This window comes from Asterias rubens, chromosome 12 (assembly GCF_902459465.1).
Source record: "Asterias rubens chromosome 12, eAstRub1.3, whole genome shotgun sequence".
In the NCBI taxonomy this organism is placed as follows: domain Eukaryota; kingdom Metazoa; phylum Echinodermata; class Asteroidea; order Forcipulatida; family Asteriidae; genus Asterias; species Asterias rubens.
The window spans coordinates 8,961,567-9,016,082 of record NC_047073.1 but is presented as its reverse complement, the minus strand read 5'-3'; the positions used below and the strand labels follow the sequence as shown (position 1 = coordinate 9,016,082).

General features: G+C 38.5%; 2 protein-coding genes across 2 annotated transcripts; both read left to right on the top strand.

The window, feature by feature from the left end:
- Window positions 1-16,071: 16,071 nt before the first annotated feature.
- LOC117298059 (very low-density lipoprotein receptor-like) lies at window positions 16,072-35,566 on the top strand. Its single transcript, XM_033781288.1, has 13 exons — window positions 16,072-16,256; window positions 16,772-16,882; window positions 22,350-22,472; window positions 25,598-25,717; window positions 25,838-26,203; window positions 26,326-26,445; window positions 26,779-26,910; window positions 27,060-27,474; window positions 27,587-27,808; window positions 28,012-28,412; window positions 28,600-29,023; window positions 29,190-29,316; window positions 29,770-35,566. The coding sequence occupies exons 1-13, from the start codon at window positions 16,184-16,186 to the stop codon at window positions 29,794-29,796; spliced, it is 2,661 nt and encodes an 886-aa protein (XP_033637179.1). The 5' UTR covers window positions 16,072-16,183; the 3' UTR covers window positions 29,797-35,566.
- Window positions 35,567-39,109: 3,543 nt separating this feature from the next.
- On the top strand, window positions 39,110-42,164 carry LOC117297736. The gene is made up of 2 exons (XM_033780884.1): window positions 39,110-40,072; window positions 41,730-42,164. The coding sequence occupies exon 2, from the start codon at window positions 41,781-41,783 to the stop codon at window positions 42,162-42,164; it is 384 nt and encodes a 127-aa protein (XP_033636775.1). The 5' UTR covers window positions 39,110-40,072; window positions 41,730-41,780.
- The last annotated feature ends 12,352 nt before the right edge of the window (window positions 42,165-54,516 follow it).

Sequence of the window (54,516 nt, the reverse complement as noted above, 5' to 3'; positions counted from 1 at the left end):
ATAAAATCCTTGGTACAACCACTGTTGATCAATGCCACAAAATGTGGAATAACTTCTGCTATAAATAAGCTCCAACATATTCACAAATTATTTTAAGGTGGTTCATGGTTTACCACCCCAAGCTAACAATAGAACATTCTAATGATATGCATTGAGCCGTTGTAGTAAAACGGTTCTTAAAATAGACAGCGAGTAAGCCCATTGACGTGCGTGTATGTTAATGAGCACTTTGACGGCGTTAACTTCGCATCCGAACAGCTCTTCCGTTTGTGCGTGAATGGGTTCGCTGCATAAACCGATAGCACGAGAACTAACGGAGAGTACTGTATTAAAACCTCTGCCTCACCGAAGAAGAATAATTCATGACATGGATGACCTTGCTAGTTCCTGTCCATCACGCCGATAGGTGTTTTTTTTCTCTTCAAATTTTCTCTGTTTCTGTTTCCTTTCTGTCTGATTGCTCTTCGTTTCTCTTTTAAATGAGTCACTATCTGTCACTATATTCTCTCCCTTTTAGAGGTTTTTAATGTTTGATTGTATCTTAGTTTTACACCAACTTAAAACTGATAAATACCATTGCGTAGATGATAAAATATTGCAGACGTGATGGTCTAGTGGTAAGACCTCTGCATGCTCTAGCAATAGTACAAGAAGTCGTGGGTTCGAACCCCCACCGCATTATGCCTGTGGATTGTTGTTAAGAAAGAACTGGGTATAAGGTGTCTACAATGAAACATCCCTGAGACAAAACTAACAACTAGAACAAATGCCATCATTTCAGATTTTGTGTATTTGTTTGTTTGTTTGTTTGTTTATTTATTTATTTATTTTTTATTAATAGTCGAACTTTAAAGGTCGTGGGAGTCGATGTTGTGTACCAGCAAACTTCAGCTTGTTAAATTGTTAAACTTCCGCGGTGACATCTCGAGATTAAAAAGCAAGGGACTAATATAAAATGTTTCCGGTTGTGGTTTTCGTCAATGTGAGATGCTTTGGATTTTTTGGAAATCTTGTAAAGTGATTGGTACCAGCAGCTTTGAATAAAAATAAGATATATCATGCACAACGTACGGGCAGTTAAGGGATTATGTTTACTGCTTATGGCTTGTTCTTAAAGTAAACAAACAAATAACCCAGTGTTATTCGCTGGATATTAATTTTAGGTATAATTTGTAAGCGGTAAAACATCAAATATTTAGCAGGGATACAATTTTGACTTGTATCTAAATTCTTTCTTTCAAGTCACTGTGAAGAAAATCAGCGGTTGTTTTTACCACATTAAAAAATAAATAACCGTTGGTCTCTTTTACATTTACTCTGTTCCTATACTCTGTATATTGAATACCTCACACTGCAAAAACTGACACAATGCGTGTCTTTATCAACAAAGAATAATTATTTACACCATTGGTGTTAAACTAACATAAATTTATTCAAAAACATGTTTTCACTTTTAAAACTGTAACGTGTCATTATATCTCCAATGACTCCTGGTTTCATACCCTTTTCCATCAATAACTCTTACCCCTGTCAATGCCGCGAGTTTTGCAGATCAGATGCAAGGTTCTAGTCATTATCCATGACGTGAAACAGCCTCTGAGCTAATTTATGTTTCCGTAGTAAGTATGTTTTTAGAATAATACTAAATGAATAAGACGATTCTGGATAATTTAAATTATACGAACTCTCTGTGTATTTAGCGATTTTATCTTTAAAGGCAGTGGACACTCTTGGTAATTGTCAAAGACTAGCCTTCACAGTTGGTGTATCTCAACATATGCATAAAATAACTAACCTGTGAAAATTTGAGCTCAATCAGTCATCGAAGTTGCGAAAATAATAATGAAAGAAGAAAAAACCTTGTCACACAAAGTTGTGTGCGTTTGATGGTTGATTTCAAGACCTCAAGTTCTAAATCTGAGGTCTCGAAATCAAATTCGTGGAAAATTACTTCTTTCTCGAAAACTATGGCACTTAAGAGGGAGCCTTTTCTCACAATGTTTTATACCATCAACCTCTCCCCATTACTCGTCACCAAGAAAGGTTTTATGCTAATAATTATTTTGGGTAATTACCAATAGTGTCTACTGCCTTTAAACAAATTGTATAAGAGGGCTCATATTATTACTACCGCTACACACTCCATGGTAACATGTATTGCTTAACGAAACTTGACTCAAAACCAAGGTTGATCAAACGCTTAGAAAGATATTAAACCAATTGTTTATTTTGGAACTCTTGAAAATGTACTCGACCCTGGTTTCGCCAATGCGTGGATGAATGACTTGGCATCTTTCCCGTTCGTTTCTATTAAAGTGATTATGTGGTTCTACTAATGGCCTTGCAGTGTCATTGCTTCGTCACGATGCAGGCAAAAACACACACAGGAAAATAATGTCCTTATGTCAATGAAAGAGTACACTAATTTTATTCACTGTAGTTCCAATTTGAAGAGGATGCACAGTCGTCAATCTCTGGGCAAATTATTTTTATTTAAATGTAGTCTGAGAAAATAACGAAATTTACATTGTTTTCAGAGAGATTGTGCCCCACCGCGCTCGTCAAATTATTGGCCAACAACTGCGTTTTCGATTCAAATCTACCCAATTCACATTGGTATCGCCTCATAATCAAACTTTTTTGCACGCATTCCGTGAATCAAATTCACCGTGTGTGCATTTTAAAGCAGTGATACATAGGAAACGCGCGCCCGCAATAGATGCGCGACATTATTACGCGCGATTTGAATCCTAAAAATGGCACACAATGGGCTTTAGCTACCGGTGACGTCACTGTAATGGTGTGTGGTTATTGTTTAGATCAAAACAAATTAACTTGTCCTTATTCACAAGTGTTTGTTTAATGAGTGGATTTCCACAGGAGACTAACTCTTGCTCGCAATTTAATCTAAAATTCAGTCCCATCACCATCGGTATATCTCGTGGGTTGTGCTGACGTCATCTCCGGCCGGGTGGTAAGCGTGTCACGATTTGAAACTCCGAAGACTTACCGAACCATTCCGATTCCGATACACGATGACGTCACGCAGTCTCGTGAACCCACCTGACGTCATTCGTGGGCACGTGCCATTGCGTGACGTCAAACAGTTAAGTCCAGCGGGATGCGGGCCATGCGGGTGGGCAATATCTCAGAATATTTTTTTTTATCACCTCGCTCTGTTTTTTTCTTGTCTGAACATGTTACTTAACTATGTAAGTAGGGCCAATCAAATTAACAGTTCGTAAACGCATCAAATTCCGAATGCGAATTATCAATGAGTCTGCACGTTTATAGCCCAGTGGCGGCGGTTTGTGCAGTAAAGACAAGACAAGACATGAGTTTAATCAATTGAATTTGCCAACCAAATTTCCCATTTTAAAAAAGAACTTCAGTACAATGCACTGTTATACAAGTCTACAAAGCAACTTTAGCAATTTTTGCCGGTAAATAATGTGAACATAATTAAGGAAAGAGTTTTGACCTTGGAAAGAGCCCCTTTTTGACCGGACTTTTGGAACAGTGTTCTCTGCTCATCGCGGTCTCTGCCATTCTCCTGAAACTTCTGTAAAGCTCTGAGCAAACAGTCATTCACAAAGAGATGAAATGGTTGTTGCACAAAAGTTGTAGTAGTAATAGTTACGTCTAGTTTTCTTCGTTATACAAACTATTGCTCCAAACATCACCCATAATAAAATGACTCAAAATGTACAACAAAAAATAGACCCACTGTCATGCATAACGCTCTGTTGCTGGATACGTCACGCGCGTTTTTCGCACCAAGACACGATGAGCACATTAAGTCGGACGTTCAGGGTGTAGTTGGGATTTTGTTCGAAACACAGCAGAACTTAAAGGGATGGTACACAAACACTGACTTGGTAACGAGCATTGGGGAGCTGTTGATAGTATAAAACTTTTTGGGAAACGACTCTCTCTGAAGTAACGTAGTTTTTGAGAAAGAGGTTTATATTAAAATAATAAAAGACTTCTAGCTAGAAGTCTTTTTATTCCTATCTGAAAACACACAAATTCGTCCGACAAGGGTGTTTTTTCTTTCATCGTTTTCTTGCAACTTTGATGATCAATTGAGCCCAAATTTTCACAGGCTTGTTATATTATGCTTATGATGGGATACACCAAGTTCGAACGCTGGTCTTTGACAATCACCAAACGTGGACAGTGCCTTTAAGAACCCTGGTTTGGGTTTTGTGTTTCCTCAGAGCAGGCAAAAGCGAAATCAAATTCTAGCACCCCGCCCCCACAGATACCCTCATTCCAGACGGTGGTATCGCGATGGACGATCCAAAACATTTCGAAGCCATATTATTATAATTCCAAGTTTAATTGAGTTTATTTGCTCACATTATCACAGGTCTTTACACACTGTAATGTACTGTGGACATGCAATTTCAAGGCGGGCCTCTTTCGTCTGAACTAATTTCTTAGCGAACGCCCGAGGCGCAAGATCCTATCAACACAGTAGGTACGCCGTGCATGCGCGATGTGTGACATGTGAATGTCTGAATATTATGTTGTTATAATGACGTCAATAAATAATTGCTCGGTGCGGCGGAGAATTGCCAGTAGAAATGTTATTGGGTCATTGCGAATCATTTTCTCAAATGACTTTTAGCATGAATACCGAAATGATTTGATTTTATTACTAATCAAGATAAACGTTGTGAAGCAAAGATAATAACGGGCATTTTTTAAATTTTACACTTTACTTTTTTTTGTAAGCACGTAAACATTATGGTTCGGCAGTTTTGAAGCTCATACATGCTTTCAATTAATACAGCATTTTTTTAAACAGGGATTATTGCAAAGTAAAAATCATACATGTAAATATCTATTTGGGGAGTGTTGGCTCTATAAAAACTGTTGTTGTGCAGTCTCACGTTTCGAACATGTCTTCAGGAAATGTTGAAACTGCATGCTTCCCACAACTTCTTGAATAGATTCAGAAGGACTGTCCATTTAAAACTATGTTCAATTTGCTGTGACATTAATTTTATATACATTACATTTTACACTGTTTCCAGTGACGTTTCGCCACCGTAGCTTCCAGACTCCCCACACTTCCCACAACTCCCCATCATCCAAACCCAACCCCCATAAAGAGGAGAAACCTGAAGTACAGACCTTGCCCAAAATAAATAAGGATACTTATTAAAGGCACTGGATACTATTCATAATTACTCAAAATAATTGTTAGCATAAAAACTTAAAGGCAGTGGACACTATTGGTAATTACTCAAATAAGCATTAAACCTAACTTGGTGACGAGTAATGAGGAGAGATTGATTGCATAAAACATTGTGAGAAACGGCTCCCTCTAAAGTGACATAAAGTATTCGATAAAGAATTATTCCATGGAATTTGATTTCGAGACCTCAGATTTAGAATTTGAGGTCTCGAAATCAACCATCTAAAAGCAAACAACTTCATGTGACAAGTGTGTTCTTTTTTTTTCAGTATTACCTCGCAACTTATAGATGACCAACATTGTGAGAAATCTCCCTCTAAAGAAGTAATTTCTCACTAAAATTCTGATTGAATTCGAGCCCTCAGCTGAGGTCTCGAATTCAAGGCATCTGAACGCACACAACTTGTGCGACAAGTTACTTTTCTTCCATTATTCACTCGCAACTTCGACGACCAGTTGAGTTCAAATTTTCACAGGTTTGTTATTTTATGCATATTTTGAGATACACCAAGTGAGAAGACTGGTTTTTGACAATTATCAAAGGTGTCAACCAGTGCCTTTACGAACATCCGTGTCACTACAAATTCCCAACAGGAACAAGATCTCGGACAAGAAACGGGACTTTCCCTCATGTGATATATTCCCTATGAAAGTGTGTGGTTTTTGGACGCATTCCACATGCAATCATTCACAAACTCGACACATTGCAGTAATAATTCACTCAAAGACTGGACCTGTGCCAGTAGATAAACGGCAAGATGGCATAATAATAAACAAAAAGACTCCTCAGGCGTTCGGCCAAAGTAGGGGAAGTCCCATTGATAAAGAAAATGCGAAACTGTATTCGGAATACACCATTTCCTTGTTTTCTTTTAATAGTGGGGGAATTGGATTTCCAAAACAAAAACGATCTTGTTGAATTTTTGAAAGCTTTGTTATTATTTTTTTCATCAAGCTTTATCATGATTAATATTTTTGAGGCTGACATTACGGACAATGTGACAAACACGAGCATAAAACTTGGTTTGTATGTTCACTCATCTGAGCTGATTGCCTGTATAAAAAAAAGTCTCAAAGAAACCTTAACATTAAGTGTAATGACACTACCACTGACTTAACTCCTCGAATTCTAAATCTCAATACACAAATTGATTATAGAATAGAATCAGAAATTAGCAAAGAATCGTCAAAATTGCATGGTGTTTCTAAAGGGACACATTGCCAATTAGATTAGGCGAGTGGCTAGAATATTATAAAAAAAAGCGTTGAAAGCGTTCGTTTTAAAACGAATTTGGGTGGAAAGATATTCCAATGACGCACCAATAATATGCCTTTCTACCCATTTTTGTGATTTTCCTCGTACTTCGTGAACTGACACGGTCCGCCAATTTGTAGAACCAATGTTTGACTCAAAATGGGAATTATGCTGGGTGGGTATCTTAGCAAAAGAAGTTGAGCTGCCCTAAAATATTCAGGCTCGATTGACATCAACGTTAGTCTTCCTCCACCTTTTCTCGAAGTACTCACACTAGTTTGCAATGGAATCGATCCCGTAAAAGAATAATCTGACAATCTTCTTAAAAATGTCTTAATATAATACCAAACCAGTTCTACAAACCATAGTGCAACGGGTCAAGACAAACACAGCGCTATTCGAGCCTCAACCCGTTTCAAAGTTATGGTGCGCACCCCTCCGGAAGTTTTGGTTCAACTTCACACTAAAGGATACAGCTATGAATCTTCATTTTCCAGAATGATCACTCGTGACTACCCGTGATGGGAACTGAAAGAAAGTTATGATAGTGATAACACTGATTGCTGACACATCATTTTGATAGAACTAATAACGAGCAACATTATATAACCGAATTACAAAAGCAAACTAGTTGTGAAATGAAAGGTTCGGTTAAAGTTTCATTATTTCCAAATCTGGGGTTTGCAGTTTTGAAAGCCAGCTTCAAATTGCTGAAGAATATCATCTGATAACCCGGACGTTTTCGCGCCTGTTTTACTTCATCATTGCTGTTTTAGGGGAAAGTTTGTAAGTAAGATGCATTGTGCATCGAAAGTAATATATGAAAAACACCACAATGAGTAAGGATGGACCATGGACACACCGAGATATCGGAGGAACAGCATGGTATCTTCATATAAGTTCCTGTTTTGCATAAAGTTTGTAACGTTACACAATAAATACATCCGAGCTCTTTCCAGTGTCATTTTAAACACTTACACTGCAAAACGTTGGATGTCAAATCGACACCATGAGTTGTCACGATAGGTTACCAAACAGAGAAAATCAAAAGTAACACTCAAGGGTATTAAAATAACCGTCACCAATGTAACTGTAGCGCTGAAATTGTGTTGGTGCACAAATCAGTGTAATGTTATTTTTATCACCCTATTTTTGTAGTTATAAATTTTGATCAACTGGAAACGGACAACGAGTCTCGGGGTATGGCAGATGTGGCAATCCGCCTTCAGAACACATTGGTTTGGGCGGCTCTATATCCCCATGACGGATTCAGAGAGTGATGAAAATGATAATGTTGACATTTTGATCCTTTTTGGTATCCATACCATCAGCGTGGTGACAACACCAATTGTGTCAATTTTAACCCTCCGGCACCACAGTTAAAAGTATTAAATGTATTAAAGTCAAAAACCATTTCAAAGGGCTCCCTCCTTTCGCGAAAACATACAATAAAGGGCGGGAAACTTTTTCTATAGTTTGAAACATACTTTTTGTAAGTTCACACGGGTATAGCAATAACAGTCACATCACTATATTATGGCAATGATTCATTCACATGCCGGCAAACCACATGAGTAAATATTTACATTTTGAATGTTTACAAACAAACTTTATAAAATAACCTTGGTGCCGGTTCATCAAATTGGAGGGTGGTTCGTGCGACCTGAAAAAAATATCACCTTAAAAACCGGCTGGAGTGCAGCTCAGAGAGAAACAAAAGACAACGCCGGCACGCTCAATTGCACCTGTGGAATTTGCCTGTTGACTGACTCCTTTCTGTGAATTGACTTGCTCTACGGTTCACATCATAACAGTAATGCCTGACGTTCGAGTTTGATTTACTTTCTTTTTTCATTTTGCCACTGATAACATTTGAACAAGGTAAGACATACTTTCGTTTGTTTAAAGTTTACTTTGAACTTTAAAAACACGAAAGTTTGTCTTACCTTGTTCCGATTTCGAAGTTAAATTCGTTTCTATTTCATGGTTAATGTAGATCCTTCGATCATTTTGCCCCCCCCCCCCCAAAAAAAAAAAGTAATAAATAAAAATAAATTATTTTCAATAACATTGTCAGATCTACCTCCGCGGGAGAACTTGTAATTAGAAATTGTGGAAACTTATTAGCATAAATTGCGGATTCTGCTTCATCTCGACGTACAGCAATCGACATAAACAAAATTGCTTTCAAAATGCAATTTTCAAACATGTGATCAAAATAAAACAGGGCAGAATCCTGTTGGCCAAAAAACGAGATTTGTTTCTAGTTTATGAGCTTTATATTATTGTTGTGTGCCCCATTGTTGTTTTTTTTGTGTGGTTTTTTACATTTAACAACAAAGGAGGTTGCCTTGCATAAATTACATTATGCAAAAAGTGACGCCACTATACTTCATGTCCGTCATAGGAATGCGGAAAAATTCTGCCCGATCATATAGGACATTTCCTCCTATTAAGGTGGGACCCTTATTTGTATTGTAGGTAGATCCGCAAACTAAATCATGTATATAGGCCTACTCTTACAAGGAAACAATTCCTCATGGCGATTCACTACATACGCTGCATATACAAAAGTAAATCCCGGTTTGGATATATAAACTGTATAGATCCGGGTGAAAATGTCATGGCTTGTAAAGTTGACATCAGACCACTATGTAGTTTTCCAGGCACAATATACATATTCAGTGGAAAGTTGAGACCAAGCCCATGTTAACTTTTATGATAAAACTAAATTAGAGTTAGAGCAGAGAGCTCCGGGTGAAACTTATCATCATAAGCTCTCCTTGAAGACAACTATATAGGTTAAAACGCCGAAATATTTAACCACTAGCTCTCTTCAGAGAGCATCTCTATGCAGATAGTGACCTAAGCCCAATTGCATTAAGCTGTTTGTAGGTAAAGCAGACAATTCTGCTTTGCAAGTTTCTTTGCTAAGCAAGAAATGAGCTGGGTACCAGTAACAACAATGGTTATTTACGGTATTTTGGCTGGTAAACCTTTTTAAAAATTTTAATATAAAAAAAAACAAGGGTTTTCTGTGCTTAGCAAGTGTTTGTGCAGAAGCTTTATGAAATTGGGCCCTGGTGTCTTCATAAAACTGAAAGCCTGGATCGACGAATTTCTCCTGAAGACGATCAGAGCAGAGTAGGCCCACTAATCGACGCATTGAGCTGCTACCGCCGGTTCTTTCAGAACCACCACAACTCAAACAGATTATTCTCATGTTTTCGGCCTATGGTGTTTTACCGTCACAAACCTCAATTTTATTGTATAAATTTTGTACTAAAATGTTAACATTTTTGTATTGTATCTCGACCGTGTTCGCCCTTCAAAAAACATGATGCTTTGTAGTTTATCTGGTTTTGACTTTCTCGGAAGCGTGGCAACAGGAATGTAGATTGTGATCAAAACGAGTCAAGTTACCGGTTCAGTCCCACCGCAATATCCGGTCAGTGATAACACGACCTTTTGGCAGCAGATGGTTGGGCGGTATTGGTAAACTTTACAGGTACGATGTGCGAGAGTAATTGGAGCCGTTACACTCATGGGTCTCTGATCTTACACCTCCGTGTTGAACATTCTAAAACATTATTTAAAGCCATTGGACCCTTTCGGTACAGAACAAAAAAAAGTTCACAGATTTACAAATAATTTACAGGGTTTACAGAAGGTAATGGTGAAAGACTTCTCTTGAAATATTAGTCCGTGAAATGCTTTACTTTTTGAGAAAACGGTAAAACAATATAATTTCTCGTTAGCGAGAATTACGGATTTGTTATAAACACATGTCATGACACGGCGAAACGCGCGAAAACAGGAGTGGGTTTTCACGTTATTTTCTCCCGACTCCGATGTCCGATTGAGCCTAAATTTCCACAGGATTGTTATTTTATATATAAGTTGTGATACACGAAGTGTGTGACTTGGACAATACTGTTTACCGAAAGTGTATAATGGCTTTTTGAAATGACTGGTGTTGGGACTAATCTGTTTCAAGATGTTAACTTTTAACTCAAAGAAGAAAAAACGTGCACCATCGACCAACAGTCACGCGACCATGGTCGCAAAAGGTGCATGGTAACTTTTTGGCTTGAACTCTTATTTCCACAACGGTTCCCGGATTGCTCCAATCCCAGGTTAACATAACAAATTTTTTAAGTGGAAATCATCCAGCACATAATTTATATCATTTGGAATAGTTTAGCATATACTATTTCCTTTTTCCTAAGTTCATTGTGACATGACCATCGAGAGTGCAACAATGTCCAAGCGATTTACAAAAAAGGCATGACCTTTTTGTAGCAATACCGTAAAAACTCATAAATTATCATGGCTGCTAAGCTTATTATTCCTAACAGCTCATCGCAGTCGTTAGAAAAGAATCGATGGCCATGGTATATAATGAAGGTGTATTCAACCTTAATTACTGCAAAAAATTATCACAAAACTATATATAAATCAAATCATAAAGCCAATGGCCTACTTTTTTCTTTCAAAGACTCTGGTTTTTGTATAGTTAAATGTTAGCCTTGGGTCTGTGGCTTTATTTTGAACGTCAGATCCAGGGAGGGAAGAGCACAGAAAGTTCTTCCCGTTTAACCATGGTTCAACCACCCCCTGTCGACCAACAAGAAGCCTCCATCAACCACTCGCTTCGATGACAAGTCCAAGAATATAGAAAAGTTCCACCTCAAACATGACCCAACGTTTTGCGTCCATCGGAAACAATCTCCCTCCAAGACTATAACCCCCTTTCAAACTTTAGGAAATTGTCATCAACATTTACAAATGAGGCTCTCGGTCATCAACAAACCGTGAGAAAACGTGATCAAGTCCAGACTTTCTAGGTCACTCTTGTTGTTGTCTCAGCAACGTGTCCTGCGCCACGCGCCATCACCCCACCGTGGCCGGCCTCAAAAAAAGGTACAAGTTAGAGAGAGCTAAGATATATAAGAGGGGAAATGATCAATAATGTTGTGATGGTTCAAGGTGAGGCGAGGATCTTGTGTTTAAAGGGAACATTCATTCCAGACGTTTTTTGTTTCCACTTCAAAGGTTTCCTCCGGATCCCCAATGGGAACGTTGCTTTTGTGTTTCGAGCAAGTTCTCTGTCCTTGCAATATATATGATAACATTCATCAGGTGAAGGCGACTTTTTCCTTTGAGTGGTTTAAAGTTTGTGGGAAAAGACTTAGAAGCCCCATAGTGTGGCGCGTAACATGATAACACCCCGAAAACAAAACAACAATGCCCCCATATTGTCCTTCTGGTCCATCTATAAAACGATTAACGAGACAAGCTCGATAGTCATCTGTCCCCAACTCCCCCCCCCCCCTCCTCGCATATTTCATCGATGCCACAAAATAATACGTGTTTAAAGGAAACGTTGCCTTGGATCGGACGAGTTGGTCTAAAAAAAGCGTTTGAAACCGTTTGTTATGAAATGCAAATGGTTACAAAGATGTTTTAAAAGTAGAATATAATGATCCACACAAGTATCAACTCAAAATTGCACGGATTTCCATTTACATCGCGAACTCACTCTCTAAATGGAAAAGAGTGAAAAACACCACTCTTTACATTTCGAGCTACATGTCCTCCATACGGCTCTTCAAAAAGAGTTGTGGTTATTTCACTCTTTTAGAGGGGTTTCACTCCAGGACAGAGTGAAAAATCACTCAAAAAGATGCAAAATTCAATCTAAAAGAGTGGAAGACCACTCGAAAAAGAGGTGTCCTTCATTATGGCTCTTCAAAGAGTGCGTGTTCACTCTTTTACATTATGAGAGCACGGTCGGCCGGCCATTAATATATCGTCGTGTGCCCGGCAAAAGGACGTAAGGGAAAGTTCCCGGCAGAAGGACGTAAGCAATTTATGTTAAAATTTGTGTTTCAAGAATTATGAGCGGGAAAGTTTGGTAAATTTGTTGCCATGCAAAAGTCATTCTAGAAAGGTTAAATTCTGCATGGGGAATGGGGAAACATGTCTTCAGGGTAATTCTAGCAAAAGAACAAACAAAAATGACAAATTTTCATGTCAGGAGCCATTTTGTTGCTTACGTCCTTTTGTTACTGGGACGAACTACTTTATGTTCCCGGCAAAAGGGCGTAAGGCCTTACGCCCTTTTGCCGGGCACACGACGATATTATGGGAGTCAATAATTTGACTCCCATAAATGGCCGACCGTGTTAGTCGAAGAGGTAAAAAAGAAAAACCACGCAATTTCGAGGCATATTGTGTAGGTAGATCATTGTATTCTATTTACACCATCTTTCTACCCATGCATTTTATAACAAACGGTTACAGAACGCTTTTATTCAGGAAGACCAACTCGACCGATCCGAGGCAACCAAGGTTCCTTTAAGTCTGGCTTTAATATTGACACCCCCCCCACCCTCTCCGTAACAAGGCAGTTCCTTCAGCCATCTTCAGCAAAATGAATCTGATATTGAACTCGGGGGTCAGTTGTCGGTGAAACCATAGGCTGTCCTTATACTCCATGGTGAAACACTGCATGGGCCTATATTATGGGCTTTGCTCGAGGGTTGTCGGAGATCGCGAGGTATTCGGATGAACGTTTGATGTTTATCTCCGATCCGAGTCCCTCATCGAATGATCAGTCATTTGCTGGTGATGTTCCATATAATTATTATGGTCACGTCCTAAGCTATCCTGGGGTCGAGGTAGTTTGGAATGGAGGTCGAGGTTGCGTACGATCACGATGGCATTATCAAGTGATGACAATGTATTTTTGTGACATCATGACAACAGAGCTATGACTTGACAGGCGATTTTTGCATCTCATAGAATAATGTCAAACAACATTGTGCTAGATAGACATATTGCAGTGTCAGCTGTTTATCTTATATGCCCTTGAATTAATTTGAAAACTACGACATTTCATGTAAGAATTTCCCATATTCATGACCAGTGTATATAATATTTCGTGGCCAGTCGGATCGCTAATGAAAAGGCATCTAAGGCCGTGTCCGAAACGACGACTTCGGCTACAGCTACGTCTAGATCAGCGCGTCTACCAGTGTTAAAGAATAGGCAGACGCGCGCGATCTAGCCGTAGCTGTAGCCGAAGTCGCCGTTTCGGACACGGCCTTAACTCTTGTAAGGGAGGGTCTCTGAGGCCCTCAGACAGCCGTCGCGTCATGTTCACGTGGTCATTATGTGTGTTTATTCTACATAATATCAGGTCTACTTTTCAAATAAGTTGACAGATCGGTCACTTTGACGACGACAAGGGAGTGTCTTGCATTTTATTGTAGCAATTAATTTTCTCTAACTTGTTTCTTGATCATATTATTAGCCCACTATTGTTACGTTAATGCCGACTTGGCAAAAAACCTTGGACATTCGCAACATTCTTTCTAATTGTGAGTGCTAGCTCCAATAGCTAGGGTCCTAGCTCTATGCTCCAACTATATTCATCCAGGGAAAACTCGTTTGTACCGTGGTCATCGGAGAGCCAATTCGGATACAAGAACCGTTCTCTTCCAATGTGACGCCTGACATGTCCGGTTTAAAACAAAATCACCTGTTTCATTTGGGGGTTTTAATTTTTTAAGGGAACTAAGGTATTTGCCAACTACATGAAATACGGAAAAGATCTCTAAGGCGAACCTTAGATTGCCCCCCACCAAAAAAAAAAAAAAAAAATGCCTACACTTTTTCGATCAATGTGTGTGCGCTCCTGCTCTGTCTTCACATGGAGGAAGAAATATACCTCCTCGGTCTTCAGGACGTTTACCTATAACAGACTTAAGGTTAATGTTTCACCGCTGGAAAATGTGGCTCTTATGTGGGTTTTCTTTGGTGTGATCATTGAAAGCGGCAATTTAAGCTACCACTTAAAAATGGGTAGGTACAATGCCTGAATGGGAACATTGATGCGGCGCCTCTCCTGTGCCACACAAGGCGTTGACCACAGGTATGCCTGGAACGTAAAGGCGGTGGCATGAGAAGCCAAGAGAACACAAATAGTAAGGATGAAAAACGGGGGACTCACTTCTATCCTGAGACCGTCATAAGAACCAATAAGAAACATTTACCAGAAGTAGGCCTAAATAAGCAAATAAGTCTCACTGGAAACCCATGATTGTCATTCTATATTTTATAAGCTAAGCGAAGCGAACAAAATACAGCCCCAAATCAATTGAAGTTTTGTTAGAGTTCTAAACGGATAGTAGGTCTATTCTGAAACTAGTAAACTTCCCTCTACTTATTTATTTTCCATACGATATTGTTATGTTGCTTTGAAAACATTAATGTGAATTTATACCTCCATGGTAGGACCATAACCTGACAACCATACTTCAATAACTAATCACAAATCCTTAGCCACCCGTTGTGTTGTGTATACAAAGTTAATGAAGGGGTGTGACGTCACTGCGTGTTAGCAACAAAGTGCACTAACCTATCACGTAAATAAACACACGCAAAATGAAAACACAACATGCCAGTCGCAAACCACGAAGCGATAATCATAAGGCGTTAGTTAAAACTATCGCGGGATCAATGGTCGAACACCGCCTAAGATTATTGTGCTATTTTACTGAATTTTAATGTAAACAAAATTAAATAGGACTAGGCCTCACCAATTAAAATCGCCATAGGCCTAACACCCTTTTTTATAAACCAATTTTTTAAACACTAATACTAAGTGAATGTAATTGTGGGCACTTCCTGGTACTATATGCTTTCACTTTCATAATTATTTTCGGGGTAAGGCCTAGTGAATTTCCTACTCTCAAATGTTTTTAAATCATTTCTTGAGAAAGACTAATTTTCTAGCTTCGGGTGTCACAATTTTTAGCGAAGTGTATTAGGAATATTGCTGTGAACAAAATAATAAGCGGGAGAACAAAATTTAAACAGCAAAATGTTCTAAATTTTTCAAATTCGGCCCGTTGATAACAAGTGACGTGTGGATGAGTTCACATCAAAACAAATCATTTTATATTTTTATCATTTTTTACAAAGTATGGTAACCGTAAACATTCTCAGAAAGTCCCGTTAGCATTCTCGCATAATAAAAAGACTATGCCAAGAATGTAGCGGACATTTTCATAATGAGTATTGGCATTATTCAGCCGGTAAAACCATACAACCGTTTCTTAGGCTCTCTTTAGTTTCCAGACGTAGCACGAAATTTTCATATTATTCTTTTTTATATAAAGGCCTTTTCGGAATCGGGACATGCAAAGTGTGCAATGACTTTGAAATTCCTGGCTAGTTATTTAAATATAACACTGAATTATATTCCAGCAAAGAAAAGTAGGCCTACGTGTAAACAACAGACAGCACATGACTGTCTGGCATGGTAGACAGACTCACTGGAGGTAGTAGAAAATTCCACTCCCAGGCTCTGACCCTTACGACGGAGCATACTTGGAAAGCTTTCAATTTTTGCAAGATAATGTATTTACCCGTTGAAAACTGAGGCGTGGTGTCCCTTCTTCAGTGTTGGCAGAGGCCCAAGTTTACTATTCGCGCGTAGTAGCGGCAAACCAATTACGCGACGAGTATGCGTGTGACGTCATTGCAAAACATACTACACAGCGGCGCGACACACACGACAACGAGGACTCGTGTGTGTTTTTTATGTAGTGCTTCAGAAATACATAAAGCGCGGACGAACTGAGACTCGAGAGAACCTGTCTACAAAAAACCTTTGATTTTACACACATTTCGTCTATAAGTTGACCGCTACTATGGAGCATACGTTGCGGATATTTACTGTTGCTTCGTTACTGTTATTTGTGCTGTTTTTCAGAGGAGTAAAAAGTAAGTACACTGTGTATTTTTAGAGTTTTACGGTTGGGTTTCTCGAAGCATTTTGGTTGCATCAGCTCACCGGTGATTCGGTCCAGCGATCAGCATCGCGACCACGCCATGTCTGGTTAAATGGCGGGCCAGCCGGCGGCCGGTCCTAGGATTTTGTATCGCTCAATTCCCCCAAACAAACGTTACATACAAGCTTAAACTCACTGCGCCAATTCGTCAAGAATTAGTGTTCAGTTTTACATGAATATTGTCGATTTTACTTTTACTTACCATATTTCAGGTTGAACTGCCGGCCGACCGGCATTTTTTTGCCAGACAATTTTCTGTGGATCATCTTCCGTCTTGGGCATGATGCCAAGAAGGAAAACTACACCGTCGCCGTCAGTTTCAGCTTTCATATTGTGCCATCTCTCTGTATTTTCTTGAAATTTTCAAATGGATATTTTATGAATTTCAAAATTATACGTATTTGTGGCAACAATTTAACGTTATTTTGTTGATGTTTTCTTTTCTAGGTCAATGTGGACCTGACCAGTTCAAATGTCAGAACGGAAAGTGTATACCCCAAATTTGGACATGCGATCAAGAAGATGACTGTAGCGATAATTCCGATGAACTCGACTGTCGTAAGTAAACTTTACATACATTTCCACGTTTGTCTTTAATTTGAAAACAACTGAAACACTAACTAATTTAAAATGTAACAAATTGTCAGATTATTTCGTCCCTCTTTCATTTTTAAATGTTGTGTCGTCTTTGCTTTTCATAAGTTCGTGTTTTAAAAAATAGTACTTTTTTGTCAGTAAGAGAATGTTTAAGTTCTTCTAGAAATGTTATCTGTTTTGATTGTATTTTGTCATCATTTATTGGTCTTTTGGTGATGTGAATTTTGTCGTTTGGTGAACTTGAATATTATTTACGCACGCCGGCATGTTGTAGTAAAAAAAAGCCGGGCGTGTTGATATTTACAATGTTATGGTTTTGGCCAGCTAGCAACTGCGACTCTCTGATTGGCTGAGTGCCATGAATACTGAGAGTCGGGCATTTGTGAATCAGTGGCGCGATATGTCTATTGAATTATGCATGAGTAGCGCCTTCTGATTGGCCAGTGTTACATCGACTGAGGTTATGTGAACCAACAGGGTTGCTGGGATGATGGGCTTGGCTCATTAATATGCAGTGGTGTGTAAAAAAAAAAAATGTGCTGGGCGGTGCTGCTGCATGCTGTAGATCGCAATAAAACAGTTGCAGTAAATCAATATGCCATTTTTTTTTAAACACTCTGGCACTGTTTATACCATGTACATTTGTATTTGTACATGTACAGTATGTATTTATATCTTTCTTTTTAATAAAACATTTTGTATTTGAAATTGAATTAAACATTTTGCAAGTTAAATTTTAGTTGAAACTGAACCATACTTGTTTTAAGTGGGTCATGTATGTAGGCTAGGTATATGTACATTTTTGTAAGATTGGCAAGAAGATTGTATATAACTGGTTAAATATTGCAGGTATACTTGTCAGGGTTTTTGTGTTTAGCTTCATCTTTGTTTTTATTTTATTTGTTTTAAAATAAAATAAAAATGCCTTCTCTCAAAACTGCTTTTGTATATTAATCAAAAACCCCGACAGCCCTTTAAAAGCCGTGCATCTCACAAATCCTAGTGAATGAGTCGGAAGATTAAACCCTTATTTGGCGATGCGAACATGACCCCATATTGTCCTAGTGTCACCCTGTTCTGATGAGTAAGGGGCTGCAAAGGAAGCAAGTGCTTAAGAAGTCTCCATTCAGACGGAAAAACTAAGTCATCCAATGAACTTTTTTGACCTCCGGATGTGTTGAGCCCCCCATTGACAAGAAGATTTGTTAAAGCGTTCCAATTAGATCGTTAAAACAGCAAGGATGTTTGGTCTTTTCCAAGTACATTTAGCTTCATTAGGAAATATGTTCTAATGTCTCTTTTTGAAGGCAGTTTATTTTACTCGGAGTGACTCATTTCATGACTTGCCTTCTTAAATTTGTGTGTTATGTAAACAGTAGGATAAAAATATCTTTTAAACAGATCCGCAGGATTTTAAAGTGCTTCCCTAAACTGTTAAATTGCATTTTATCCAATTGGCAAATATTTGAGGTGTTAAAATCGGGTACTTTTTGCTATCTTTAAAGTGTGTGCATAGTGTAGGCCTACTTTTTATCTTATGAAGATTATACTCTTTAGAGTAAAACACCATTTGTCAATATTTAGTAGGTCAATAGCTAATGATAAAATTCTTAAATTTACCAATTGGTGTTTAACTTCCAAGCATTTGTATCAAGTCAATGGTTGGAAGTTTTCTAGTACGTAGTAGGACCTATGACAATGCATTTATGTATGCAAGTATTTTTTTTTCAACTGTAGCTTCATTATAATGTTTGATACAGTTTAGTTAATACAATAAAAAAAAACAGCAGTGGGCCTCTGAGTATGCAGCCTAACATTGATTTGTTTGAAACGGTGATTGTCCTATAAATTGGATTCTCAGAAACTAAGGTTGCTTGTGTGGTACAATAATAGTGGATTCATTATGGACTTCGGTGCGTATTTGTAACCTTTGTAACCTAGTGAGCTTTAATCAGGATTACTTAGCATTATAGCAATGCATTGGTGGTAGACTTCCTAATTTGTTCAAAACCACTGGAAGCATACACAATGGCCAACCCTCCATTTTTTTTTACTGTAAAATGTAAAATATTCATCAACCATAGAAAGCAGCAAAGAAAGAAAAAGAAGGGGAAAACGATTTTTTATGGGGAGGTGATAAAGATTTTGATTATTTATGAGTTTTGATTGTTAGGATTTAGAATGGAAGAATGGCCGACTACAAAAAATCGCTTTGTAATCATCACACCACCTTGGGGTTATTGTGTGAACAAGGTGAACTTTATACACAAATACCACACCTAGTTGTAAATCTGTGCTATGGTGGTACCATAGCTCAGTTATGGTGGTACCCATGCCTCCCACTCAACATTCCCCGACTCTATTTACATACAAATAAACACTGTTTTTGTTATTCATGGTGCCATTTTGAAGCCCTCCACACACTCCAGCCCCAGTGCAAATTTCCTGTCTGATCAATGGATTGTGGTGGTGCACCCTAAGCTGTGCAAGAAAAGGCCTTGTGTTTGGTGTTAAGCTTAAAGCCAACTGAAGAACACAGTAAGCTGTGTGTAAAAAGCCAAGTTTGAAGGCCGAATGATCTGGTTTTGAGGGGGAAAATGTAATCCTTCCTGTTAAATAAGACAACATGATCCTTGCCTTCTGGAATTGGACAAAGTCTAAAAACAGAAAGGCTCAACATTCCGATTGCATTAAAGTTTCTTTTCCAAAGAAAAAAGTCCAGCTGAAGTCATTGTACAAAAGCAACTTGGCATGTGTTGACTTGCAGTTTCTCTACTCATCCTGTTGTGATGGGAGCCTGCAACAACTTCAGCACATAGCAATACATTAGGCCTAAACATTTGGCTAGCCAATCAGTTATTTCCTTTACCCCCTTGCCCCATTGCAAACCTATTAACCATGGTGACCATGTAATCCCTAATTGGAGCTCTCTCCAGCTGGATTCATGCCATGTACACATTGTCAGTGGCCTGTTGTGATTGGCCAGTAGCGCAGTCATGCCATCATCTGATGTATTGACTTGGAGGCCACGCAAGAAATACGCCTTGTTTTGAGGTTTGACAGTGAGGTCATCCTGAATCAATTTCCCAAATTGGAAGAATTCAAATATCAGTTGAAGAGCATTGTACTGAAATGTAAATGTATAAAAGTTACGGAGTGCTGCAATAATTACAACAGGCGCGGAGTTATTTGGTCATAGAGTCAAATTCAAAGAGAAGTGACCACAGCGTGAAACGGGGACAATTATGTACATGTCATGCAACAGAAAATTAGTATTCAATTCAGAACCTGTTTACGTACTTGCAAATTTCATTGTAAATGTATGTATTTACCTGTTTCTTCTTCATTGAAAATAAAGACTGACTTGTCTTGAGGAATACGAGAAACAATACTTTTCACTCTCCCTGGTTGGTGATTATCTGCTACAAGATTCCCAGGCTGGAAACAGTCCAATAGTAGGCCACAACATTGTGGCTGGCTGACACCGCCCTATATGGAATGTCCAATCAGAACTACAAAATGATGTGGTTTTTGGTCTCAAGCCATTATTTATTCTGAATGCAGGGATGACTCAATTTTCACCTGCTCTGAAGAGGGGAAAGGTTTAGTGGTGGTCTTTAATTAGGTGGCCTTTGAATATAATCCTCTGTGGTGAATAATAAGTTTGTCTACAGTGTGATTAATTATTGGACGTTTTAAACTGTATCAAAGGGGGGCTTTGTTGAGGGAAACATGCCACATCAAGTCCATTAAATAGGGGCATGAAGATTTGCATATTGATGAATTATTCATAAGTCTTTCACCTTACTCTGCGGTTTCACCAAATTATGTTATCTTGTTAGTTTTAACAAGTTGGACATATTTTCTCAGAAAGGAGAGGAATGTTTCACAACCTTTAAAATGTTTATTCTTGGGCGGCGGTTAGGTAGAACAGACCGCATAGGCCTATATTTTTCAGTTCAATAAATTCTTTTGAAAATCTTTCATTTAATCCTTCATTGAACTCCCTTCATTGAATTCACCTTTCCAAAAGCCAGATATTTCATTGTAGCTTTTTGTTAGGGATCTGGGATTAAAATTTATAGGCCTATAGCGTAAATGTGGGGAAATAAAGATTTGGGGGTGGTTGGTTTGTTGTTGTTGTGTTGGCTTGTTTTGTCAGAGTTTCATTGTAAACCACCATTTGTTAACTTCTGAAGTCCCTAAATTTCATCTATTTCCATTTATAATTCCCAATTAAAAAATGTTATTTTTAATTTTACATCAACATCATCTACTAATTTTGACTTGATTGTTAGAAATCATCGATTGAATATAACTATAGCAAATAAAAACAACAGGTGATGTACTTCCTGTTTTAACAGCGGTTAACAATTGATTTTTCTTTCATTTTTTTTAAATGAAAACTCTTTCCATAGACCTTTTGTTAACCTTCAATGTAACCTCCAAACCAAATTTGTCAATATAATTTCTAAAAGTGTAAAAATGCGTGGGGTTTGTTTGTTTCTGTTTATGGTTCAGTCCCAAAACCCATAACAGGAAATAAAGATAAATTAAGCTAAGGTTAGAGTTGAACCAGTTCAAAAATGCAACCTACATAAACATTCTGATTGCCATCATCGTCGCAGAAAATTGTTTTTGCTTACCTGGTTAGGAACCAGTGAGTAAAATTCCCATGTGGCTGACCTGGGTCACCAGTTCTTGCCTAGGAAACCAATTTTTGAAGGCCAACATTTTTAGAAAATGCTTTGCCTGCATTTTACTCAACATTCAGTTGAGAGTATTTTGCCGTCTTGGGATTTTCCAGTTTTTGCATTATTTTGAAGAGAAAAGGGGAGATGGCTCTTTACATTTGAGCATTATGGGGGTGATGTTTTTCAAAATTACTAAGATATCAGACAATCTTCTTGGATAATGAATACGACCTAGCTCTATGATAGGATGGTACCAGTCTATTAGGTACCATGTGGTGCTCTTCTCATACTCCACAAGGTTACTGTAGCATTTTCACACCTGCTACAACAATAATGGGTAGTTTCCCCCCACTCTCACTGAAGGTCATTAGTTCAGTAAAGTCCAAGGAAGGGCTATCACGTTCACTGGGCCGCCATGCTGGGACCACACCATGCTTCAAGTGTCAGGGAAATACTGGGGATTGTTAGTGGCGTGGTCCGGAAACTCGACATCATACGATTTGTTGGGGGGGGGGGTGGATATACAATAAGATGAGATAAATTGCAATATGGTATGGGGGGGGGGAAGAAAACATGTAAAAAAACTATGATGATTTAAAGAAACTGTACTAGAGTACTAGAGGGGTAAATGGCGGAAGTATCCAAACAGAAGACCGACTGTTATCTTTTGTTATTTAATTTAAGCTTCATGGAGTTTAATATAAGTTTCTTCTTTTTTTCTTGATAATTTTCAGCGCAAAGAACATGTAGCTCGACCGAGTTTGAATGCAAGAGTGAGCACTGTATCCCAGGAAGATGGCAGTGCGATGGTGATTCTGACTGTGCTGATGGTTCCGACGAAGATGTCTCACAATGTGGTAGGTTTCATTAATTATCTGAAACTCAACATTGTTTTTATTTTGAGTTGGGTTTCCAGGCTACAGCTTATCCAGTGGATAAGCGCTTTTAGGATATTCATTGTTAATTTTGGTTGACAAGTGCATGAGACCCATGTTTACTGAAAAATGAGTTTTGATAAGAAATGTTTACTAAACTATCAATTTAGTCTACACTTAACACCTCGGTCACTGTAACCAATCTGAAAGAGCAAAGTTCCAGTTCTTCAAAGTCGGCCCTTGTCCTCCTCTTTCTTAAAGATAGACGATCAAGCAGTGTATTGTTTTCACCTTACTCATTCTATTAAGGCACTTGAAGCAAGGAAGTTAAGAAATTATCCTGCAAGTCAACGACTGAGAAAGCATCCAGACTGCCCGGGGTTACTTAACTGTGGGCCGGAGCAGCTTGGTTTGCAAACGGAAAAAGAATTAGAACTCTGCTGGTGCCCTCCACCAGATTGTTGACCTTTTGCAAGTTCAACTTTTGCCCTCTGAAAAAAAATACAGAAAATGCAACAAGTAGGGTAGAGGAAGGGCAAAGGTCAAAGAGTAGGTAGAAGTCAACCCTTAAATTCATTTTTTAATTTTGTATGTTGAATTTAAACAGCAATGTTGACAGCGGTTTGATTGTTTGTTTATAAAGAAAGAAATTATATTTTGCTGGTTTCCGGTGGTTTGGGACAACCTTAAAAGAAATTTACATTTCCTGGTCTTTTATAAGGTAAAGGTTTTGGGCAATGGGGAAACAGTCTATTGTTGCACCATTGTGTACCTTTAACACTTAATCATTTACTGAGTAAATGTCGGTTATCGTTTCCTTTGATATCTATTGAGTGCTTGTTTCCGTTTTCTAATAAAGTACAACGACTGGGAACCTCAATGCTGATTGTGGTTTAGATTAGTTGGCAATGTATTCAGCACATTTCTAGTGTTTGCATGTAGAATATATGCGTTACTGATTGGCTTTTTAACTTTATTCTTTTGCAAGCCAAACAATGAAGACATTAAACTATTGAAAGACTTTGTATTGTATTTATAAGCTGTTAAGAATGTTCTTGCTTTTTGGGGGGAAGATTTCTGAACTCCCTCAAAATAACTTTGTAGGCTCAAATCACCGTGCCTATTTCGACCTGCATGGTTTAGTCATACAGAGTGTACACCCCAATCCAAAATGCTTTCCGCTTGATAAACAAAATCACATGATTTTTAAATATGATACCAAATAGTTTGAGGGTTTGTAATGGTTGACTAGGCCACTTTCTTTCTATAACAAGTACACCAGTGTTGGGTTTTTTCCCTTTCATTTTTCCCATCCGAGGGTTATAACACCTTCTCAGGGTCGTTGCTAAAGGGACAATGATTCAACAGATCCCTTCATGCACTTTCACATACATCAACCCAGTGCCTTTTCAAGGAACCATTCTGAATAGTTTCCTTTCCTTTGTTGAGCTCTGAAATTCCTGGGCCTTTTGTTATGTAAAGATCTTCACTTGTACAGGTAAAGGTTGTGTGTAGCCAGGTAGGGAACAATCGTCTACGTAAATGCAAATCCCAATGTTTGGGGCTTTGAGAAAGAGCACATAGTTACACGCCCAGTCTAGAGCAATGGTGCGTTTCTGTAGAATCGCTTGGTCATAATACAAAACTGTACACCTTTGTTAAACTCAGTAGAGGGTCTACTGGCAGTGTTTGCCATTGGTTATTGTGGTCTTTGAGTGATGCTAATGCTAGCATGGCTTAAGTACGCAGTAACTGTGCCTGTCTTGAGAAAACTGCCCCATGTCATAAAAGGTATTCACAACATCAGAGCTTGAAGGTTTTTTTTTTTTTTAAATATCAAAGCCCAGAATTTATATGAAATAGTTGCTGGTGTAAACTGTCTCACTAGCCTTACTTTCATGGAACTGCTATGCTTGATTGGTCTTGGATCTATTATGTAACCTTGTTTTTTGAATACTGATAAGCCTTGCAACATCACCTGATGGTTGAGGGTTGAATTAACTAGTGTGCCCACGCTTCCACTTGCTGAGAGATCGACCTGGCTGGGAAATTTAATCATAAAAAGAAAAGATGTTACTTATTCATGGGTTAATTAGGCCAGTAGTGTAGTGGCAAAAAAACATCACCTTGCCTGATCTCTCCAATGCAAAGCGTATTCAAATTCAGATTTTGTTTTTATCATGGCTGAAAGCAGTGTGTACAAAACATTTTCAGTCCAAATAATTTGGCACAAAAAATGCTTCACAAATCATTCCCTGCAAGTTAAAAGTCATAAATGCAGAATTATTGGAGTAGATCAGTTTAATGTGAAAGCTATTAAATAAGTGTATTCACACCAAGATGAAATAGTACAAGTGCTAGTTTCCAGGTGTCTTTTTTCCTAAATAATGTTTGGCCATGCAGTAGAAACATCTGTCTGCCTGGCATTTTCGAGCTCACCAGAGCGGGGAGCTTATCGTGGTGCCATGCAGCATAGTGTTTAGGAGTCCCACGGATTGTCGGATTCAGTGCATTTGCATAAAGTCCAGACAATTCAGCACAGTTTGCATTGCAGGTCATACTGCGTCCAATTCAGGCTGTACTCTGTAATTACATACAACTAAAAATAAACCAGCAAGCTAGGTATAGCGGTTTTATGTGCGGCAAAAACGCAGTCCGAGTTTTTTTGTTTCGTGTGACTTGATGGTTTCCATATTTTTTTATAAGAAGGCCTGTTTAGGGGGACAAGGTTTTTCAATTCTGATGCCTTGTTCTTTCAAAAGGCATAGGAACAAGATTTACGTTTGCCTTATTTCCACTAGTAGGCTGTTGCTTGGTTTAATTTTTTGCATTTTGTTGAACCTCTTTCTCTTAGAATAGACAAGGATTTACTCTGGTATTGTTTGAAAAAAAATTGTCTCCCAAAACTATTTTGTATGTTTTATCCATGTCAAAATAAGACTGTACAGATTTGCATAAAGTCACTGACAACTGTAACTGCTACCATTTGAGATATTAAGCAGTTTTTAATGCATTAGTAACTCAACTAATTTCCTTTTGCTAATGTTGATATCTCTAAAAATAGAAGACATTTCAGTTTACCCACTATTTGCTTTTATTTTTTGCAGCTCAAAAGACCTGCCGTGCGGATCAGTTCAGTTGTGGTGAAGGAAGTACTTGTATCCCAAGCAGTTGGCAGTGTGATCTGGATAATGACTGCGACAATGGCTCCGATGAACTTAATTGTGGTGTGTAGCTTTTTCTTTCTCATGGGTTTTGGTATAACGTTTTAGTTTGAGTGTGACAATTATCAAAATAATGGTTATGAAAGTTGTATACATTTAAAGACTAATGCCATGTGTTTATAGGTACGATGACTTGCCAATCCAATGAGTTTACGTGCGACAACCAAAAGTGTATCACCGTCCGTTGGACCTGTGATAATGACGACGACTGTGGTGACAACTCGGATGAAGTTGGCTGTGCCGAGCCCTCTTGTGCCCCTAGCGAGTTCCGCTGCAACAACTCCTTCTGCATCCCTGAGCGCTGGGTCTGCGACGGTGACAGCGACTGCTTGGATCTTTCAGATGAGGGTAACTCCTGCATTGATGACCTACCGGCAACGCCTTGCTCTAACCGGGAGTTTGCCTGCGCCAACGGCGACTGCATTCATGAGTCGTGGAAGTGCGACGGAGACCGTGACTGCACAGATGGATCTGATGAAACTGACTGCCGTAAGTATTTAATCCTTACACTTTTTAAAACTTACTCTTAAAAACAAGCTTACTATCATTTACTGTCATTTACTATGACTAAGCTCTAAACTCTAACTTAGAATTGACTTTTCAATCAACAGATTTGGAGACATGTGCTTCGTACCAGTTTACGTGTGATAATGGTCTATGCATCGATGGCCTCAAGGCATGTAACGGTTTCCGGGACTGCTCAGATGGTTCTGACGAAAGCGGATGTGTTGGTAAGTCACTGTTTCATCCTTTTAAACTCGTTGCTAATTTGGTTTGATTTGATTCCTCACAGATGCACAGTTATTTCCACACTTTGTAAATATTAATAGTGAGTAAACCATAACCAGACAATGGCAGATTAATCAATGTAAACAGGCAAGGAAAAGGAGTCGGATTATGCAGATGATGCCAGAATTTAGACAATATGGTGAAACCATGGACTAACAGACTTTAATAAAAAAGGCTCTTCTTGTTGAGGGCAAAGAGATTGGGAAAAGTTTGATGTGACTGCTATCGATGTTTAGTTAGTACTATAAACATTGCTTTGTTTTTGTTCACTGCAGCCCCAGCAAGCCAGTGCGCTGAACACACCGAGTTTCAGTGTAACAGTGGAGAGTGTATCTCAATGACCCAAGTCTGTGATCATACCAACGACTGTGGAGGCTGGGAAGATGAACCACTTGGGGAAATCTGCTGTAAGTTAAACCTCCGGAATTATGCTCAATTGCTTAATTCAAATTTGTCTTGTCCATTTCGGAAATTGGATGGGGGCATAGCCAAAGACAACTTGTTTTGAAACAAAACAACTTTTTATTTCACAAAAATTTATGCTTGTCTTTTCCAGTCACCAACGAGTGCGAGACCAACAACGGCGGTTGCGCCCACACCTGTACCGATCTCCCCAACGGCTTTTACTGCTCCTGCAGAGACGGCTATGAACTGCAGGACAACAACTGTGTCGACATCAACGAATGCAAGACCATACACGGTATCTGTAGCCAACGCTGCGACAATTTAGAGGGCAGCTTTAAGTGCACCTGCGAAGACGGGTACACCCTCGAGAGGGACCGCTTTTGCAAAGTTGACGGTCCACATCCAGTCGTACTTTTCGCCAACCGTCATGATATTCGCTGGTTAGACACCCACACTGGAGAATACAAGTCTCTGTACAGCAATCTACGTAGCGCAGTGTCCCTCGACTTTGATGTGCCGACCAACACCCTACTCTGGACTGATGTAGTTGAGGAAAAGATTTTACGGTAGGTTTTTTTTTCACGCAAAGTACGTCCCTTCACTTTGCTTGGTAAGTTTGTTGTAATAATGTTGGAACAATGGGGCAATCATTCATGAGTTTTCTTCTTGACTTTGCAGTGGACCTCTTGATACTGATGGCACAGGGAACCCAGTGACCCTCATGGATCGAGTCGAGACGGCCGACGGCATTGCCATGGACTGGATCCATCGTAAGGTGTACTGGACCGACACTGGAAACAACTCAATCGGCGTCACATGCTTTAATACCGCGCAAACAAAGACTCTATTCACTACCGAGATTGATGAACCAAGAGCCATCGTTGTGGACCCAGAGACTGGGTAAGCATTGATGCCCCCTACCTTTAAATTAGGCGGTGAAAATTGTAAGAAGGGTTTTCAACAATTAATCTAGCTGCGTCGGCAGACAACAAATATTACGATTCAAAGTTCTTGTGAAATGATATCTTGATATCACCATATAAAATAAATTCTCCCTAGAATACTGATTAAGCATTTGTTTTTTGTTTTTATCGAAATTTTAGCTTCATGTTCTGGACTGAGTGGGGACAGTTGCCAAGTATCCAGCGTGCAGGCATGAACGGAAACTTCCGCACTGCCATCGTTGACTCCAACCTTGCCTGGCCTAACGGCATGACCATCGACTACGCCGGCGAGATGCTGTTCTGGATCGACGCGAAACTCCACACCCTCAGCACCTGTGACTTCAACGGAGCTGGCCGCCGCACCATCATCAACAGCCCTTCTCTCCTACCTCACCCCTTCGCCATCTCTGTCTTTGAGGACTCTGTCTACTGGACGGACTGGGAGAGACAATGTATCACCAAGGCCAACAAGTTCACTGGACTGGAACGCGAGGCCCTCCTGACAAATCTGAACTCCCCTATGGACATCCAGGTCTTCCACCCACAAAAACAGCCAAATCGTAAGTCACATTTTCAGTGTTTTTTCACCCCTAGAAACTTGCATTGCAGTTTTAATAATTTGTTGAGAGGCTTTGTATGTAATGTTCTGACCTTGTTTATTGTTGTGGAGCCCTTATTCATTTCTTGCTGACGATGTACCAAGGAAGGTTCATAGAGTTGATTCTCATCATTCAAATTTTTTTACAGGCACACCCAACCGCTGCGGAATTAACAACGGTGGCTGCTCAGACTTGTGTGTTGCTGCCCCATTGATAACAGAGAGCTCTGCCTCATACACCTGCCTCTGCCCTAACGGGGTTGCCCTCCTCGAAGACATGCGCACCTGCCAGGGGTCCTACCCAAACAACTCGCCCTCAACTGTATCTCCAGGACAGGTATCCCCGAAAACTCCTGCTTTGGGAGGAAACGTTCAGCCATTAGTGCCGGTGAAGCCGGGTCCCACCAAGGCAGTAGTGGGTCCCGACCCGGGTTCGGTAGCCACTAAGAAACCGAATGGTGTTCCTCACGTGGGTCCAACAGCGCAGCATCCAACGATGATTATCCTTCCAGTTGCCTTAGCTATATTCATTACACTCTGCTTGTTGGTTCTCATCTTGTTCTTCGTTTACAGGTAAGAAAGAAAATAAAACGGAAGTTGCACGCTGCAACAGTTATTAACAGACATTCACTTAACCTGGTTTCACATTCCTATAACCATTGATTTTTTTCAAGTGCTGTCATCGGTTCTCTTGTTGGTAATGTTTTTTAAAAAAATGTTTTTATTTTCCCAACTGTAGGAAACTCTACAAGAACAACAAGCGAACAATGCACTTCGATAATCCGGTTTACCGTAAGACTACAGAAAACCAAGTGTGTTTAACACAGCCGGACTACGAGCACAACCCGGGGAAATCATACAAACCTGTAAGTGACGTTGTCATCTAAGCGTTCATTCCTTCCAAATTTCGTCAGCAAGGTCCCTCCTACAATTGGACATATCCGCTTAGAAAATCTCTGCACCAAAAAATTGATGCTTGTGTTAATTTCATTCTTGTTCTCCTGCGCTATTAAACTCAATGACACCACAATGAGGCTGAAAGGAAGAGTAGTCTAGTCCTTCATTAGAAAATGTGGCTCCGTATCGGATTGTTAATTTGAAGGGATGCGACTGCTTTGTGGGACAGAAGAAGTAACAATCCTGATGGCTCTTTTTGGCTTTAACAAAAAGTACTTCTGGAATTTATCTACAAAGTACTTTGTATTATGATTTTGTTTGCATGAAACTGGCTGCTGTTTTCTGTGTTTGTATTTGATGTTGTCCCTATGTTTTAATTTTTGAGTGTTTATTTTGGTTTTTATTTTTCTATTCTGTTGCAGATAAAAAACCCTGATGAAGTTGCATAACCTCCCACCCTTCCTTCCCCCTCCCTTGAAATGTTGCAAAAGCCCGGACTCGTCAATTCCATGAGAAGTAAAATCCTTCCTGAACAGGCATGTTCCTCTTTATGTTTTCCCGCAGTATTTCTTTAGAAAATAAATGTATTTAAAAAAAAATAATTTATAAAAAAGTGGGTAAAGATGAGATTTCAAAAATGTCCAAAGGATTTTTTTAAATGGAAGAAAAAAAAAAAAACTAGTTGATTTTAACTTTTGCACATTTTGTAAGAAAACCGACTGGAAAAAAAATGTATTGTGGTCTTAGACATAGCATAGAATGTAGGGTTGTAGAACCAAAAAGGTATCTACGGTGTTATTAGTAAGGGAAACATAACTGTGGTGTATGCCTGTGTGTCGTTGACGAAAAGTGTCTGTTCTATTACATTGGAGGGAGTTAGTTTGTATTTATTACTAGATGGAGGTTAAAAACTACGGAGGTGAAACAGAGCACAGTTGACAACATTTTTGCAAACAGTTGAACCTCATTAAGATGAAATCAGACAGATGTGTGCAATCGCAGAAAATTTTCAGAAAATCGCTTTGATGTTGTTAGTGCAAGCATGCAACATACAATTTATGGTAGAGTCTTTTTGGAATCGTGCCATGCTTAAGATATGCACTGAACTTCTGGCAAACCTTTTGATGTGAACTGCATGTTGTCTGCAAAATCATAGACTGCTGTGTCTGAAGAGGTTTGATAAAATTGTGAAAATGATGAGAACTGTGTGAGGTGCTGTCTTTTTCAAACTTCGGCTGGAGCTCCAATCAAATTTGGTGCAGTGTCGTACCGCGTTTCCAACAAAAAACGAGCCATGGCCAATGTCTGACAAAAGCGCATAGTAAGATTAGATGCTCATTTGGGCGAGATGCGATGAGGTTCATTAATGCATTCCTTTATGACCGCTCGTATCCATGAGCCAAGAAAGTAGACCCCTTTTAAGAAAAAGAAAAAAACACTAAATTAACCAACTCACTGCAATACCAATGTTTCTGCCACTGGTTTGTATAAAACTTGGGTGGACCAGTGTGCAACAATAATGTATTGTGTATAGTTGATTTGTAGATATATATAACTGAAAAATACATTATTTCCTTATTATGCAACTGCAATGCAAAAAATGTGTTCATTGTGTTTAGGGAAACCACAAGTTTAAGTAGCAGAAATTAATAGTCTTTGGGGGATTATATCAGTCAAATTAAAACCAAAAACACTTTGGTGGTGTCAGGTTTGCAGCAGAATGTGTTTGGGGTAAGTTGCTGCAGAATAGAGACATGAAATAGTTACTGAACTTTCTCAAAACACAACGTGAAATAGTTGTGCTCCAAACACCTGCTGCATTACTGTGACAACCACCATGCTTGGCTTGCAACTGTTTAGTTGGCTTTAAAAGATGGGGGGGGGGGGGGAACATGGAAATCTTCACAGAAATTCAAAGCAGATATGCAGTGCACATGGGTTCTTTATAGAAGAACCTTTACAGGTTGAACTGTGGGTTGATAATGAGGTTCTGTGACCAGAGGGAAAACTAAGCAAATTTGCTTAATGCAGGACCCAATTTCTCAGAGTTGCTTAAGCAGAAAACATTAATTGACAGTATTCTGCTTAGCGTAAAATAAGCAGGTTACCAGTTACAGATAGTACATGTGACAGTGTATTTTTGGCAGGTAACCTCTTTGTCGCAGGCAATATTTTGCTTGGCTACCTTTTGTGCTTCAGCAGCTCTATGATATGGGGCCCAGTTAGCAAGGCCACCAATGATGAAATTATATCAGAAAACTTCAGTAAATGATTTAGAAGAGTCGAACACCATCTCTTGCCAAAGTGGGAAGGTTGCTCTAAAGAGACATATCTAGGGGTTTTGTTTTTCTTACAGTGCACATGGTAACATTGATACCTTATCCCACCACCTGCACCCCACTGGTCATAAGAACACTATTACATGGTCAATGTTGTTGTTCCCATACTATGCAGATCATTTTTGTGTACGGGCACATTTTTCAACCTGCCCACCAAACTTTGTATATTTAAAAAAAAAAAACAGCTTGAAGCAAAGTGTGTTTGTGAAAGCTTGTGAATCGTGTACATGTACTACCAACTTGGGACAGGCCAAGTACTACCTGTATTTGGGTAACAACAAAAACTTATTTATTAATTAACATGTTGCAAATATTAATAGTAAATATATATATATAAAATAGCCAGATAAAGTCAAACAGTGTCGTCATATGGAGCATGCAAACTCATTCTCAACGTCATGGATTGATTTCCACGGAAAAACTGGAAATTCATCCAAGGCTACTTGAAGTCAAGTCGGCCCCCTAAAAAAAGACCCAATAAATTCTGTAAATAGCTTCTTCTTTTTTTGATGTACTCATTAGCAATTGTTCCTTTTTTTGTAAATATATATATATATAAAAAGAGATATAATTTTCTATAAACCGACATATAGTTATTACATTGGCCGTCACTCAGGGAGAAGTATTCCCTAGGACGAGTTGTCAATACCGTATTTATTTTACTTAAACTAAAGTTTTCTTCGTTCGGACTTATTTTCCTACCCCCTCTCTCGCTTGGTCGTTGTATGTAGGATATGAGTTTGCATGTTCTTAAGATGGACTTGCTCCCCGAGAGTTTTGCAATATATTGAGCATTTCCCACTCATATGATGACACTTTCGAATGAAAATAAAATGTACATACTGTATGATATACTTAAACATTTAAATATATATTTAAAGAAAACGAAACTAAAAGTCATTGATTTATACCATAACATTCATTGGTGGCACCCAAAAAAAATTAAAAACAACAAAAACTGAATGAATAAATAATATTAGATGTTAGTCGATCGTTAATTAATAGTTGTATAGTTTAATTGAGAACTTGTAAATATTGCTTTGAGATTAATTACACAAGTGTTATCAATAATTACAATGGTTAATTATCTAACTGGAAAATTCAAAGCAACCGTAGGAGATTTCCTGTTCGCTTGCAAAACGCCAAAAAGTTCCTGAAACTGTGGAAAGTTGATTCATTTGAACTATTTCTCAAAAGCGGTAATTTCTATCCAATTTAAAGATTTTAAAGCCATTGTAATTTGGAATCACTTGTAAAGTATGCTCACCCCCAAAAGTCGGTCAATGTAGCATGTGGGTTTGGCAGCCTATTGACCAATATTTGGGTGTGAACATTTATAACTTTTTGTAAGCTTTTTCCCGATATTATGTTAAAAGTCCTTACATACTGTATAAGGACATTTGACATTGTGCGAAAAGGTAATTTTTACATTTGTCCTGCCTACTACTGTCTCAAAGGAAGACGATTATAAACTCAAAAGCAGCTCAATTGTCAAGTTAATTTTTCATTTAAGCAGCGGTCCAGCATTTTTCTTTTCAATTTGTTCAAGTTTTAGTTATTAATGTTGGCGCCGAGTGTAAGAGGAAAACTCAATTTTTTTTTTCATTTTCAGTTAGAACTTTTATTTTGTATCAAAATAGAAATGAGAAAGGACCGTTTTAATCAATTATAATTTGGTAATTTGTTTCCCTGTTTAATTAAGTTCAAACAGCAAGAGGAAGACTAAATTAGTCACAGAAGCTTGTTTAACAGTAAATAAAACAAGCCTTACATTGTTTGTAGATAATCAACAGTTTCTTAATTAATTTTCTTTTGTTTATTAGTGTACGGAAGAGCAGAGACTTTGTATGGAGTGTGTGTGTTGTTTTCCTTGCGTTTCAATGTTGATTTATTTTACTGAAGTTGAACGTTTTTCTTTAATCCTTTGCAACAAAATAGTTTTTTTTTTCAACATAAGTGTTTTTCTGTTGGTGAAATTGTATATTAACAACACAGTTTGCACCAACCATCTTTGTGGCCATCTTTGATTGTCCAATATGCAACAGGAACCAATTTCTTTGAAACAGACTGGTGCTTTTAAAAGAAAATGTTATATGGTGTTTTGTGCAGCATGTGGACCACACATATCTCTCAATCAACGGTCCTATTTTTAAACGGTAAACATTTTCAGAGGATAGCTCGAAACATAAAAATCCAAATTTGGAATCTTCGCACTCCTCGCTAAATAAAGTCTGTTTGATGTAGAAGTTGTTGAATATGTACATATCGTATTTGGAGACTGTTAACTTTTGATACGTATGTGCTTTTGGCTGTAAAAGTTTTGGCAACTTTGTGTGGGGAAAATGATGCAATGTGGTTTATATCTGTGAGTTGAAAGCGTGGTTTATTTATGTGCACAAATGACTTGTAAGATTTTAATAATGTGGTAAAGTGAACACGTATGTATGTATGTTGTTGAATGTGTTTTATACCAGTGGTAACATTTACAGTCAAGCAAAAGTCATAATTCGAGATGCAACAAATTTAAAAGGGAACATTTCGTACTTTAGTTGTGTGAATATTCAAAAGTAATAAGTTACTTGTAAGTGACGCTTTATGGATGTGTACATGTACATGCATTTTGACAAATTACTTGGCAAAGTTTTTTCCGTCTATTCTCTGCTGTTTTTAAAACGTGCACGTACTAAATAAAAATATGCAAAACAAAAATGCCTGCTTTCATGTGTAAAAAAGAAAGCCAAGTGGCTTAAGGGTATTTGTCCCCTAAACGATACAAATGTGGTGACGGAAGTTTACAATCTTCTACACAATTCACTGTTGGGGGATAAAATCCCCTCCCAATCGGCATGATGTTTAGTACCCAGACAGCACTCAATGTTAGTGTAATGTAGTGGCAAGGATTAGTCAGTGCCCCTGAGGGGAATTCTGAATATAGCGCGTAGTTGCTGTCAATGCACTTGAAATGAAATTTCAGGTGCATTTCTAAAGCTAAGCATGTCTCACTTGTTAAAACTAATTAGTAATTTTACAAAATCTTTGGGAATTGAGTTGTTACATTGAATGGTGTTTTCACTTTGATGCATTATTTATTTTAAAACCAAATCGCAGCTACTGATATGTTGCATACGCAGAACACAACATGCGTATCTATCATTTCCACCATTTTGGTAGTCAATTACTCTGTGTACAGTTTTCGAGTCGCAATATGGCGGATAGGATGGGCACGTGTAAGTGCGCTACATGTTGTACAATGTGTCAATATGCCATTTTTAACCTAAGGATTGGGGCACAGCTTAGGCTCCGCTTAGGCAACATAAAATGGCGATATTACAACACTCTACAATGCCAGGGCCAAATTCCATAGAGCTGCTATAAGCACATAAAGTAGCTAAGCACAACAAACTTATGCTTAGCAGAATACAGTTACCAGCCAAACTACCATGTCACATGTACAATTTGTGATCGTAATGTCGTGCTCATTTCTTCTAAGCAAAACATTGTTAAGCAGTATTTATTGCTTTTAAAAGCAGCTCTATGAAATTTGCCCACCAGATCACCCCCAAAAAACATGGATTTTCTGTCAAGCCAACCTAAGACATGTGTTGGAGAGTTTTGACCACAGTTGTATTATTCAATCCAGACTTGCATGCTGTTTTACATCGAAGATCGATGGTTTTAAATTTAAGCTTGGATCAACCTTTCCTACACTTCTGAGATTTTGCACAATCTCGCTATACAAATTAACTAGACATGCCTGCAATTTAATAATGTAAAAAGAGTAAAGCTGGGTGTATGTACAGTGTAGATTGCTTTTATGTGTTTATTTGGTTGTAAAAAGCCAACTTCCATCCATGTTATAAATAAATTTACTGAAAAAGAACTGATTGTGTCTTGTACGATTTATGTTATTTATTAATGTCAAAAATTATGTTATTTATTCATGAATCTTGAATTGGGTACAGGACTTTGTTACACTAGGATAGGGAAGTAAAATAATAACACATTTTCTCAAAATATACGAGTTCTGCACGGCCTCGGGCGAAGAAAAAAATATTGTTAGTTATAGACTTTTTGTCGTCGTTGGCAACTTGAGTTCAACAACTGTCACGAGGTTGTGCGGAATTGTTTTGTTCAATTATTTGCAAAGTAAAAGTTGCAAGAACCACTGGTGTGACTGAACTTTATTTTGCTCATTAATTTTCAATGAATACAAGGCAGTTCGAAAGCAATGTCGATCCATGGAAGTAGTCGTACTTTCCAAAAGAAAAGTGGTGGTTTTTTTTTTACGGGAGTGAATCCCCCGGGTATGTGTTATTTAATTTCTTGGCAATGTTCCGGATGTCTGGTTGGGCGGGGGGTCCGCTGCTAGCGAGTACGGTAGGTATATTGTGTGTATAGAGCAGTTGCCCAGATCTATGACCACACAAGTTTTTTCGGGTTCGCTTTGTGTTGACATAATAATGCCTGCATTCCTTTCTGCATGCATGAGGGAAAGTGAAGAATAGGGTTATGTCACACCGGACAGGTAACCAGTACCAAGAAATAGAAAATTCATTCGCTTCAGTTTTCTCATGTTTTTACTGGGGATAATTAATAATGTAGTGAGTTTGAAGAATGTCTCATGTGCTGCCCTTGTGAGTGGTCATTTTGCATTCAGTGCAATTGGTTGCTTCCAAGTACTGTATGAATTGCCTGGCTTGTGGGACCATTGATGGAACACCGAAGGATATGGAGGAAGGGAGTGGTGTCTGTCCTTACTATGGTGTGACACTGCTTTTACGTTTTCAGTCTGCATGGTTCGATCAGGGAGGATGAGGAAATCATCCATGGTTCGACCATGGAGAAGGAAAATTGCTTCCTCTGCTGATGTTCGACAATGGTTCGACCACGTATGTCACGTAGACCCCTGCTTTTAGATAACTTTGCGAATATTTTCTAGAGCGGTACACGCATGTAAGAATTGCCACAGAAAATTGGAATACACAATCAGAGACTGCGTAAAGATCTGAAAGTATTTTCCAGATTCAAATTTTATGGGAGAACCATTATTTGCCTCGAAGCCGAAATGATTCTCCAACTAAAAGCTGCTGCAAGCATACTTCTAACAGGGGAGTGATTACCGAAAGTACCTTCCATTTAATTAAAGGCAGTGGACACTATTGGTAATTACTCAAAATAATTATTGGCATAAAACCTTACTTGGTGACGAGTAATGGGGAGAGGTTGATGGTATAAAACATTGTGAGAAACGGCTCCCTCTGGAGTGCCATATAGTTTTCGAGAAAGAAGTAATTTTCCACGAATTGACTTCGAGACCTCAGATTTAAAACTTGAATCAACCATTTAAACGCACACAACTCCGTGTGACAAGGGTTTTTTTTCTTTCATTATACTCGCAACTTTGATGACCGATTGAGCTCAAATTTTCACAGGTTTTTTATTTTATGCATAGTTGAGATACACCAACTGTGAAGGCTAGTCTTTGACAATTACCAATAGTGTCAACTGCCTTTAAGAGAAATGTAGGAAGGTGTGGTGCCCAAAACGGGGTTGATTTTTAAGGCATGCTTTGTGGTCAGTTGCTCTTTTTCCGAATAGGTGCATAGGTCTGCATTTCCAAGAACACGTATAGGTTTTTTGTATATCGAAACCAACACACCAAAAAAGGGGAAAAAACCTTCCTTGTCATGAACACAAAGAAACTCCATTCAACTTTTCAACCTTTAGCTTCCGTGTGGTAAAAGTTAACAATAGTTTGTACACTCTGAAGCTCATCCATTGAAACCCGAATAAAGAAGGAGTGAAGCCTCAGCATGACCGCACGTAGGCCTACCCCAAAGAGAACTTGAATGACATTTGACCCACGAAATTTAATAACATTCCCATCGTCTCATTGTTGCTGTATTTATTTATTTATTTATTTATTTATTTATTTGGCACTGTTGCGTGTAGGGGATTGGAATTTCATCTGAGGGAGGGCCATTCTTAATTTTGCAAAGGGCACTTCCGTGTGAAAATCTCAGTCTTGGAGAACTTGTCGGCACCAAGGCCATGGAGCAATATTGCTCCATGGGGCAACTAGGCAATTATGGCCTCCAAGGCCTCGACCCCGCAATTTCATCCCTGAAACTAGATTCCCCCCCCCCCCCCCCCCACAGGCCTTGGCCGTTATTTCTTGGGGTGGAAGATTAGGGGCCGGGGTTGTTGGCGGTAAAAATAAAAATAAAAGGCCGCGTCCCGTGCTCTCCGAGTATCGATTTGCATGAGTCAATCTTTCCCAGTGACAGTTGGTGGTATCGATCATCACTATAAGGAAGACCCTCGACCGCCCGCCCGTTCGTTCCAAACCGACGGTAACCAGAAGCCAAAAGTACATGCTTACATTTTGTATTCAATGCAATAGACTTGCTTGAGCAATAGGATTTTTGCCGTTACGGTAGCTTCAAACCTACACAATCGAACCCAGTTTGTTGAGATCGATCAAACGTAAAGTGCACCTGTTTAGTTTTACAAACAAACAAAAACGTTGCGTTGTCTTCAAGACAAGGGAGCGATCTTCGAAAGTTGGTACACGTTTTCATTTTTTTTTCATTCCGTACTTCGGTCGTCCAGGGCGCTTTACTATTATAATCACTATTAATTTTTTTATTTTATCGAGACGATTTTGTACCAAGAGATGGCGCTGTTTACTAGTAGTAGTTCTGATAAATATAATTTTATTTTGTACATTAATTTTTGTTCACTATTGAGGAATCCTTGGTTTCAGAAGAGCGCCATACAAAACTTGGAACAATAGCAATGACAGTTGTTTTCAGAATTCCGAGATCTACTCCGCGGCAGAAAAATAAAAATAAAAAGCAGGACCCAATCCCCCCCCCCAAAAAAAAACCAAAAAAACAAATCTAGAACAAACAATCCAGACAGGTAACATGGTGTTATAATTCCGAAAACCAAATAATGTATAGTGATACCTCATCACAAAATCATGCCTCAAAACACAAGTGGGCCTTGTAACATAATACAAGTTGTATTAACTTTGGTACTTGGGGTAGGACAAAAATTCTACACAGACAATCACATAAAAATTGTTACACAAAACTAACCATGCAGTGATACCTCACAGCATCTAAAATTAGGTCAACAAAATTATAATTGTTACGTTTTGGTTACCTCCTCTTGCACTTGGGGTACAGTACTGAAAATGTCTTCTATTTAGTGTCTTGTACGATACTGCTCTAATTGCACGGGTCGGGCAGTGGGTTTCGAATCCCCGCCACCATTAAAAAGCTTGGGTGTTTTCTCACATAATAATAATAATAATAATAATAATAATAATAATAATAATAATAATAATAATAATTTATTCATTTATATTGCACCCATTCCATAAAATGTACACAAGCGCATAACAAAACAATTATAAAAATATAACATTCATTTTTAAATCAGGAAAATATACAGCAATCCAAACAAACTGAAAATACAAGAACCTTACAGGACAATCCGAAGAGTTAAAATTGCACAGACCAAAACAAACTAGAAAGGAACAATATATTTGTATGCACAATCAGTAAAAAGCTTCTTTAAAAAGATAAGTCTTAAGGACAGATTAAAAAAATATCGAGGCTGCCAGCGCTCCTAATATGAAGGGGGAGTTTGTTCCAGAGGTGGGGAGCACTATATTCAAAGGCCCTGACTCGGAAAAGTACTGACACAAATCGGTGTATGGGTACCCCAATTAACATTTTCTACTCGAGTTGTCCACTTGTATTGCATGGCGGACACAATTGCATTTGACACCGGATGACTTTATAACTATCCATTGTTCGCCTTAATTGTAACTAGCTATCTAATGACAATTATGGCGTCACTAGTAAATATTAATGTCCACATCAAGCTTCAACACAAACAAACGTCAGTTTTGTGGTTAAGTACCCAGTGGTTTGGTTTGGGATTTCTACGGGTTTTCTGCTGCTATAAAATAGTTATAGCGCCCTCTTGGGGTTGTGTGGATTTTCAGGGACTTTCTGATAAAACTATTACGTACATAAAACATTTAAAGCTTCAATTGATTGGATGTAGGGAAAATATCCAATCAATTACCGCAATAAGTAATAATATGACATATATATTCTCATTACAAGAGTAAGTTAATGTGTTTACCCCGTATTCCAAAAATGCAAATTGCTACAGCTTAAATTCGATCCCTGAGTTTTTGCCACGGCTGTCCGCGTAGCACAGAGCAATCGATGGACACATGATCGTATGCGGGAAAATGATCGTCCGTGTCCAAGCATAGAAATAACTCTCTCCAAATGGCAGAATGGAGTTATAAATTATGTAATTGCTCCAGAATCTCGCATTGGATACCCTCCAAACTGACCAGGTAAACAGTTAAAGTATTACTCTAAAGTAGCCATTTTCGTTTTTGTCTGCTCCAGCCGGATGTAATGGTGTAAACGAGAGATGCAAAATAAGATCGAATTATAGTTTTATTTTGGTGTGTGTGTAGACTGCAGTATTGAATTGCGTGTTGTTGTGGTATGTTATTGATGTAACTGTGGTGGTTCTCCTCGCCGTATCCCAGTGAATGAGTGATAGATATGCCGGTATTGATGTTGATCCATTAACTGTTAAAATTAAATGGCACCGTTAAGCCATGGTTTAGCCCAGGCCAGTTCAAGGTCTATACATGCATGAAATGCTGGTAAATCTGGAATTTCTGATTGATTTCAGAATAAAAATGACACTATTTTCTTTACAAAATGTTATTGACCTTGACCAAGCCTACTGTGGCTTACCTACCCTAGGTAAAACAAAAATGGTTTGACTTGTCACTTGGCAATACTAGTATACTTTAGTAATACTTGGATTTGATGATTTTGTGATGATGGCAAGTTGTGGCACGGCTGCCCAGTGATGCCCAGTGATGGTTTGTACACAAGATAAAAATAACTAGGGCTTTAGCCCTACAGGCTACATTTTGTTTCACAGTTTAGCCCATAATAATAACACAAATCAGATTTTTTAACCCAATCCTGGGCCCAATTTTATAATATAGTTATACTAGGCTAACTACGCTAACTATGGTTACCCCCTACTAAAACATTGTGTCAGGCAATACACACCCAACTACTGTCCCTGAGCTGGAGGGAGTCCGGAAAAGTTTCTGTACGGCGCCACCACTGTTTTCGTTCGATATGATTATGAAATAGTATAACTGAATATCTAATTTGCATCAATGATCTATCCCTTTTTGAAAAAATTAGTGAAAATGTGGTGACACCATACGGAAAGTTATCCGGGAGTCCAGCATATTGGCACTTTTTCTGGGGCTAGATTTCATTGAGTTACATAACAACAAAAAATATGCTAACCACTACCAGAATAATAAGATTACCTACCAAAATACCTTGTCAGATGTACCATAGTGCAACTGGTATCCTGCTAATTTTTGCTAATAGCAGACAACTGTTTGCTATATTTTCTGCTTTTTTGAACCAGCTCAATGAAATTGGGACCAGCTTGCTGCCAATGAGAGGATATTGACAAATTGTTCCTCAGTAAGAGTAAAGCCTTGGTGTATTGGGTTGGCTGACTAGACAGTTGACAACAACACCTGCTCGTTGTTATAGGTAATTTCATAACATTACTCGTAGGCCTCCCTTTTAACGGGTACCCAGGGTGAGTGGGTTATAGATATTTGATACTGACAGTGTAAACACACTATCCACAAGTGTAGCAGAGTTTGACTTGCCTGTGACAGTTTTTCAGAAACAACCTGCAGCATTAATCAAATGTAGGATCGAACTTCCAACTGCACTTTTTGGTACTTTTATTAGTCTTACTCTTAGATCCAATGTCAGTGTCGTTTTGTCGCTCATGTCCGCCATCTTAAAGTAATTGTTTTCATTAAAAGGATGAAGTTGAAAGGAGAAAGGTTTCGTAAGATATTACAATATTTAGTAAATTCAGTTTTTGTGAAAAAGTATTTTGGGTGTGTGATGTTTAATCCAGTTTTTTCAATTGTTTTTCCTTTGCAGGATGTAGTCTTGGACTGATTAAAATTCAGAGTTGAAGAGAACGAGTTTGAAATGGCAGAAGGAGGCGACGGGAACCCCCAAAGTTTAAAGCCACCAGCCCTGGACAAGATAGCAATGTCAAGGAGGAAGAAGTCGACCTTGGACGCCCCTACGAGCTCGTCAGGTCATCTGGCATTCAGGGTGTTCCTCCACGAGAACAATCTCTCCGATGCGCTGAAGCATTTCCCTGGGGAGTTCACTCTGGGGAACTTCCGGGCGGTGACGGAAGATGACTTGGCGGATGATTATGGCATCAACGATGAGGACCAGCGAGCGCAGCTCATGAGGGCGGTCACCCGTGCCAGGGAGGAGTATGACGAAAGAGAGGAGGCTGAGACCAGACTGCGGGTGAACAGCGTCGTTGTACGAAGACGACAATCTGAGGTGAGAATTTAAAAAGAGTTAATGAAGGTAAACTTCCAGCCCTGTATGCTTCTTTTTTGAAAGGGCAAGGACACCAATGATTATCATGTTGATCAAGGGCACCTCATGAGGAAATTGTAAATTTCTACTGTCAGTCATTTCAAGGGCACCAAGGCAATGATCAGGGAGGCGTGTGAAGTATCAGGCCTGAGGTAATAATCTTCATCTAAGGATCAACAACCCGTCAGAACTGTCATCTCAAGGAAATCGCAAATTAACACCAGGGTCGTGAGGGTGACTGACTTGAATGGGTAAAGGGAAAATAATATGGAGGGGGCTTAATAATAATAATAATAATAAGACTTGTAATGCGCACGTATACACACCCTGCTGGGTGTTGAAGGCGCAGAAAAGTTAAGGGGCAGCATTTAATTGATAAGGGGGCAATAGATGGAAGAACAGTGGGGAGGGGATGGGGGCTGTTGGCGAAGGGGTAGGTAACATTGTATTGTAGGGAGGAGGGAGTGGAGGGTAACTTCATCAGGCCTGATGCTAATTTTTAGGAAGGGAAAGCGCCAACAGTGTTTTCTCCTATTAGGAATTAGCTGTTGTATTCAATGGGCATCGAGGCAGGACCAGGGGCAACTTAAGGGCACTTTTGCCTTTCTGAAGTATTGGGCCTGTAATGGTCTGAGGGTGTAGAAGGAGGACCCTGGAGAGTGTGGGCAATTTGATTTAGGGGTGCTATATCACAATGGTCATAAAGCAAGACAAGAAGGTTTCTCCATAACAAGTTGCATTTTTATGAAAGAAAATCCCATGAAATTTCACAGTGTTAAGGTTCTTCACCAGCTTCAAAAAGAATTGTTTGCGTGTTGTGCAATGAGAGGCATAAGTACACATTGTGTTTGTATGTACCACGCATCCTGTGCCAGCCAGTTTGGAGGAAGTACATGTCTGTATGACACTGAATTTAACACGTGTTGTTAGAAAACAACAAAGATCAAAGTCCTTCGATGGCCATCAGACTAAAATAAATTTTCCTCGTTGGGGTATACGTGTTTTTATCTGTTTACTGTAATATTTTTTACAAATAGGTCAATAGTTGTACTTTGAGACTCTGCAATCTGAGATTTGTCTAAATTATATTTTAGAGTAGTGTCATTTATCTTGGGGGATCATTGGGGATTTCGTGGCCCGGTTTCACAGAGCCGTTTTAAAGGGCAAAAAGTATGCGAAAATTCTTACTGTCTGCCAGAGTAGGGTACGTAATACCGCTAAAATACCATGTTACATAAAATAAAAAACTTGTTTTATGAGTTTTTACAAGCCTTTTAAGCAGGTAGGTTGCCTGATACTTTGGTATATTAATTTTAAAGTGCAAAGCAGCTTTTCCCTAGTAGTGGGAACAGTAGTGTGAGGGTTGTTCTTGAACATTTCAAGAGGCACTAAGGCAGTGACCAGCTGTGCGTGGAGGCAATTACCTCCATTGCCTCCATGGAGTAGTAGGCCTGTATAAAAGACCTTCAGGGGATTGTTCAGACAGCCTTTTCTTCAATGGTTTTTAGCAACAAGCAGGCTGGAGGTCAAAGGTTAGAATTGACGGCAACATGGACAGCCACACTAGATGTAAACCTTTACAGGTCTTGAACTTCTCTCTTGAAGGGGCAAAGCAATTTTCCTCTGGTAAGGGGCACTTTTATGCAGATAATGAACATTTGTATTGGGACGTTCCAAAGGGCACCACGGCAAAAGCACATGGCATTAACAGCAATTGCTGTGGGCGTGCGGGTTAAATCAAGGCCCTGCCTTAAATCAATTTCAATAACTTCTCGAAGTGGACAATTTCAAAGGCTGCAGGGCGAAAGAGACACACACATAAAAGAAAAAAAAACTTTTGACTGTTCTTACAACAGATTAAATCTATCGGCCAAATCTGTATAGAAATTAATGTATACATTGACTGGAACACCTGTCTACACTATACACTCCCAGCGCCTTCAGCGGAGTGCAAATTCCTGTACATCATCAAGCACACGGTAATCAATAGAGCAAATTACTCACAAGGCTGTGGTTTTTGCTTTTTCACTAACACGCAGTTAGTCTACGTTGAAATTATATTTTATGTAGTGCTTCTAGACAATGACTGTGCATTGCTTCATGCCAATACGTAGACCTAAATATTCTTTTTGTGGGGCACTGTTTACTTACTGCATCATAAAACACACAAATAATGTTTTCAATTTCATGTTTTGCATCAGTAGAGCATTAGATTGACTTGAGATGAGGTCAATGTTTTTACAATACAAAATGTAAACTTACCGGTACATGTACTTCGTTACTTGTGAATAATCTTAATAATAACCATTTTTTAGTGAGTGCGCTAACTGTGCAATCTGTCGTCCAGCATTTTTAAGAGTTAGCCTTGAAATTTTTAATGATTTTAATATTATAAGTCATTAAAATTTACACTTAAATTATTTTCTTTTAAATTCTCATCATTTTAATATGGGAAAAAAATTATAATAATATAATAATTTAATAAAACCATTCTTATAAAGCGCATATCACCGTGAGATCCCTACATGTATGTGCTGAAAAGTGTATCAGCTTGAAATGTTTGTGCATTGGGTTGACATGCTACATATTCTGATATATGTGTGGGGACTCATTCTGTCTTGGGTTTTCTTTATTGACTGAACAGCGTAGAGTCAGTTGTACGATCCAACAGTAAAAAGTTTACTGGTACTGTATTAATTTACGTATCCTGGATGGTGCCAGACAATCAACTGTCATGACATACAGTGTACATGTTTTCTTTCTGTCAGGTTATTCTGAAGTTATTATATTTTACAAATGGAATGCCATTATTACGCTACTATTAAAATTCATTTTAAGTTATTACTTTTATTTAATAAAATAACAATGCGCAACTAGTCAACGAGGGCGCTAGCGCGGAAGGTGCAGGTGCGAGATGTAAACCCACCTTAACACCGCGCACCATGAATCAGTTATTATAGCAGAATGTCATTGAATATTGTTTTTATCCATGCACCGACTGTAAAGCTCTGCATACTCTGTACTTTGATTACAAATCCACAGGCATAGTGTATACATGTAGTAATAGGGTGGACTCGAACCTATAACCTTCAATGCCATTCTACATGTAGACCAGGGCCCAATTTCATAGAGCTGCTAAGCACAAAAAATTGCTTAGCATGAAATTTCATCCTTGATAAAAACAGGATTACCAACCAAATTTCCATTTGTTGCATATTGCTTGTTACTGGTACTCCTGTTTTTATCAAGGAAGAAATTTCATGCTTGAGCAAATTTTGATGCTAAGCAGCTCTATGAAATTGGGCCCAGATGTCTTACCACAGAGCTTGCATATTAGCTACTGTACAGGCAGTTTGAAAGCCTATGTAGGAGCAGTGCCAGGGTACCACAACAATTTAATAGATGTTAAGTTTGCATCAGGGATAAAGCATTGATTTTTAGCCATGCACCAAAGTGTGTAATCACTAGAGCGTACTAGGCCTGTGGATTTGCTTTCACAGGGCTCTGGAAAGTACTACAGTGTAACAGTTTACAGTGTAACGCACAGTGTGTGTTATCAAATAATATTCTTTATCCCAAATGCAAATTTAACATCTTGATTCCCACTGCTAAAATGTAAGGTTTCTCATACTGCCGGGTAATCTTGATGGTCTAGTGGTACATAAGACATGCTGCTCTAGAATGTCAAATGTTGTGGGTTCGAATCCTAAGCAAGAAGTTCATGCAGTGTGCATGTGGATTTGTTATCAAACAACTTGGGAAAGCAGTACAAAAGCTCATCATGGTCAGTACCTCTTGGTTTAAAAATAAATTTGAAACATTTTTAGACACTCAAATTTGTAGATATAATGTACGTATGTAGGCCTTGATACTAAGCTTGGGCGATATCGATTTATTTTATTCACGATATATCGCCGACAATATTTCGCGATATTCGATATAATCGCGATTAATGAAATTTGACATCATCAGTCATAAAACTCCAAGTGAAAGTTGTAGAAGAGACAGTCCTAGCATAAGAGAGATGTTTTAATGACCTTTTCTTCTGGTTTTACTCCAAACCTATGGGGTGCAAGATGTCTCAGCTAGCAAATACAGCGCGATATTTAATTGATATATCGATATGTCGCGATTATCGCGATATATTGCGATATATCGCGATATATCAATATTTCGATTAAAACCAAATCCATCCGATATCGAAATCGTATCCAAATTAATATCGTGATATTCGATAATATCGTGATATCGCCCAAGCTTACTTGATACATATACTCGCCAAAACCTGTGAATTACTTTTATATTAAACATCAGGTGGAACAGAAATTTTCCTCCAGTAAGGGTCACTTCTATGACGAAACTGTGAATTTTTGTTTAAAAACATTGCAAAGGGCACAACAGCAAAAGCACAGGGCACCACAACAATCGCTGTGGTTGCCATGGGTTGTAGGTCGAGGCCTGAAACATGCCATAAACATTTGCCACATTATTTGACAATCTCTTCCTTTAATGTGTTCACCTTCCCTTGTTTTGTTTCCTCCTCTTTTACATTTGAACTTGACAGAAGAGGTCAATATGGTGGTGTTGATGTTATTGTCACTTTCTTTTTGTCTTTGGTTTCTTATCGGGTTTAGTCATAAAAAAAAAAATGACTGTACGAACCCCAGGGGATATACAGCAGGAAGTTTGGTGTATTATTTAATTTATTCATTACAGTGGGGTTTTTTTCCAGCTAATAGTCTGGAGCGGAGACTGGTGTGTTTAGTGTGACATGAGGCCCTACAACAAGGTGTACTGGTCGACCACTCTTGTTAGAGTCATTGGTGGGCCGGAGGTCCTCGGATATTTATATGTTTTCTTAGTGACTTGAACTTGGATCACTTGATCATGTGGAAGTCTTTTCGTCGAGGCAAACGGCCCCAGTTTCTTGGATATATTTAACGGAGAACAGGCAAGAGTCTGTTGTTCTGCCAGCTGCCCTCAAAAGGAACATCCTGACATGGCGGAAGAACGATTCTTTGCACGATGACTTTGTGCACTGTGGCATTTGTGATTTTTTAAATGTGGTTGTTTGTGGATTATACGAGGCAGCCACACTTTGTGAACAACACTTTCAAGTTATCGCATGGTGTCGAGGAAAAATACTGAAGGAATTCTGAATCAAGGACCCCCCTGAAGAACAGGTGTTATTTTTGACTTCTCTAATGCAGTCTTGTGTTTGCTTGATTCCTATCGCAATGTCAAGGTCTTGACACATTTTTTTATTTCGGCTTTAGTTTTGTTGAGCAAGGTTGAACAGGAAAAGCCGAAGGTTTTACCATTGAGAAACTTGGATCTACATCCTACTGATAATTTTCAGTGATAAAGTTTCCGCAGTGACGTGGAAATTGACCTTGCTTAAATTAACAGGAATTTTGAAGGGAATGTGTGAAACAGGGTTTGTCTGAAGTGGGATTTGAACCTCAAATATTGAACAAGTGTAAAAAAGCTACAATATCTAATCTACAATCTTTTGCAGATTTTTAATCGTCCTGTGGAAAGTGATTTAAATCTTGGTTTATTTTTGGACAAAATTCCAGGAAGTCAATTCTGCTATTTTTGTACAGGTTCATGTACCTGGGAAAGATGGCACCTGCATAATGGTTGAGTGTGCAGCCATTGATACAAGTGAAATCTCTGTTTGTGAACAGAAAGCCACATTGAAGCGTGTTGCCCATCATTCTTTGTTGAAGACTTAGGCCTACCAATCCACATTTTATTAATGAATTCTGGTTTTTGATATAAACAAGTTCACTTAAATTTGTCCAGTCCCGTTGAGCGACTTGTAAACTACGGATTACTCTTGTTGTTGGAGTCTAATAAGTCAGACTTATCGTCTTCGACTTGGAGAGTTTAAGTTGATCCCTGTGCGATCCGACATGCTGCCACCGAAACTTGAAACATGTCAGGTCCAAAGGTACTCAACTGAAATGTCAGCATTGACACCACAACCGCATTATGACAACAAATATTTGAAGAGTTTCTGACAGGTTCACCTGTGCACATTGTCGTTACTTCCACTCCCAAAGGAAGATGTCTTTGTTTAGAATTCGGAAGGCACTTGGGCTGGGGAAGAAAGCCCCCGATAAGTCTGTCGTCGAAGAAAAGGTAAGTCAGTTGATCTTGCATGAAACTATAAAGAGGTTATTGGTAAGCTGATGTAAGCAGCTCTGTGGATTTCATTGGATTAAATGTAATGGGTTTGGGAGTAAATGTTAATCATACGATGTGTAACCAGAAGGAATTAAAGGAACACATTGCCTTGGATCGAACGAGTTGGTCTATAAAAAGCGTTTGTAACCATTTTTCATAAAATGCATATGGTTGGAATGAAGTTTTAAAAGTAGAATACAATGATCCACACAAATTTGCCTCGAAATTGCGCGGTTTTCCTTTTACTGTGCAAACTAACACGGTTAGCCATTTATGGGAGTCAAAAAATTGACTCCCATCGGCCATTTATGGGAGTCAAAAAATTGACTCCCATGAATGGCCGACCGTGTTTGTCGACGAGGCTAAAGGAAAACCGTGCAATTTCGAGGCATGTTTGTGTGGATCATTGTATTCTACTTTTACAACATCTTTCTACCCATATGCATTTTGTTACAAACGGTTACAAACGCTTTTCAAAGACCAACTCGACCGATCCAAGGCAACGTGATCCTTTAAATTAGAATTGTACGAGAATTGATCCGGGATTTTTTTTATTGTAGACAAGTTTGTGATATCTGCCAGGAATTTGTCATGATTTAAGGAAATTATTTGGCTTAGCTCCTCTTTCCTCAACTCTTTAAATAAGTTGCCTTCAAAGGATCTAAAAGTTTTCCCAAACCCTTCTAGTTTTTCAAATCTGTCTGAAACAGAACACTCTGGAAATTGTAATCCTCTAGACCAAAGGGAGATCCAGGATTCCCGGCCGATATCAATTTTTTTCAGGATAATGTATTGTCTGTCACAACAAGCCCTGGGGAAGAGCTGTCATCTCTTGGAAAGAACAAGAACTGATTTTGTATAAAAAGAGATGTTTATATTAACACACTGCAAGCTGTAAATTGATTCCAGAAGTTGTTTGTTCACGTATTTTTGATCTGCGATTTGGGGTTTTTCTTTTTCAATCAGTGTCATGGAAGCTGAAGGGTTCACAAGTTCCTTTTGAAATTTTTTCCTGCAAATTTCTCGTTTGTTTTGGTTCTATCTAGGAATTATGATTATGAAAACTTTATGTTGATAAAATTGAAGAAAATTTAGAAGGTTTGTTGAATTATCTAGACCGCGCAGTTAGGGGAAAAAGAAAAAGATGTTGATGTGACACCTGCCATTTTTAATGCCGGCCAGAAATTCAATCATAATAGTCCCTAGATCCCAGGCAGTTTTTCCTGAGTAAAGGGCAACCCTTTTGAGGGAAATAAATATTACTGGATGTACAAAGGGCACCAAGGAAATGACCAGAGGCAAGGCGACATAAATTGCTTCCATTGCGCCCATAAAGTACTAAGGTAGGGAAACCCTATGTCAATTTTTCATTGTGGTTTGTATTTTCTTTAATATAGTAACAACCCCTCTACATTTCAGTGAAATTAGTTGAAGATCTCGGAAGTGCCAGAGGCAGTCTGTACGTAGCTGTAGTCTGATAATATAGTGCTGCAGTTTACTATTCAATGTTATTGGCCTTTTTTCTGAAAGCCCTGCATCGCCAAACCCACAAAATGAAGCAAGGCAAAAAAAGAAGCAGAAGCCTGAAATGGAGAAGATTTTAATGTGTTTTTAGCCTCTAGGGTGTGGAGACTTGGTTCGGGTGTAGTACCGCTGTCAGTCCATTAGCTGGTCCCAAGACCCTTGCATCTGTGATTGGATGGTTTTTATGGATACGGCAAGAGGCCCTTTTTTTTTTTACTGGCATGTTGAATTCTCACATCTCTAGAGTCTGTTGTATATTTATAGATATTTGTTCATCTGTGAAGTAAGGAAAATGTGATTATCTTTGATTGTATTGGTTGATTTGGGACAAATAAAAGAAGACCTGTTCTTGTTTGTTTTGAAAAACAAAATAGCAGCCATTATGGGACTTTTTAGAATAGACTTATTTTGTGTAAATAAAGCCCCCAATTTTCAAGATTATTTTCTCCTGAGTTTTTTTTTTTCAACTGAAGAAAGTTTAGATTGGAAATGGCAAAAATGGCAAAAATAAGTTATTCTTTACGGTAAATTGATATAAAATAAAGCTCACCGTGCAAGTTGTGGTTTTGCAAAAATCACACGTGCTGTTTGATTTCAAACTTGTAACTAAGTCTAAAATCTTTTTTTTTAAGAAAAAAATTGAAGAACTGTCAAATAAAATTTTCAAGTTTAAATATAGTTGGGGCAGCCTGTGCACTTGAAGCCATTTTTGGCTGGTAACTTCATGTCTCCTAAGCCAACTTGTTTGTATTCTTACTGTAGCTGCACTTGTCAAGAAGCAAAAATTACTGTGCATTACATTCTATTTTAGCTGGTACCCTTTCCAAGTGTGCTTTGTAATCTTTGTAATTTCACAGCTAAGAGATTTAAATTTCTTCCTCAAAATCAGCACACAAAAATTGGAGTGAAAACGATGTTTGTGATATGATGGCCGGATGCGTGTGTTCAATTCCCACTGTACTTAGAGTTTTTATCTCTGATCATTCCCAATTGGTCCATCCCCAAATGGGCATGCCTTAGACCTTTCAAGGAGGTTGTTTACGACTTGGCTCTGTGCAGTTGTAACAGGTTTTTTCCTTTTCTTCTCGTATCCATGACAACAGATGAGAAGATTTAAAGATGTGTTCTGTTTGGGAAAAGAAGCCAATTTTAACACAGAAAGGAAATTTACAGTTTTCTGTTGATAATCCCTACCTGGACTGGTTATTAGGATTTTTTTGTTTTGTCAAGTTTGGAATTTGTCTAGTATTGTCTTTGACCTTTAATATTATGTAGCTGTTAAACAAAAAAAATAGCTTCATTCTGTGAATGTTTAACTAATTGTAAAAAAAGGAAAAGAAATTTTTGGAATTTTACTCTACACCAAGTAGCTTCAAAAATAGCTTCATTCTGTGAATGTTTAATTAATTGTAAATAAAGCAAAAGAAATTTTTGCATTTTACTCTACACCAAGTTTCAGTCTGCCAATAATTTCACCTCCCAAAAGTGAAATTGAAAAAAATTCTTCTCTGCGTAAACATTCCAGGGCCCACGCACCCCGCTTCATGATCATGCTTGCTACAAATGTCATGCCCGGTGATATGTCTGCAGAAAAAACTTTCCCCTTCATTCCTTTCGATATGAACCGGCGTTTAAGCTGAGTGAAATATTATCCTTTGCTCAGGGATGGTGTCGTTTGCCTGGAGTTAAAGTAAGAAGCAGAGTTACGGAAGTATATGTGCACTATTCTTAGGACCTTTAGGTGGTCTGATGGATGGCACATGGATGGTTTGTGAAAGCACTGTTGGTTTCTGTAGGAATGAACATCAATAGTGTACAGAGAATACTGTTCCTTATTTCCTTACGCAAAATATATCAGAGAAAATAGAATAACATGTGGCTGTTGCAAACTGTTTAAAGGGAAGGTACACGTTTGGTAATTGTCAAAGACCAGTCTTCTCACCTGGTGTATCCCATCATAACCATAAAATAGCAAGCCTGTGAAAATTTTGGCTCAATTGGTCATCGAAGTTGCGAGAAAATGATGAAAGAAAAAACATCCTTGTTGGACGAATTTGTGTGCTTTCAGATAAGAATAAAAGACTTCTAGCTAGAAGTCTTTTCTTATTTTAGTGAGAAATTACCTCTTTCTCAAACACTACGTGACTTCAGAGGGAGTTGTTTCCCACAATGTTTTATACTACCAACAGCTCTCAAATGCTCGTTACCAAGTCAGTTTTTAAGTTAATATTTGTTTTGAGTGATTACCAAACGTGTACCTTACCTTTAACGACCAAAAGGACCTAGTTACATGTATAAATTGCCCCCCCCCCCCCACAAAAAAATTTTTTTTGGGGTCATTTAGCCTGCTTGGGTCGAAACGTCAAGCCATTAACGATTTTTTTCAAAATATATCAGTTACAACTCAAAGCTCCTGTCTTGCTATTATTTAAAGGCACACTAGGCCTTTACCTTTGGTTTTTGACACTGTTCGGTTTGTTTTTAAAATGCTTTATAAATGTAGATTAGGCCTGCAAACCTTTGAAATTTCATTTGTAGTTTTTTGTATATAAGATATTCTGGAGCGGTTAATGTCCATGGAGGAAGAACAACCTGTGAATTCCATACACATTCTTAGAAATTTTTCATGCAGAAATGTTTCTTAGATTGAAATGTTTTTGAATCCCACTCTAAAACCAGATTCCTTTGAAGGGGAATGTTTCTTAAAACAGCTGAAGTGCTTCTTATACCAAGTAAGTTTTTATGACCATTAATTGTTTGAGTATTAACCAAAATTAGCATTCAGTGTGCTCAAAACATGTTCAATAGAAATGTTTTGCACTGCAAAATTGTTGTATAATAACAGATATAAAAATGCACTTAACCTTTATAATGCGCCATGTCTGTCATAAAAGGCTTTCTTACATACATGTAGCTTCAAATTATCATACTGTAATTAGGAGGGGCTTGTTGGTAAGAATGATTTCTTGAGGTGTAGCAACCATAATGTAACACCTTGAAAGCGTTAGAAGGTGAGGATGCAAGATGAGGTAGCACATATTGCTGCAAGACCATGCCAGAAACACCGGGGCAATCCCCATGGAGAACTTTTTATGATTGTGTGTGTGTGTGTGTGTTGGGGGGGGGGGGTTCTTCCATATTATGTGCATAATTAAACATTACAGGGAACATAGGCTTTATGTTCCATCCGAATGTCAAAGTAATTATTGTCAAGTGTCTTGCTGAAGGACTCAAATGTCACCTTGCTAAGGCCCGAACCCACACTCTTGCAACAGAGTTCTGTCTAGCTAGTGCGCAAAATTGCTTGGCAATGACATTTTGTGCTATGGATCAGTCCTCAATCTCTTGATTTGTGAAGAATCATCTTAAGGAAAATGTAGATTTCAGAATCTGTACAATAAAACTAACTTGTGTTAGGTGGAAGCGTTTTTGATATATTCTGGTGCGGTAATGTTCACGAAGAAATAATAATCCGTAGTTGTAGTGTACAGTCTGAGAAATGTTTCATGCAGAAATGTTTCTCGGATTGAAATGTTTTTGAATCCCTCTCTATAAAACCACATTCCTTTGAAGGAAATTGATTTCTCAAAGCGTACACTGTATCAACAGCTGCAGTGCGTCTTACCAAGTAAGTTTATATGGTCATTCATTTTTTAAGTCATTTCCAATGGTGTACCCTCCATTTTAAGAACAGTTGTGTTTAATGTTTTGAATCATGACATTTCCTTTAAAGACACTGGACACTATTGGTAATTGTCAAAGACCAGTCTTCTCACTTGGTGTATCTCAACATGCATAAAATAACAAACCTGTGAAAATTTGAGCTCAATTGGTTGTCTAAGTTGAGAGATAACAATGAAAGAAAAAACACCCTGGTCACACAAAGTTGTGTGCTTTTCAGATGCTTGATTTCGAGACCTCAAATTCTAAACTCCAGACCTCAAATTCTAAACTTGAGGTCTCAAAATCAAATTCGTGGAAAATTACTTCTTTCTCGAAAACTACGTCACTTCAGAGGGAGCCGTGTCTCACAATGTGTAATGCTATCAACCTCTCACCATTACTCATTACCAAGTAAGGTTTTATGCATACATGTAGTTATTTTGAGTAATTACCAATAGTGTCCACTGCCTTTAAATGAAGATGCAACATGCTTTACAACCGTAAATCTTCCTGCCTTCCAACCCCAACCTTTGTGTCAATTCCCCCTATCCCAAGCTCTCCCCATTCCAGTGGGGTTTTATATAGTCTAGATTCTTACGTCAGTCACTTTGCGAGGCATTTCTCTGTTGCATTGCTCACGGCATGGCCTAAGACTCCTCTGTTGTCGTCCAACTCAGTTATTGATTTTTTTCTTTTCGGGAGGCAGTAATTCTGGCCCTGTCTGCCAACGACGACGACGGTTGCATCAGATCCTTCAGGGGAGCATTCGCATACAGTCTGTCAAAGGAAAAATACGCCAGTGGCAAACTTTAAAGGGATGATGCAAGATTATATTTTGGAAGAATAATGACAGTATGACAGTCAATAAAAATTTAAGAAAGTCAACCAACTGTTGAAGAAATATCTTATATAGCAAACCAGGGGCCAATTTCATAGAGCTGCTTTT

What these genes read in the sequence shown, in the direction of transcription:
- LOC117298059 (XM_033781288.1), top strand. Translation starts at nt 16,184, where the DNA reads ATGGAGCATACGTTGCGGATATTTACTGTTGCTTCGTTACTGTTATTT. An exon ending in GTTGAGGAAAAGATTTTACG is followed by an intron (nt 27,475 to 27,586) that starts GTAGGTTTTTTT and finishes TTGACTTTGCAG; the next exon opens with TGGACCTCTTGATACTGATG. An exon ending in CCCACAAAAACAGCCAAATC is followed by an intron (nt 28,413 to 28,599) that starts GTAAGTCACATT and finishes ATTTTTTTACAG; the next exon opens with GCACACCCAACCGCTGCGGA.
- LOC117297736 (XM_033780884.1), top strand. Translation starts at nt 41,781, where the DNA reads ATGGCAGAAGGAGGCGACGGGAACCCCCAAAGTTTAAAGCCACCAGCC.